Raw genomic sequence first — 72,089 nt, forward strand, 5'->3', positions numbered from 1 at the left:
GAAACGAGATTATTACGTACATACTCCTTCAAGACACATGATTCTCGGATGATCAGTAAGAACTTCAGGATCCTCATTTTTCATATTAGATTTAAATCATTACAATATTTATCTATATAGAGATAAATTTACAAATGAACTGTAAAGCTATAGTTGTATTTTGTAAATATTATTACAAAAACATTTACTATTCAATCGTACTATACCTTTGCCTAATACTCGCAAGATACAGACTACAGCGTCGCAAAACAAAGAATTGGGAAATCAGGGTCAGTTGTAACACCGATGAGTCAGTTGTAACGCTGATGAGGGTGAGTTGTAACATCAATGAGTCATTGCAACGCTGATGAGGGCTAGTTGTAACACCCATGAGGGTCAGTTGAAACACTGATGCGCTTCAGTTGTTACACCGATAAGGGACGATTGTAACAGATAACTATTGATGAGAAAATTAATATACCAAAGAGCCTTCTAGTAAAATTCCATCTTCAAAGATTCAACTATCAGGTCTTTGTCTCATGTACAGCAGCAAAAGAAGTTCAAGAAAACAGAATTTTAGTTTATTTTTAACAAACATTATGATCCTTCTGTCTCGTAGTTCAAAATATGGTGGGGGGGGCGTGCTCAGACCCTTTTGATCCAGCTAATAAACGGGCTCAAGTGTAACAGTTGACCCATTTCTCTACTACTTTGGGTGTGGATGTTACTTGGCTTCTCATTAGAACATTAAAGATTTATTAATATTCTTACAGAGGAATACAGAATAATTTTAACATTAAAATCTTGGCAACATAATAATATCTTTGGAAGAAATACACTGCGTTACCAAAAGTGTTGAGAACGAATGAATTTCGGTAATTCTTTATAAAGCGTTGGTTATTCAAACGTTGCAGGATAAAATGCGTATAAAAAAAAAGTATGAATGATATTAACAAATATATTCCATGCAGAAAAGAATTGAAATTTGAACATACGTAAAGGTGGTTGAATGTCATAAAGCAGGACATTGCAAAAAACGAATTTTAGGGCCTCTCACCATTCCGAAGACCTCCATCTGTAGTTTTATGGAGTGGAAGGCAGTTTGCCATCCCAAAGTTGAAAATCTACTACTGGTAGTCAATTATTTTGATTATAAGAGATCTCCGAAGAGTTATCGTGTTGTCCTGGATCTGAAAGGTCCAGGAATCCATACAACAGTGAAGAGCAATAACCCTATACTAAAAAACCTAATCTGGCAAACCCCTTGTTATCTTATCGCTTAGATACTTTTGGTAACGTAGTGTAAGTTTTGACACCATAATTTTATCTAAAATAGAAACTTTTCAATGTTCACGTAGGACATAAGAAAATTCGGGTTGGGCAACACATCCTTCGCCTTCAGTAAAAATCAAGAAAATGCAACAACTGGGGGATATTTTCCAGCAAATATGGCGGCGATACTAACATAGCGTCCTAAGATTCATGGATTGCAGAACACACCCATCGTACTGTCCACATAACAGCTGATGGTTTAATCGATGTCAGTCTCTTGTTTGGAGATGAAACCAAACAGAATTTATATCAGGGAACCGTTCTATCTTTTAAAGTGCTATTACGAAAAATGAACTCAGTGTGAGAAGATTCGAATACGATTATATCTTCCAGTTCACATACGCCCAACAACCAATGAAGAAATTTTAATTCCAACATGCTTGTATTGACAGGGGACTCATGCGAAAGAATCCAAACACATGTAACGGGGATACACGGAAATTTTTGTAAGAATCTAAAATTGAGATCCTTCTCAAGTTCTTACAAAGAGGTCTGTACATGTAGAAGAAATAGATGTCGTATAGCAATCACAGAGAAAATGGTTAAACTCTTCCTTATTTAGCCATGGTAGAAATATAAAGAGGACAGTGAAAGACTCTGCTGGTCCCTTGGTCTAAGGGTCCTTCAGGAATTGGCCGGCTCCGTTTTCTAGACTGATTTCTCTTCACTCTATGTACAACGTCGACCTGAGTCACACAATTCAGTCTTCGTGTAGGCACTGAATCATAGGTCTTCGTTACTGTCACCGCACCAGATACACCAGAGAAACTGATACCACCATCGTAAGGGCTGCCAAACAGCAACTCTTCCTAGAACCTTTGCTCAACAACTCTTGACATTCACCTAAAGAGAAAAAAGAAATCGATTTCAATCCATAATCTAAATCAGCATTAAAATTTATATTCTAAAGAAATATTGGATACTGGAACTCATTAATATCAAAAAATATGATCAATATCTTTGCCATTCTAGCAAATTACTCTGAATATTTTTGAGGATGGAGATGGCTATAGTTTTTCCATCAACCAACTGCTTCTTTTTCGGATCACATCCTTAAACCCATGTCCCATCTCCTCCAATGACCTTTTTGAAGGTTACGTCAAAATTACGTCATTTCAGACGCTCGGTTCGAGACTATGATGACGCATATAACCTCGCAACCAATGGATTAGCTTTGTAGATTGTTGGGAATTGTAATGGACTTTGCAGAAAGAACTCCTGCTCTCAGGAAAAAACGTTTTTATTCCTTATCTCTCTCTTTTTATCAGAGATAAGGAATAAAAGCACCTTTTTATTTGGAGTACACTTTCTTGGTATTGTTTTCCTGAAGGAATTCATGGGATTTTTCCCTTTGAGCAGACAAGCTGTCACATGACAAAAGAACAAAATTTCTCGCAACAGGGAGACTCGTCTTACCTGCAGAAGTTATATTAAATGTAAGGTTTCCGTGTACTCCGGGGAGGATGTTCCGTTGACAGGTGTCGGAGAACCCAGATAGACTCGTCACTTTTGGAATTGAAAAATAAACCTATTTGGAATGAAAGAGAAATAGTCAGATATTTTGGTATCAAAGCTGGATTTCAAATGTAAATGCACAATGAAAATGGATAATATTATTTACTCTTACCTGGAGGTACCCTGGGTTCTGTGATCAACTTGTCTACAATATTTGGAATCCAAGTGGATCACAGAATTCCAGGAAATTTGCTAGGGAGGCTATTTAGAGTGCAAGCAATATTTGAAACTTGTTATCTAGCGTGGTAATAGTAATCAGAAGCAGACGGCCAATTCCATCTGCAATGTAGAAGATTCATCAACATTGTAGATGATTCTAGAATATTGTTTCACTTTTATAGAAGATTGTAGATGTTTCTAGAGTGTTTTGCAATAATATAAATTGAGGAGTAAGGGTTGCAACTTATACAATCGAACATCCATCGTTTAGAAGAGTGTTTGGTGTAATTTTGTGTATTTTGTGATAAAAGTGGCAAGAAATAAGAAACTGGGTGTTGAAAAAACTTGGTGTTCATTTAAAGAAGCACAAACTACGGATTCAAGGAGAATAGCAGTTAAAAGAACAGACCACGATCAGGACGACAACGCGTAACAACGGAAGTAGATTATAAAACCATAACACTGATTTTAAAACGCGAAGGACAACTTACTGCACCTGAAATCCGAGTTGAGTTCGATAGGAACAGAGAAACTCCCTTGTCTACATCCACTGTAAAATTTAGTCATAAACAAGCAGGACTTCGCGGTCGTGTAGAGGTCCAAAAATCGAAAGAAACGGTTGGCTTGGGCTAAGAACCATCAAGATCGGACAATTGAAGTGTGGAACACATACTGTGGACGGATGATTCCAAATTTGACATTTTTGGAGCTAAGTGTAAAGTTGATGTGAGACGATCAACAGAATCAAAAATAGTGCAACGTTGTTTATTGCCTACAGTCAATCACGGTTGTGGTTTCATCATTATATAGGGTTGCTTCTGTTCTTCTGCAGTGGGTGACATTGCCACAATTGAAGGACTTTTAAAAAAGAAGACCATAGAAAGATTGTTGAACATAATGCAATATCCTCTGGACTTAGACTTTGTGCAAGAAATTTTATATGCAACAACACAATGACCCGAAGCACTGCTCAAAGCTGTGCAGGGACTTTCTAGCAACTGAACAGCAGGGAATATTTCAAAATATGGTGTGGCCACCTCAATCGCCTGTCTTAAACCCAATAGAGCTTTTATGGGATCATCTAGACCGTCCATCTTCACAAAATGAATGGTAAACATTGCAGATCGTGTGGAATTATGTCAATGAAGACACTACTATAAAAGTAATTGCCAGAATGCCACGTGTGTGTGCTTGGCAGTGATAAAATCTTGTGAGTCTTCATCGATCTTCTTAAGCTTTTAAATTTTTTTTGAAATCGTGTTTTTTAGGGCACGTAGGTCGTTTCTGCGGTTTCTCGTCTTCCCCCAACATTCTCATAGTAAGCTATACTAATTCGTCTTCCAGTAGTCACCAATTTGTGGTGCCCCATGCCCTAATCGTCGAAAGAAAACCAATCAGCACGACTTTGACGTTGGATTTTGTTGATCCTAACATTAACAAAACGACAGTTCTCTCGATCCTTCAACATTTATTTGCCTTATAGTCCTGGTCATTTTTAAGCCTTGAAAAGAAAGTAGTTCATATTTCTCAGATGTATCTCAAAGAGATACATCTGCGAAATACGTTTCTGTTTAGTGGACAAAAACCTGAGTTTCCGAGAGAAAAAAAACCATGCTGTCCACGCCTGAGACCGACTAACTCGGCCACGTTGGGGGAAAAAGGACCATAAAAATTCCTCCCATGATCCACGGGACTCGAATTAAGGTCTTTTCCACCCGATATGGGGAGGAAGGCGAGTCTACCAACTGTGTTAGCCACGAGGGCAATGAAGATATCGATTTAAATCCAAATAGTAAAGTTGTTACAACAGTATTTATCTGAATCCAAAGAGCTCGTGATAATCCAATGTTCCAACTACATTTTGGATTGTACATTGCTGTGAAAGTAATTATATTTTATCTTTGGAATAAATAAAAATATTTGTAAATTAACGTAAGATTTAGCATAAAGTATTGAGTCCAATTTCCATCCATCTGGGTCTAAAAGCAGATTTTGACTCTTCGTAATCCATTTAACAAAAATCTCCCATTTAAAGAAGTCTTAATACTAAAATTAATTCCAAAGAGATTTTTAAAAGCCATTAATGATTGTTAATTTAATTTCATTGCAGATCAACTTGAAACAAAAGCTGCGACTGAACTTTTAATTGACCATTACACCACCAAAGACTAATTTAACAACCCGTGCGAAACACAGAATATAAAAGGGAAGTTTCCATTAATTCGAAGTCCATGTCCAGGTACTCTCTCGTGCGAATGTTCCTCGGGTGAATAATGTGGGCAATTCACCTCGTTTAAATGTAATTCATGATTTCCGAGTGGTCATTTTAAAAGCAGTCACAGCGCTGCATGTTTTCTAATGTAAATCTATTTACCTTCAGACCGAGGAGGAGATTATACAAATATGTGTTCAGCCAGCCGTTTAGTGGACAACGCTGTGGCTAATGTGGCCACTTCAGCCTTCTACTTTACCCCCAAAGTGTCGCACGTGAGAGCCATTATCTCCGGCTGAGCGTAGTTCGTGACTATAATTTGCTTATATCCTTCCCCGGCATTCATTATGTGTCCAAATATAGTCAATATTCTCGTAATTCCAGCCATAAGGGACCCTCTTACTTGTTACCCGCGTTGAATTATTACTCGGTGTTACGTTGTATCATCTACGTTTATGTGACTGACTCATGATGGATAGTTGGAAGTCATGCATCGTACCAATGCGAGCTAGACGTAAACATCGCAAATTCACCTCATAAAAGCGACTTAAAATGAAGAAAAAAACTCAATAAAAGTAAAATATACAAAAGTGAGAGGAAGGCCATCAATCATACAAGTCGAAGAAGAGAAATGTGATCTTTCTGCGCAGTAATCATAAAATACAGAATCAACTCCCTCTTATTATATGTTAAGCGTATTGGCAAAAAGCAATATACTTGTAAACTGGAGCAGTACGTTTCATTTAGAGTAATTCAATATCAAGGCAACTCGTGGAGAAATGCTTTCACAATATTAGATGGAAGCACTCAGCTGATCTTTGAATTTCCCCAAACTGTCAGCCTCTACCACCCATGTAGGAACTTATTCCAGTTATTTATAACTCGCTGGGTTGAAATTATGGCCCTTAATTCTAGAATGACTGTGAAAAGTTCGTCCTCATTCATTTTACTTTTGCCTCTCAGAGCCTTAAACACCTCAAGCAAGTCTCCTCTAAGGTGTTAAGTCCCAAGCTCTGCAACCCACATATTGACCCCCTTTTGCCTATCTCACCAGGCGAGGACCCTTTCAACAAGCACGATGTCTTTCTTTAGGTGCAGTCACCATACTTGAACACAGTATTCCAAGTGTGGTCTAACAATGGCCTTATATAATGAAGATTTGAATTGTGGATGGATTCAATCTTATTAACTTGAAAACAGTGAGAAGGAGGAACTAGTGGCAAACCTATTAATGATCAAACGAACTCTCTGGACAGCTCAAGGGATGCAAAAGCAATTGAATTACCCCCACCCAAGGGTCCTGAAGGAATTTGGTATTTACTAAGCATTTAGCGAAGAATACTTACAAAACAAAATTTCGCTTTTGATCCTTTGAGACCTGCTATGAGATAATTTCTTCCATTTTCTTCCCACACACCTTGACAATGGAACGCTGAAAGAAAACCCCAATTAGATATTAAGGATTGAGTTAAAAATACACACGCGCTAATCAGCAAAGAAACAAATATAAAATCAATCAACAAACAGTACTCACTCATGCGCTCTCTGGCGGCTGAACACATAACTAGAAATTCCAATGTTTCTTCGCTCCTGCATCCCAAAACCATGGCTTCAGTGTCTAGACATAGTTCGGATCTCAGGCGTACATTCCCTGATTGGATTCTGAGGCCCTCTGTGTGAGCCAGCTCTGGACACAACAAGTTGGATGGGACGGATGGAGCTAAGCAAAGGAAGTTGAAAAACCATTGAGTTCATTAAACAAAAAAAAACTTTTAATTGTTCTTTATACATGCCTGGCAACTTTATTAGGATCATGAGCGTTGTGATACGAAACCAACAAGGTGCTGAAAAGTGACCAGAGGGACATTGAACCATTCATCACAACCCTTGTTTTTCCATTAGTTAAGGACTGGAATGACACTAGACTTTGAAACTCAACAAGCATACATCTTTGGAGATCCATGAGATCACGTTTTGATTTATCCATCTTTTCATGGATTGTTGCCTATAGGTTAAACTCCCATGCTTCTAATAAAGCTGACAGGCAGTGTACTTCGTAGGAGTTTTAAGTGATCACATGACCAATAAGCCGTGGAAGACTTAAGGAACAGAAAATAGAAAGCAGCGATAAGAAAAATTGTTTCTAAGAAACTTTATTCCCATAAAATTCATACCAATTAAAATAACGTGACTTATGTTCCACTCTGATAAAGGGCTATCGGTTTTTCTGGCGAGTTTTTTATCCCGATAAACTTATTGATCATTCGAATGCTTGCGTGTGAGATGGAACACTTTTAAATGAGAAACTGTCTCGCATTTGAAAACCAACGCTTTTCAAAAAATTCGTTTTTTTTTATTTATGAAAAATCATTATTCACTCACTCCATTATAAAATAAGAAAGAAAGTCTTAGTTTTAAAATGGGAAAATTGTTTTTTTATCACTTACCCACTAGGGTTACAAATTCCAGCGAATGATCGTCATAATATGGAGTTTGACAGACATCTTGAGGTTTCCTGACAAAGGTTCCTGTTAAAAATAACAGATTACGTCACATCCGGATCACTTATTAGCTAAGATGGTAAATTAGGCTTATAACTTAGATTTGCAATTTGCCATCTTAAAAAGGTTAAGATTCGTGTACACTAGGTGGCCACTTTATTGGATACACCACCCACCATTTTCACTCCCTGGAGGGATCCATCAGTAGGAGCGTCATCTGTTTATATCTTGCGATATAAAGGAGGTGGGCAGATACGTGGGATGCTGTCTAATAAAGTGGCCACTCAGTGTATGATCCAATTTATATTAATAGAGATCCTATTTTTTTTTCAATTGTCCTCAAGCAACACTAAAACAAATTTAATCTACACAGCACGACAAAATTAATAGAACACAGAAAACGTGCACTGTAGATCTGCATAGTCGAGCAATTCGATCCCCTCCAACGGCTAAACAGGGTGAACCATTCTCGATATAAGGGTATCAATAAGATTCTGTGGCAACAAATCCCCTTCCTCCACCAGCGCAGACCTTAGCTCACGAAGTGTCTGAGGAGCTGGCTGTCGGCGTACAATACACCCCCAAAGGCGACCCACACGTGTTCTATTGGATTTTAGTCTGATGATCGTGCTGGCCACGGCAATCTTGGATATCTTCAGTTTCAAGATATTCCTCCACCACTTGAGCTCTATGTGCAGTGGCGTTGTCGTGCATGAAAAGAAAATCTGGGCCAACCGCAGCCCTAAAAAGTCGCACAAAAGGTTCAAGGATGGATATGTTCTCTGTACCTCTGCGCAGTTACGTACCCCTATCAAAAACATGAAGAAGGATTCGACCGTTGATCATTATTCCACTCCGCATGAGAAGAACGTACCATAAGTGTCCCATTCTCTGATGTTGGAGGGATGGTACCGCATTCCTTGCAGATTCCATGTTAGCTAGGTAGTTTTTAAATGATTTTTCTGTTTGGAACTCTTAAGAGTTAGTTGCAAATCCAAGATCCAATAGGGAATTACAATTCCCTATTGGATCTTGGCGCAAATCTTAGGGACCACAGTGTAAGAGATCCTTACCTGTTTGTATCTCAACGATGTGTTGGTCCCTCCGAACAAACGTCAGACAGACAAATCCACTTGAACTGTAAGAGAAGATGAAACATGAGTCTAAATGTTTTAAGGGCTTGGAAAAGGTTAATTAAATGGCTGGATACCATACACATAAATTATGATAAGGCAGTAATGGAATGCAAATGGCGTTTCATTAACATATGAACCTTAATTAGAGTAACGTGAGAGCTTCCATGCACTAACAATGGCTTGCTGAATATTTTAAAATGAAATTATTCTTCTCCACTCACCAACCCTGCATGCTGTGTACAACAAACGTTGTTTGGTTAGCGGATGACGTCACTTCCTCTATACAGAAAACCTTGGTGTCTGGAAGACCAGGGCGAGAGTGGACGATGTGGAAAGTGGAGTTCCTGTGGTGGAAAGTGGTATTCTTGTGGTGGAAAGTGGCATTCTTGTGGCCGAAAAAGTAGGATGTTCTCCCGTCTAGCGTGTGCCACTGATGTGTTCCCGACACCCACGAGGGAAATTGGCAACCTACAGAGGGTGGTCTACCTGAGAAAAACAACAGAAAAGTTTGGTTGATGCAAGGTGTATTCTAATAAAAACTTGTTTACTGATAGATCTAAATTATAGTTAATAATTTGCAGTTATAAAAAACCCCGGGGAGCACTCTGCTCCACTAACGTTATTAATGGAGTCCCCCAAGGTTCACCACTGAGCCCAATGTTGTTTTCTGTATTTTTAATACTGATGAAGCATATCAGGCTTATATAACAGGGCCGCCAAACAAAGTTATTTAAAAATAGATAAATGAAATAATGATTGTTTATATTTATTTCTAAAAAATAAACAGAACAGACTTGCCTATTTACAATGTAATAAATCGAAAATTTTTCAGCAACTTTGAAAAAAAGTGAATGATTTCTTTTTAAAACAAACTGAAAGCTTCAAAAACACAGATTTTGAAGACGCGTTATATCTGTTAAAATGAAATATAAAATTAATCATTATTTCATTTTTATGAAAATAATAAAATAATAATTTTATTATTTTTGAAATAATTTGGCCCATTTTAAAATTGGAAATATTTTTACTTAATATAGCTGAATATTTTTAAAAAATGAAAAATTTTAGGGCAAAATACAATTCTGTTATCTTTATTTGAAAGTTATTAATTTTATAAAAAAATAATTAATAATTTTATTATTTTTAAAATAATTTTATTTTTTTATTTAAAATTATTTTATTATTTTATTTAAAATTATTTTATTATTTTATTTAAAATATATTTTTTATTTTTATTTACAATTACTTTATTTAAATTTTTATTTTAAAATTATTTAAAAACTAATTAAAATTATTTTATATAAATTTTTATAATTTTATTTAAATTTTTGTATTAAAATTATTTAAAAACTAATTAAATTATTTTATTTCAATTTTTATTTTAAAATTATTTAAAAACTAATTACAAATTTTTGTTATTTTTATTTATAAATTTTATTATTATTTATAAATTTTTTTCAAAGTGAAAAATATTTAATAATTTTTCAAATAATTTTGGCCCATTTTAAATTTCGAAAAAATTATATTTCTTTCTTTTTTCTATTTTAAAAATAATGAAATAATTAATAATTTTATTATTTTACAAATAATTTTGGCCCGTTTATATATTTGACACAAAGATGATTATCCTTTTAAGTTAAAAGTTATAAACCACCCCCAAGGGACTTTAACTATTTTTAAAAAATAATAAAACAATTTATTTGCTAGAACTTCCACAAAATCAGTTGTTACATCATACATACTTTTAACAAGTGTCATAATACGGGAGCCTTCCCATGTGGCCTGCAGGCCATCACAAGTTGCATCTGCCGATTCGGATAAACGATAAGTGATCCTATCGAATTGCTGGTGATATACCTGAAAGAGAAAGAGAAAGAGAAAATTATTCCACTGATAACGAATTCCTAATAGGAACACTAATATTTTTTGTATAGTAGTATATATGTCTCCAACTTCACTGTTTGTTTAAAGTTATCCACTCTTTCAAGATGGTGTTAATGATATAGATAAGTATCTGAAGAAAAATCTGTTCTTTTTCTCTATCTATCCTATTAACGTGTTAATATTTAATAAAATAAATGATGCATTTATGAAATTTGATGCAATACTCACAAAACATCTGTAGAAATGTTCATCCTCCAATTGGATTGTATTACTTTTTTTGGGCCGCAATTTTCCCACCAGATAATGGGATGATCCCTCTTTCCAAGTGGCAAGACATGTCAGCTCCTCCACTACAAAGAAAGAAAATAAGAATTCTTGAAAATAACCCAGGATATTCTAAATTTCGATTTGATCTCCCTACAAAGTAGGATAGTTGGTTAATCTGCTATTTATTTAAAAGACGAAGCACCGCTATGACGGCTAGTTTCAATATATGCTGGTCCCTCATCAGACAGTGTGGTCCCTTTCAAATTAAATAAAAAAACACGTCGATCTGTTGATGGTGCCATTTGAAGAGTGCAGTCACAGGGCAACTCGTTATGAAGGCAAAAGGTCTGCTGTAAGTGACGTATTAAATTTTTCTGCGTTTTGGAAAAATAATGAATTTTTGTACCTAAATTAACGACGATGGTACCAATTAAATTTTAAAAAATCATTATAAAATTATTTGAAATCTAAAAAAAATAAAAATTTAAATTAAATAAAGAAATTTAATAAAATAGGATATAATATACAAATACATTTAATTAAGTACACAAGTTGTCACAAAAATGTTATTAAGTCTATCCATTCTGGATAGACTCAATGTCTATCCAGAATGAATAGACATTTTGTAGAATGGATAGACCCAATGTCTATACAGGAATGGATAGACATTGAGTTGAACTGTTGCGTACATTTTGTTCTTGGACATTTAAGAATGGGTCTTACTTGTTGGATCGAAATTATTGGTAATGTCTTAATCTTAACATTTAAGAGAAACATGCAAACACTATTTGAAGTACATTTTAAGATTTCGTGCTGTGAGGGGACAGCTGTGTCAGTTTTACCTTACCACTGCTCTCCTTGGGAGAAAGGTCTGGACAGGCCTGAAACCAGAACAGAAGGCGGTGGTCTTCTGTGCAAGCATCTACAGTAGAAAGGGGATGTTTGCATTCTCCATGTCCTCGGCTGTATGTAAACGTGAAGGGACCTTTGAATGGACAACTCACTGGCGTAGCGTTCACTGGAAAATACAAAAACACTTTTTAAAGAAGAGATGGAACGAGAGGAAGGAGTGAAAAGGAAAAAATAATTTGGGGGATCCAAAATGAACATTATATTATCCACTTTGGCCCCTTTGTTAACGTAATGTATCTGGAAACGTAATTATTCTTTGAGTTAATGAGGAAAAAAGGAAAAAATGCTGCGACAATGTCGACCTGTGTTACCCCTGTGAGAAACTACGAACTAAAAGTATTAAAACAGAGACCATGACATTAGCTCGTCAAAAGAAAAAGGATCTGTAGAATGCAATCCGAGGGGTTTTTCTAGTCTTAGAATCACTCATATCAAAATTAGGTTTCAAATTTTGAATTTAAAAGCAAAATTTGTTTATCTTTTAAATTTAAAAGATTACTGAGATTGTCAGCCCAAAAAGCTTCAAAATATTCAAATAAAATATATTTTATATAAGAATTGTTATATCTAATCTAGGTAATCAAAATTTGGTGTTTAATTATTTCATACATATATATACGTTTCAAACGTATATATATGTATATATAGTTTCTCACCTCTAAACATGGAATAGAGATGAGCATCAACTGTCAACCTGATACACGCTTGCTCCAGGGTTCGATACTCATCACAGTAGGCTAAAAAAAAAAAATGAGGGAAAACATATAGTACGATGGAATAATTTCACGCATAAATTATGCATTAATGAATTTGAAAATTATGATGATTGATGGTGGAAAGAGAGGTGGAAATACTCACTTTCTCTGTACTGTAGGACGTTTCGGTGCTTTTCGTATATGACTACACAGCGGTAGCACTTCACCTTGCTGAAAAGTAAAACAGATTGCTGATTAGAGGTTCGATTTTGGAGTGGTTTGCCCCATCACACTACAAACCGACCCGATAACGCACAAAGAATATTTAAGAGCACTAAGAGAGGATAGAGAGAAAGAAAGAGTGACCGTGCGGGGGTCTTCTCATTCACATTCATCGTTCGGTGGTACATAAAGAAACGCTTCTCGGTTGTAATGAAAAGAATGATTTATTCTTTGCAGCTGTAAGCGCGACTGTACTCAGATAGCTGCACAATGGCCCTTTTGTTCAACTTCTTGTATCCATGAGGTACCGGTCTGAGGTGCGCATGTCTGAGGAGACGAAAGTTTTTGTGCAAAATAAACGTGTCAGAGGAGAATAGAAGGGAGATTTGACGAAGAAAGAAATTACTTTTGCCTTTCTCCAGCTGCTGGCTGCAGAAATTAACGCGAACGCCACCTAGGAGAAGAGGAGAAAACTGAGAAAGGCGTGCGGGAATGTCGCGAAATAACCGAATTCGTAAAACTATTCTTTAATGTTGAAGATCTCTCTTTCTCTCTCTGTCTCTCTCTCTGAGATGTCCCACTCTTATGGTTGTCGTGCGCAGAATGTAAGGATGGGATAAAGAAATGAAAGAGTAAGAAAATTCGTTCATGCAATTCAAAAAGCGGGTTGGTCCTACGTGAACAGAAAGCACTTTCTCTTTTTCAATTGGAATTTTCTTCCTCATCTGCTCGATTCTGGTCGCAAGAAAGAACCATTAGGGTGGCGCTAAAAGCAGTCACACGCACGCAGAGAAAGAAAGAGAGAGAGAGAGAAAGAGAGAATCCTATTTTTGGTTGGGCACACACGTCAAGAATTCGTTTCGTTGAGAACGAAGGAGAGAAAGAAAATGAAACAAAGGAAAAACGTAATGGGAAGAAGCATAAAACAAAAATAGAGAAGGAGACAGAAAAATAAATAATTCAAAAATAGAAATAAAAGAAAAGAAATAAAGAAGAGAAGATAAAGCGAGAAAAAAGAAATAAAGAAAAAGAGATAGAGAGGAAAAAAGAAATGATCAAATAGAGAACGAAAAAAAGAAAATAAAAGAAATAGAGCGAAAAAATAAATAAAGAAAAAGATATATATATAAAAGAGAAATAAAATTGGATAAAGAGAGAAAAAAAGGGAAATAAAATTGGATAAAGAGAGAAAAAAAAGAAAGTAAAAGAGATTAAGAGAGCAAAAAGAAAGTAAAAGAGATAAAGAGAGAAAAAATAAATAAAGAAAAAGATATATATAAAAAAGAAAGAAAAGGTGATAAAGAGAGAAAAAATAAAGTAAAAAAATAATGAAAGAACGAAAGAAAATAAGTAAAAATATAAAGAAAGAAGGAAAGAAAGTAAGTAAAAAATAAAGAAAGTAACAAAGATAGAGGAAGAACGAAAGTAAAAGAGATAAAGAGAGAAAAAAAAAGAATTCAAAAATAGAAATAGAAATAAAGAAGAGGAAATGAAGAGAAAAAAGAAAGAAAGAAAGTAAGTAAAAGAGATAAAGAGAGAAAAAATAAATAAAGAAAAACATATATAAAAAAGAAAGACAAAGGAATAAAGAGAGAAAAAAGAAAGAAAGTAAAAGAGACAAAGAGAGAGAGAGAGAGAAAGTAAAAGAGATAAAGAAAGAAAAAAGAAAGAATTCAAAAATAGAAATAGAAATAAAAGGAAAGAAATAAAGTTAAGGAAATAAAGAGAAAAAAGAAAGGATCAAAGCGAGAAAGAAAAAAATAAAGAAAAAGAGATATATAAAAAAGAAAGAAAAGGTGATAAAGAGAGAAAAAATAAAGTAAAAAAATAAAGAAAGAAGGAAAGAAAGTAAGCAAAAAATAAAGAAAGAAAGTAACAAAGATAGAGAAAGAACGAAAGTAAAAGAGATAAAGAGAGAAAAAAGAAAGAATTCAAAAATAGAAATAGAAATAGAGGAGGAAATGAAGAGAAAAAAGAAAGAAAGAAAGAAAGAAAGTAAAAGAGATAAAGAGAGAAAAAAGAAAGAAAGAATTAAAATTGGAACGAAAGAAAAGAAAGAAGAGAAAATGGATAAATAGTGAACAACGAAAGTATTAAAGATGGAAAGAAAAATGGAAAATGCAAAAAGGAATTAAAAAAAGAGAGGAGAGAGAAAATAAAGAATTCGAAAACAGAAACAAAAGGAGATAATCTTTATTTCTCTCCTTTTGTTTCTGTTTTTGAATTCTTTATTTTCTCTCTCCTCTCTTAAGAGAGGAGAGAGAAAGAGAGGAGATAAGGAGAAAAATAGAAAGGATTAAAGAACAGAAAGAAAGAAAAAGAGATAAAAGAGTGAAATACGAAACAATCAAAGAGAGAAAAGGAGATCAAGAGTAAAAAAGGAGAGAATTCAAGAAGATAGAAATGGAAAGAGGAAATAAAATTGAAAAACAGAGAGAAAAATAAGGAGAGGGAAAGGAGATAAAGAAAATAGGAAAGTAAATGGAGAGCAAAAAAGAGAAAGAATTTCTTGACAAAAATTGAGGGAAACAAAGAGACAGAAAGGAAAAGATATAGAGGAAAGAAAGAAAGAAAGAAAGAAAGAAAGAAAGAAAGGATAAAGAAGAGAGAAAAGATCAAAGGGAAAACGGAGTGTGATACACTGAAGAGGACAGAAAGAAGAGAAAAAAAACAAAAAAGGGAAATATAAAAAGAAAAAGAGAAGGAGAGATGCAAATATGAATTATAAGAATGTTTCGTTTGCACTTATTTTGTGTATTTGTCCTCGGTTTTTAATATTGTATCGAACCATTGAATGAAGTCACCAATTTAGCAACCTGCTTAAAAATCATCCGGGGACCGTACTTTTTCTACTTTCTTATTGTTTTTTTTTTATTTAATCCTTATCATAAAACTTTAAAAATCTCCTCGTTAAAGTTTTCATAATAATAATAATAGGGGGAACACCCCCCACCCACCGGGGGCGCTGTCTCCCGAATGGCTACCACAACTGAAGGACAAAACTACCCAACCCAACCCAACCAATTGTGCTAGCGACCACCAAGTAAGAAAGAAAGAAAGAGCCACAGCAAGAAGTGGAGCATCGAAATGAATGCGTTCATCATGCAAGCATACTACAATATACAAGACGAAACTACACACCAAGTGGCTGTGGATCCCTGTTCATGTCACCGAACAGCGAATAGCAGACCAAAGATGGACCATCGTCAAGAAGAACCTGATAGTTCCTGAAATCTTGGAAAAAATCAAGCAGCATATGAGAGACCAACGCAAACAACAACAAATACAAAACCACAACAGAACCAGAAGTGGAGGAGGAACAGCAAGTACAAGAACTACAACTCAGCAGCCGAAGTGGAAGCAGACAAGGTCGCGATATCCAGAATATAAGAGTTGGAAAAAGTCCTTGCATAATTCCAGAGAATGGACTCCACAAAGGTCCACACCATAACGAAGGAGACACAACTGAATCCTGTTGTAAGTCACAGATCGCTTCAATAAGCGAATAATACGCTGAAGCAGAGCCTCCATGCACTCAACAAGAGACTTCGCTGATACAAAGAGAAAAACAGGCAACCGGATAATTGATGAAAGGCAGAGAGCCTTCTACAGGAAGATTGGACAAAAGAATAAGCACAGCAACCGAAAACCTGACCAAAATGCGCTCGAGGAGTTCCCGGGGGAACTTGTGGAGATAGCCATAACGATCTTGAGCCCTTGAAAGACGGAAGGAATTTTTAAGGGCCTTTTTCACAACGTGGCTGAGTTAAGTGGGCTCAGGGAAGGGTAGCGTGGTTTTTTCTCCCCCGGAAAATCGGGGTTTTCATCCAGCAAACAGAAAATTGACCTCAGAACACACATAATTTAGAGACATACACGGAACGGTTGAAATAATTTCAAGAAATCGACAGTGGGCTGTACTAGAAAGGAGCAGGTAGGCCTAGTGTAGCTGCAGATAAAGTTTCGAAAATTCAGGAAGTGCTTACCTGAGTTGGAAGTTACATCATCCTCCTACTCTTTTTCTACAAAAGCCAATTCCTGATTTGTAACATTGCACTGTAATTTCATTCGGAATATTGCAAAGGATTTTGTTGCGATGATCCGAAAAGCAACTCTAGTATTAAACTTGGGGACGCCTGAGAGGAGAATTTGTTTGCTCAATCGACAAATCAGAAGTTTCAATATTGACTGCGTAGATAATGAAATCAGCTAGTAGGGGGGTGCGAAAGAGACGTTATTTGCTAAAAATAAAATAAAAAACACATTTGAAGAGAGCAACGAAATAGAAAATGTAATGATTTTCTGTAAGCCCTGAGGAAATTTAAAAAAAGAAAAAAGAGAGAGAGAGAGAAAGGAATAAATTTTTCACGAATGTGAAATGTCTAAACACGAGAATTAAGCCTCCGGCTTGAGTTTATTGGAATCATTTTATTTGGAGACGAAGCAGACTAGCATTATTTTAAACAATCTTTGATTGTAGAGTCATTAGGGGGTCAGCTATTAAAATCAGCACATTTGCTAAACTCCCTCTCATTTTTAATTACTCCAGAATTTTACCAAAAAGAAATTGGTAAAATTCCGAAATATAAACAATTATCCAATTTTCTGATTTTTAAGGCTGCAATGGTGGCGCTGCACCTGTGAGGTCCATCTCGAAAATAACGATCCCGCATTAATTGTTGGTTGGCAATAAAAATCTTTGAATTTCTGTAGTTTCCTAAATATAGAAAAATTTTTAGGCAGGGTATTTCTTTTAAGTTGCACGTTTGTTTTTTTTTTTTCACCCAGAAGGTATAGCGCCACTGTAGTTGTTAGTGTTTTTCACACCAATTTTTAAATTAGTTTCAAAAATATTGGAGAATGAAAGTAAAAAATAATACTTTGTAAAATGTTATATAGCTTTTGAAGATTTTTAAAATTATTAAAATCCATTTTAAAAATAATAAGTAGAAATATATGCGCATGAATTCACACCAGTTTAATGTTTAAATTTTTATTAAAAACTAAAAAAAAAATATATATAAAATAATTATTGCAATACGTTAAGGAAGTTGAAATATTGGTAAAATTAAAATCTAAGCAGAATTTAAAAATCCATTAAACTCTTTCTGGAAATTAAAAATAAATTTGCACCTGTCAGGTGTAGCACCATCGATTCTTGACAGTTGGGGGTGCCACCACTGATGAGTTAAACAAGGGCAGAGAGGGACGGATACCTGCGATTCTTGCAAGGTTGTCAGTGTATTAGGACGATACGAGGTGTAAAAACTTACCTTTCTTTAAAATTTTAAAATTTTAGTAGAAATTTAAAAAATAATTATTGTGATTCATTAAGAAAAGATAACATATTGGTAAAATCCAAGCAGAATTTAAAAAAACTCATAAACTCTTTCCAGAAATTAAAAGGAAAGTTTGCACCTGTCAGGTGTAGCGCCATCATTTATTAACAGAAGGAGTGCCACTATTAAGAGTTTACACAAGGGCATAGGGGGGACATATATCTGCTATCCCCGCCATAAAATTAGTGCACATTCTTACATAATACGCTTTTAAATTTGAAATCAAGGAATTCGATCTTCTTTTGGTGTGAAATGTCTGTGGAACCCTTGAAGAAATTATTAAGGGCATCTTTCTCTATTGGACATGTAAAACGGCCTGGCCTGTGGAATTCTTTCTACTTGGGAATGAATCACACAAAAGAAGAAAATATTACTTTCTAAAATTCCTAAGACAGATCATTCACTTTATTCCAAGAAATGCTTCGAATGATCTCGATATACATGATGGATATTTTCTTAAAGAAAACGCCAGAAGCAATCGAATTTCTTCAAAAGAAAAGCTATTTCTGTTGACATAATCCTTTTCTTTTACAAGAGGGAATATTTCCTCAATTCTTTTAACAAAATATATTTTTCACAGCCGAAGAAACCTTTGAAGGTCTTTCTTCCCATTTTTTCAGACATCGAGAAATGAAAAGAGAAAAAAAAAACAAAACAAAAACGATCCTCCTTATGTAGTTAAAGGAAATCATTATGCAAGATCAAGAAAGAAAAGCTCAAGTAGTTCATCATTAAATGTTTCTTCCTGCAGGAGACTCAGATGAAGAAATCATTAGGGACAACTCAACGGACCACTTCCAATCTTTGATTTTGTTTTCTTATTTATAAGCTGGTATTCGGTTTCTTTGCATTGATATCGAGCATGGTGTTGCCAGGTAACCAAATATTTTCTTACAGCGTTTCTTAAATTCCAAGAAAACATTCGAAGTGCTAAAAATCAGTATCTAATGCGCGTGCGCAATGACTTAAGGAACCGTTACCCCCTTCGTTCAGATCAAAGAAAGAAAAAAAGAAATGATGTTTTCTTGGAAGAATCTAAGGCGTCTGCCGCCAATCCCGACAGAATTTATATCATAATCCCGTAACAAATGACTTTTGGGTCAAAGTGCGTAGAACTGTCAATGGTTCCGTAGACCGGCAGGAAAAATTTCTTCGCTTACATCTCTTCATAAATCACTTGAGAGGGACGAAAAGATGGAAGGAATTTCGCTCAATTAGAATGTCTGTCTAACCATCCTCGGTATTCGTCGAAGAAATGTTGGAAAGGAAAGATGCACACGTTCTAACCAGATGAGATCTAACAATCTTGCAAGAGAATTATCATGGAAAGTGCTGTCTTAAAAATTAAGGATGCATCGTAGTATACTGTCAACACTTTCGTAATTTACTTTACTTATTTCTAGATTTTAATAACAATCGAAATATGACACGTATTATTTCCGCGATTAATCTAAGAAAAATAGTAATATTCATGATTTATGTATTTAGTAAACTGATAACAAACACCAGTTTCGCAAGAAAATCCGTTTATTTTGGTGTGGAATTGTTACATGCGGACGGACGTACATGTTGAAGACAGAAAAAAAAATTTGGAAGAAATTTTACTCCCTTCCTGGGTTTGGCCAACGATGACCCCAGTTGAAGTAACATTGAAAAATCCCTCAAGTCTTTAACAAGATTTAATTCTACCGCTTTGTTTTCAATATATTCGAAAAATAATCAATTTATATACACTAACCTATCAATTTATTAGAGGATCCATATTTCTGATATCCACAAGGACATCATCCACCTCACGAGAGGTTAGTGGTGTTCGTAAAGGGCAGAGTTCATCCATGCTTCGACACAGACAGTATCTGGGATCTTAAACCAGAAGTGAGAAGACTATTTCGGAGTCTGATTAGATGTTATGGCGTATCTGAACATTGGACAGATTCATCTCATTATCATTACCAGGAATGTACGTGTAACATTAGTGGCTTTCTCTAATATTTTGGTAAGGCAATATACAAATTTGTATAATTATATTCATGCACTAAGTTAGAATATTTAAAACAGAGCAGAATAGGATGTTGACTCACCTGTCTTCGATGAGGAACATATCACCTTCAGAATTAAGGCATTCTCCTTTGACTGAAATGCTCTTCCTGTCGATAGTTATTGGGGTCAAAATCCCTTTTTGGAACCACGAGCCTGACCACCTTGCTGGAAATCGACAACTGGAGTACACTGGATAAATAAAACATAAAATTGCAGAGATTTGCTAAAGCATTAAGTTTGCCTTTACCACGAGTAGCCTTGACATTGCACTACCTTTAAACAAAAGGTTAATCTATCATTTAATTGAAAACTGAGGCACTCTTTGGCAACTTGCTCGAGAAATGCTGGGCCCTCATCACATAGACGGTGATCCCTTTACCCTTCTGTCAGATAGTAGGTGATTTCTAAAGACCACGTACTATAAGATGTCAAGAATAGTACAATACCGAGGCAACTCGTTATAAAGGAGGTCTTTTTACTTCCTGAACTGTTTATGGCGCTTTTATATGCTCGATTGGGGCCTAAACGTCAGAATTTGCTCCGATCGAGCATATAAAAATACCATAACACCATAACCAGTTCACAATTGTGAAGGCGCATATTGCCCTCTGTTGTATACTCACTGGCCAAAAAATTAGACATCTTTTTTTGCAATTAGTGTCAACAGATAATTAAACGTAGTTATTCAAATTTAAGTTGTTACGTGGTGCGATCAAAACTTCCTGGTGTGAGATAAATACTGTACGCTTCCCTGGTGTTTCTAAGCGATCTAGTCATAGGGAAGACAGGTGATCGGTCCAATTAAATTAAATTTCATGAAGGGCAGAGAAAATTGAGAATTATTAAGGTTTGAAAATAACGGATTAGAAATTAAGGTTATAAATGCGTGAATAAAATAACAGTTACATGGAAACAAGAAATAACAAGTAGTACAAAGAGGGTGACCTGAGAGTAAACAAAACAGTGGCCCATACTAGGGAAATAGTGGCAATTTGCAAACAAGCTAAAAAGGGTTACTAGGAGTGTAGACAATGGGACCGTGTGACACAAGTATTTAGGACGTTTCGATGTACGCCGCGAAGCTAGACAGAAACAGAACTAACGGGACAGTCTGGCGTTTGTGTCAAAAGAAGACCGCGCCAGTGTGGCGATTTTAGGTAAATTGGCGACATTTTTATCAAAATTGATGATAATAACTACTTTTGGAGGCGCTCTGCATACATAAAAGGGTTGTAATGCTGGAGTGTAAAATAAACATGAAAACAATTATCTGAGGGGATGTGTTTACAATGGCTTCTTTAACAATCTCCGAAGTTCTATGGGCAGGTGTTTGTATAGTTCTGCATCATTATTGGGAATTGTAAATCAAACGGTGATAAATTAAACCAGGATGCGGAGCCCTCTGGAATATATACCTCAAAGTAGAATTGAATGGGAGAATGGCTACAGATATATCGATCGAGAATTCCCTCACCATTGAAGTGCGCTCCAATTTCCTGTAGTTTCGTATTTTGACTGCACGCAGCAAGAGCTAATGTTCGCGGATATATTTCTCAGGATGTCCAGTTACACCAAATCCGTTGTGACAGACAAAAGATATTTTGTCAGCAAGATCGCTGAGCTTTCTCTCGACAAAAGCGCCTCGCTAAAATTTCCTGTATGATGGAGACGTGTGCACGGGAGCATGTCTGTCCCAACTCCTCCCTCCAGCCAAGACATTTCCTTTTCTTTTTTTCGGTATTTCATAGTTGGAGCACCACAAATTTCTGCTTGTTCTGGTGCTTTGAGGGTGATTCGGATGAAGGCCATTTGTTGTTTCTAATAGTTCCGGTAGAAGGCGCGGAATTAGGATTCTTGTTTGACGAAAGTTGCTTCGAATCAGTGAACTGTTCAGATCCATTTCTGGTCTCTCTGCAGCCAAGTGTGTCTTCTTCTTCCTGTTTCTTATTCATGGGATAACAGTCCATCCAAGTGTAGCTCGATTTCGTTCTTTTCGAAATACAGGATTCATTCGTTTGAGGTTATGCATTAGCCGTGGCATTAGGAAGTCAATGAAAAGGTCAGTAATAACCCTTTCCGATTGAACTCTCCTAAATGTAATTGTTTAGAAGTAACGTGGAGAAATGTTCCAGGCTTAATGCAATTTAAGGCATTTCTACACCAATTGAAAATTGCCACTCCTCTAAAGGAATCTGACCAACAACGCGAACATGTTTGTGTTTATGGCATCATTAATCATTTTTGGATTGACAAGAGAAATAAATTCCTCAGGTCTTTTTCAGGTATAAAAGGCCCGGGGTCGAATCCCATTAATTAGTTGCCGAATTATTATGTTTTATTTTATTTTTTTTTTGTGTGAGTGAGGCCTGTAAGATTTTTATCTTGGAAACTCTGGTTTTTCATCCAGCAAAACGACGAACATCACACGCAGTTTTAGACACAATTATATTAACGCCTCATAACCTTGGCTACTTAGGCACTTACCATAAGCCTTAAACGCACTTTAACCATAACTCTAAGGGACTCAATAAGTTTTGGGGGGGACACACTGTCCATTAATTGAAATATTTGTTTTTAAGCGTTTTTGTTTGTTTGTTTAGATCTACGGATCAGAATTTCTCATTAGATCAGTGATTAGGCCCTCACGGGTATGATCGCCGTCCTCCCCAGACCGGGTGGAAAAGACCTGAATTCGAGTCCCCTCAATGAGGGGAGAAATTTTTATGGGCCTTTTTCACAACGTGGATAAGTTGAACAGAAAATCGACCTCAAACACACTCAATTTACTACAATATACACCGAGCAATAGGCCTTAGTTGCTGATCCTCCTAACAAACCTTACAACAACTACTATGACCAGTGATTAGCAATCATTTAATTTCAGTGGCCATTTGATCATTTTAATTTCAATGATAGTATTACAATAACTGGATGAATGTTATGAATAACTAGATGGATGTGTCCTTATTAAACACATACGGAGGACCTTGACTGTATAAGAAGTATTTGGAAATGTCCATTATGCAAATAACCATAGACAATAACGACCCTCCTTCTTTTTCAACTTTCAAAGCCTAATGAAAACACATTGGATCCTGCCCAAGCGATGTCATCGGACAATGATGCAGTTGAAAATTTGGACACCACCACCACAATTCTACTCACGATTCAAAATAAGTGTACAAGCAAGGAGCGGTTTCAATATTTCTCTCTCGTGATCTAAGACAGGAAACTTTTCTCTCAAAAATGTCCTTCAGCGGGATTTCTTAAGTGTTGCGGTCTACCTTCGTCTTCTACTCTACAGCTTTCTAAGGGAAGTGTATTGATCGCGGAGAACAAAGACCTGCGTAGGCCTGCCTCCTTGTCAATATCTCTCTGTTCCTGTCCCTTCGTTCAATAAATGGTAAGTCCATCGAGGAGCATTTGGCATAACTCTTTAAGCCCCATTCGCAGCGACTGGCTGGATTAGTTTACTCTGGTTCACTCGAAAGATACTTGTATATTTTGTTGCGTTAAATACACTCAGAAGTATTGTGGTGATTGGTAAATAGGACAACGACCCCAATATTGTTCTAACCCTTTAAATTCTAACTCATGAATCAAAAACGTTTATGATTTATTTTGAAAGTGCTGCCGATGTACTTAAAAGTGACTGCTATACGTGAATTTAGAAATGGGCATTAAATCTGTGAATAGCACCATCTATTAGGCATTTAACTTCAAAAGTGTCCTTTAGATGGTGTTATTCAATAGGATTGAGATCCAGAGACTGAGCGGGCCACCACTGCAGCAAAGAAAAGTCATTGTCATGTTCATGGAACTATTTCATAGTGATTCGGGCTTTGTGCACCGGTGCATTATCCTGCTGGAGGTAACCATCTGACTGAGAATAAACTGTCAACATGAACGGATGCACTTGGTCAGCAACGATGTTTATGTGGCATTCAGGTGTGAATCTATGGGTATCAATGGACCCAACGTGTGCCAAGAAAACATTCTCCACACCATAACGGGTCCATGGATTCATGTTGCTTTCGCCAAATTCTGAGCCTTCCATGAACATGATGCACCAGGAACTTCGACCCGTCAGACCAAGCAAGTGTTTTTCAATCCTCAATAGTCCAGTGCTGGTGTTGCTGTGCCCACAGGAGGCGTGCTCTCTTGTTTTTCATTGATAACAAATGTACGCGATGTGGCCATTTTGTTCTGTGCACCCAGGTTGTATTCTGATGTGATGTGCGACATCATGGCCCGTTTGTTTGCTTGCACAATTCTAGCCATCCTCCTCTGACCTCTCTCATCAACAAGCAATTTCCTTCCACAGGAGTCTCGTTTAGAGGATGTTTTCTGTTCGTTGCACCATTTCCGATACACCCTTGAAACTGTGGTGCATGAAAGATTCAGGAGAACTGTCGTTTCAAAAATTCTTCGTCCAGCACGTCTTGCACCTACTACCATGCCACGTTCGAAGTCTGTTAGATCACTCCTTTTCTCCATTCTTGCTACGGTTTGTACTCTTAACTGTTACCAGAAAGGTTGTTCTGCTGCATTTACATCCACAACTGTGATCATGTGACTTGCAACGTTGTGAGACAAACCATTTGTGTGCACAGCAGGGATGTACCTAATAAAGTGGCAGCACAGTGTAGATCAGTGGCTGAACAATGAAAAAAGATCTGGAAATGACATCCCAACTAGAATTTTATATCGAGGTTTGAGTGCGAAATAGTAAATCAAAACGAAATCACAGTTATTACTGACTAAGATGCCAGCGAGAATCACACACGTTGAAGCAGAGACGTCAGATGCAACAGGATCAGGCAATCTAGACAAAAATGAACCTTCCACTTCTTCCAAGAACATCCTCAATACTTTATCCAACTTTCGCACTCCACTTTCAGTGTTATTAAGCGGTAAGCTGTCACTTGCACCTGAAGGAGAAGACGACTGAAGATTGCAAGTGAAGTCATCACGCATCTTCTCAAGCACTGGGATCGCATTTCTCACCAGCTTACCTTCTACTCCGTTGAGGAATTCCCTCAGAAGTTAAATTACACGGAACATGAAATTTAATTAACGCATTTGCTTCAACATTATTAAACGATTTGGGCAAGATTTTAATGGTTATTCTTTCTCAATTGCCATTATTTCTTTATTAAATCTCTTCTTCAACTAACTGAGTTCCACAACTCTTAAAGATGCCTGTTCAAAACTCACTATCTTCAGGAAAGCTAATTTTATCTCTCTCTCTCTTTGTAAAGGGCTTGGAATTAGAATATATTTTAACCCTTTAGAAAAGCTTCCTTTTGGAATAGATTTTTAACCTTAAAAGACTTCTTTAAAGAGTTAATTTATGTTTCATTAACTCTTTGAAGTGTAAAAGTTCATTACTGGCCAAAAATATTTAATTTTTTTGGTTTGCAATGTGAAGTACTAATACAACCAAAATTCTTTAATTTTGAAATTCATTTATACTACACTGCTCGGCAAAATTAAGAGAACACGTAGAAAACGTTCTGTAATTCGTGCAGCTTGAGATGAAGAAGGGCATCATTTGGTATGGTTGTGGTGGTGTACCAAGGAACAACGAAGAAATGAGACAGCTACAAACTTCGGACAGGTATAAGGAACATTTATAGGGGTTGCATAAGATTTAAGTTCAATCGGATTTAAGTCTGGGTTCGTGCTGGCCATGGCAGTCGTTGGATATCTTCAGTTTCAAGATATTCCTCCACCACGTGAGCTTGCTGTAGCACTCAACAACCAAATCCAAGATTATTGGAAATAGATCTTTCTTTGCTTAGATTGAATATTCAGTCATTTGATACACCCTGGACCATCCATTGTGATGCAGTCTATCTAGAACTGTGAGATTTATAGTTATGTTCTTTATTTCTGACTTAACATAAATGGATTTCTCTTTCATGGAAAGATACCTGACAAATCTGTACAAGGAAGTGATCATTGAGATAGTGCAATACCAAGGCAACTCTTTGTGTAGGTTGGGATTCTGCTGGTTTGAATAATAAGTACTTTTATAACTTATTATGGCTTTCTTATTATTGACATAATGTCATCCTCGATTCGTGTTATTTCTAAATAATATTTTTTTATTCGAAAATAGAAAATATTAACTGATAAATGAATAAATGAATTGAATAAATGACAACTAGAAAATATTAACTGATAAATGCCATTCTCATTTCTGCTTTCCTATTGGTTGCATAACTATGACATCGCCTCTGACGTCATGTTAAAGTTCGACTACTGTCATATAGGGGCGCTGAATACTTAAATGAAAAGCATTTTTAATTCGGATAATATATTAAATGTTTACAACTGAGAATGTTTGGCGAAATTTTAGGGAAAATTCTAAGAAAATTGTTTACCAGTTAGAATTTGAATTCATTATGCTCTTTTCATGTCTTGGTTTCATTGGTTTACTTGAGTTATAGTCTCTATGGCTACAAATACGAAAAATAGAAAAGAAATCGGATTATTCAGCTGGCTAGAAATTAGGTGAGATGGATTGTCGTTGGTAGAATGAACACATTGATGGTCAATGACCGAGTACATCGTGAAAAGAGAATAGCTGAACTGTATTTTGAGTAGTTATATTAACTTGAAAAATATGATAACTTTTTTATTTCTTCTTCACTGATAATTTCGCCTGAGTTTGCAACATATCTGCTAGTTCCCTGCAGGCAATTGTCTTCAGCAGAGAATTCATCAAAATAGTCTCTTTTTTTGGTTCTGCAGAGTTAAATACTGAATTATAGTTTGGCTCAGCTGGCAATACGGTTGGGCAATGAACCAGCATCTTTCGGTGTTAAGCGGTATCTTTTGATCAACTAATTTTATCAAGAATTTGAAAAAGTGCTTCTACCTGATGGATCACAGAAAAAGAGAAGAAGGATCAATAGAGGAGACTTTAAAATTAGGGAAGGAAAATCCGAGTATATTCGTTATAGTTCTCTTCGTGTTGGAAATAGTTTTCGGCGCTTGAAGCATTATGTAAATGTCGATGGATGCAAATATTTTCTGGAAATGCAAAGAGGCTTTGGAACATAAGAATGAAGCCCGCAGACATCGTGCTGAATAGACGATCCATTAAGGCTTCAGAAGGTTGATCCGGTAAACATGTTGTTTTTTTTTACAACTTTTTTGATGTCTCCAGAGAAAATTTGAAAGAGAGAAAATAACAATAAGAGCTTTTTTTGTGTATCTTCAATGGCAAAGGTGCTTTTTGATGATCTCGGAGTAAAAGGAACTCTGACATACATTTGCATTTCATAATGGCACAAGATAATGATTTTTTTGACTTCTGGTTAACTTCAGACTAACATTCAACCATTTTCTCTTATTTCCGTTTCTGTGAGTTCATCTTGAGATCAGACTTGTAGACCTCGATAGAAAGTAAGATATAACCGAATAATAAGAGGGCACTGCAAGTTTGCAATTCGACTCTGCGAGCCCTCGTGTCTGTAAATTAACTCTTCACTTAGCCGTGGTATAAAATAGAAATACTTGTCAGTTGGACTGTCACTTCGTGGGCAGTTTAAAGATGATGATGATATATATCTTCATCCATTGTCGATCCACTACAGGATGAAGGCCTTCCTCAACAAGTTTCCAACAACTGGGGTCCTGTTCTTTCGGTTGCCATTGTGCACTAGCAAATTTCCGAATTTCATCCATCCACCTCATCTTTGGTCTTTTTCTTAGGCGTTTAGAGTCAAGAGGTATTCATTCCAAAATTCATTTCATCCATCTATTATCAGTTCTTCTTGATATGTGACCTGCCCATTTAGATTTTAAGCGCTGTGTTCTTTCAATGATGTGATAGACCTTGGTTTGTTGGCGAATTCATGCGCATGTTTTTCAGCCTTTTTTTTTGGTTATGTTCAAAATTCGGCGCTCCATATTTCTTTGTGTGATACTCAGTCTTTGTAAAGCTTTGGCATTCAATGCCCATGTTTCACAACCATATGTTAGAACAGGGAGAATACATTGACCACAAACCTTTTGCTTGAGACAGTGGCAAATTTGTCTTGAAGAATATATCAAGCTTTCCAAATGCTTGCATCCCAGTTTTATGCGCCGTTCAATTTCCATCTGTTTAAAAATCTTGTCCAAGATAATTTGTCCTCTATTTCATGGCTTAACAGCCATGAAATAGAGGGCAAATAAGATCGTACGCTTTACTCTTGCTTGCCTCTACTTTTTTGGCCTTATTTCCTCTACTACTAAATTCAAAATGGCTCCACCGCTTCAACCACGTGCTACGTATATTTCTATCAGAAACAGAGGCCTTACTTCTTGCTGTCCTTACTATTGTTTCGACGGTTGGCCCGTGACGAAGACATTGAAATCATAGGATTTTCAGCATTAAGTACTTCTTTTTATTTTTATTTTTCTTGTACCTTCCGTGTTTTCCGTAATTCGAACCCCCGTTTTGTTAGCTCGTTAACTTTGTAGGATTGAAGGGCTGGTTTTGACCCTCATTTCCTCAAACACTCTCTCACAACGCGAGCAGTATGACGTGGAGTGTAGTCCTTCTGATAGAGATATGGGCCTTCCCACAAAGTATATAACGCATTATTGTCCAAGACGACTATATAGAGCTCAGCATCCATGGTTTTCTCCAAAACAACCAATGTTCTCAGGCCAAACATAATAAACATCCCCAGACTATCACGCTGTTTCCATAAAACTACGCTGAAGGGACAATACGGTCCTCAGAAGGTTTCTCCGCCACACCCAGGCATGATCGACAGACTGCTAGACCATGTATCGTGACTCGTCACTCCAAAGCACAGCAGATCTATGGTCCAAGAAATGTGGGCCTTCACGAAGCTAGATGGTTTCTGGCCTTAGTCAGAGTGATTAGTGGCTACTAGAAGGGTGCACAACTGTGGTAACCTATACAATGCAATGTCCTGAGTACTCTACTGGTGACATGTCTCCAAGTCGTCACGGCACACACAGGCCCTACAGCATACTGCGACGTTTTTGAAGCATACACAGAAAGATATATGTGTGCTGCGACAACGTCGACCTAAGTTCCGAGCGGCGATTCTTTGCAAGCCTCTATTTTCACGTTCCGTCAACTTGGGGGTTTTTCCGGATTGTGTTTTGATGGTTTCAATATAAGTCCGCTTTCATTTGCAGAGCTGGTGTAGGATGTGACCATCAAACGAGATATAATTTCAGCAGTCGAATCGCTTTAAAATCCATATACATACTACTGACTATTACTGGAAAGATCACCTGTCTTTCCCATAATCTGATGGACTAAGAAACCCCAGGAAGGCGTGCAGTACTTATCTAATACAAAGGAACCTGCGATCATACCACTTGACAAGTCATATTTGAGTATTATCCGTTTAATTATCTCTTGGTGCCAATTATAAAAGGTTTCTAATTTTTTGGCCAGTGAGTGTACATAGTATACAATGGTATACAGTATAGGAAAAATATAAAATAGAAAGAAATTGGTGACTGGAAATTATTAATGGCGAAATTACTGGAAATCATTAATTATTATTAATCCATAAATTTGGCATCTCCTGCGGTGCTTTTTTTTTTTTTTTTAATATTTCAACCAACTTTAATAATCAATGCAGTAAACCGGAAATAAACAAAACGTCACTTCCACTTTACTACATCCTAAAGAAAAGGTGTCTAAATAAAATTGTATTTATTTACTAAATATATTAAAAATTATTGCATCTTAAATAAATAGAAGTACTTTTTTTAATTTTTCAATTTTGTTATAAAAATGAAAGTTAAAATTTTTATATCGATAATAAATATTCATGGTTTGTCCCTTAGGCTTATTCTAAAACACTCCAGATGTCCGCGCATTAGCCCTCGTATCCAATATATATCATCATTCATATTCCAGAAATTAAATGTTCATAAAAATATTTAAGAAATTCTAGGTTTTAAAGTTATAGCATTCTATTAAAAATAATCTTCAATAATCAATTTTAATAAACAATCTTTAATAACCAAAGCAGTAAACCGGAAGTGAAATATTAACAACCTTTTCCGTTTACTGCGTAACATATAAAATATAAAGGTGTTTGAATAAAATTGCATTTATTGACTAAACTTCTTAAAAATTATTCTGGATTATACTTAAAAAAGAACCTGTCTTTAATTAAACGAGTTGTTTTTAAATATAAATATTAAATTTCTCATATTTATAAAACATATATCCATGGTTTTGCCTTAGGTTATATTGAAAACCCCCCAGCATATCTTCATATGCACATGTTTATGTATTAGCACGTGTCCCATTTGTACTATACTATCATGCATATTCCCCGAATTAAACTGTCGTAAAGATATTTAAATAACCAATTTTAATTAAAATAACCAATAAATTTTAATAAACAACCTTTAATAACCAATGTAATAAACAGGACGTACGCTCAAAAAGTCACTTCCAGTTTAATATACAGCATAGAAAAAGAAAAGGTGTTTGAATAAACTTCCATTTATTTTTTAGAAATATTCAAATATTTCGTAATTTAAAATTATTATTATTATTTTTAAAATTTCCAGATGTTTTATATAGATAAATTTAAAATTTATTATATATTAATAAGAAATATTCATGATTTTTGTTTTAGTCTTTATTATAAACCACCCAACCCCTCTCCGCATGCGCAGATGTTCGTACATTAGCAATTTTGTCCAATGTATACCATCAGGCTTTTTTTCGGAAATAAACCTTCCTAAAAATATACAAGAAGTTCTAGGTTTAAAAGTTCTATTATTCTAATAAATATAATGTTTAATAACCAATTTTAATCAACAATCTTTAATAACTAATTTAACCCCAGGAGCTCACAGCTGTGAGTTGGAATCTTTTTTTCTTTTTCGGCTAGTGCAGCATAAGCCTAATAATAATAATGTAGTAAACCGGAAGTGAAGCAAAACCGTCACTTCCGGTTTACTACATACCATAGAAAATGGAGGCAATTAAATAAAATTGCATTTATTTGTTAAATATATTAAAAATTATCGTGGTTTAAATAATAATGACACTTTTTTTTAATTTTACAATTTTTTTATAGAAGGATATGTTAAATTCGGCATACTGATAAGAAATATTCATGGTTTTTGTCTTAGGCTATATTCTAAAACATTAAGGTTATACTTTTCTGATAAAAAAAAATAATCTTTAATAGCAAATTTAATAAACAATCTTTATTAAAATTAATATTAATTTTAATAAAGAAATATTAATGGTTTTTGCCTTAGGCTATATTACAAACCACCCATATTATCTCCGCATGCGCAGATGTTCCTGCATTAGCACTCCTCTCCAACGTATACCATCATCCATAGTTTATCTTCGTGTTCTTCTTCAAGCAGATCAGCGTTTTTTTCCCATTTTCTTATTCTATTTTTTAGCGCAACTATATTTTCTTATCGCAATCTTATTAGAAGACTTCCTCGTGAGACCACCCGAGATTTACTCATTACGAAATGAAAATATAGTTGGAAACAGAGGATCCGTATTTAGTTAGCCGTCAAGAGATGACAGCAGTAGTTGAGGACCATCCTTAATTAAGTGCTCTTCTTTGCTAGACTAACAAGGGTTGCGTCGTTACCGATGTCCACGCAGCATCGTACCGTGCCGTATAATGAGACTCCGCTCTTGTTAGTGACGACATCTATTTACATGTATTTCAGATATTACCGGAGTTCAGACCACCTGGAACAGTGTCATTAATAAACATCAAGTTTTCTGTTTTGCTGGAGAAATAAAACATTCTCAATACTCTCCATCTATTTCTTTCAAAGAAACACTATTTTCTTTTTCGTTTAAATCTGCAAAGAGTTTTTATTCTTTAAAAAAAAAAAAAAAAAAAAAAACATTCTTCAGGATGGACATCAAATCAAGGTTCCACAGCTGCTTTTAGTTCTTCATCATCTTTTAAATTAGCCTCACCAAGACGAAACTTGAGTTTTCTGAACAAATAATAGTCACTTGGTGCCGATCTGGCCTATACGGGGGATGCTTTAATTGTTCAATCCGCCACGGTTGCCTGAGTTTCCTGGGCGGAGACAAAAAAAGTAGTGGTCAAGTGTGGGGAGCAAAGCAGTCTAGAAAGGGAGGGAAAGAAAGAAGTATTGGGGATGCAGAGAAAGGCATCCTCCAAGGAAGATGGAGAGTACTCCATCAGCCGAGTTGGGTATAGGGATGGGTAAGCAAAGTGGACCAGACTAGTTTGTCTGGTCCTGACCGCCATTTATGGGCTCTCCAGGACGCACATCAGGTCTTGTAAGCTGGTATACTTCCTGGAAGAGTTTAAGTTAGGATTTCTTTTAACATCATTAGGTGGGAAGACGTTATTGATGGTCTGGAAGAAAGGATCTTCTCCTCTTGAGTAGCTCTTTGGGAAAAGTGCGTGAAGACTTTATATTCTTCGTTGCTATCCAGAAGATGATGTTTCTGGTCATTTGGGAGGAAGATCAGGGGTTCGAAACATTTTAGGAGTTGAAAAGATGAGATCCGTTTTGCTTTCCAATTTGTATTCATGGTCATAAAAATGTAACCAAGTTTCACCAGTCATAAAATGAGATCAAATCTATCCGTATTAGTGAGAACTATTTTAAATTGGCTCTTGGTGACTCAACCTTCTGAATGAAAGATTTCTGGGAACCGACACAAACTTTGGACAATCGTAAATGTCCATGTATCATTGTCAAAACGCTTCCATTGGAAATTACTTCTGAATCGATTTCATCAGACGGTGGACCAGTCTCAGGATCATCCACTTCTGAACTCTTTCGACGATCTTGAAACAGTTGCATAACTGGGTGATGCTTCCCAACCACTGTAGTTGTCAAATGTATTTTCTTTAGAATTTCTACCCTGGTGTAGACAGAAACTTTCAAAATGGCTGCTTCTTATAAGACCAAAGTGTAATTCGATTTTTCCTAGCCGAAGAAATTGGACCAAAGAAGAGTTAAGGATTTCAACGAAATGAGATATTAGAACAAAGAGGAACATTGGAATATTTGAAGGATAATCTTGTTTTAAAACTGTCTCCTATTGTTTGGCTACGTGATGTGCTAAAAGGGTTTCAAAGTGAGCTGATGAAGAGTTAAACGTGGTACGAAGAGAGACAGGAGGGCCTTATGTCTTGGCCTCTTGGGAAGTTTCGCTACGAAAGCTTTCCTAGAAGTTGGGCCAATTTGACACACCGTGTGGTTACTGATAACAAATGATGTACGTTATTTCGGAACGATACAGTTAAGAGGAAATTCCGCTGGAGCGATAAAAGGATGTTATCTTCTGCGCTCCATTCAATAGACGCCAGTTTATCCCAGCTGCGAGATTTGATTTATGGAAATTTCAAAGTTTGGAGAGTGTCACCCACCCCCGAAGTGCGTTAATAGGCTATTCTTCTCCCGCCATTTCACCCCCACATTAAACGCATCGAAGAAGCGCATTAAAGGCACTTCGCAGCTTCCCGCTGCCGCCGTAAATCGCCGCCCGCTGTATTCCGAGAAGAACGAGAAGAGCCCCGGTTGAAATGCAAATGAGGGAAGAAAACTTTTCCATCGTTACCTTCATATTTTCAATAAAACGCGTATAATGAGATGGCCCTATAGCGGATGTATTGATTATTGGCACGAGATGGGCAGCCACGAGACTGTATACAATCCACCTAAATTGGGATATTATGCGACAGCTGTTTGGTGAATGCACACCCCGGCTTTGAGGCAAATCGCCTCCAAAATGCCTTCAGTTAACGCCCATTGACTACCCGTTATGCAAATCGTATAATTGACCTTTGTTAGTTGGGCTCCTGAGCAATTATCTTCACTCTGAAAAGCCACCCTCCCTATTGTTCACCATCCCCCGGATTGCGTATTAACTGTTGACTTAATTTGGGTACCTCCATCATGAGCTGGACTTCCACACCTGCTGTCCATTATATCTTAACCGCGAATTTTTGTTTTATAATGGCACTGATTTCCCAAGTGCAATATTCACCTCCTCCACAAGACCCTGCCTCGGTATTGTAATATTTTAAAAAGAGCTTTCCATTTCAGGAACAGTTCTGTTTATCTGACCAACAAAGAATCATTTCCCAATAAAATCCCGAGGCTTCATGAATAGATAAAATAAGTTTTATCCCCAGTTGCCTCTGACACCATTTCATCATCGTCAGCATCTTCTTTTTTGAGATTTCGAGCTATCACTTTATTATAACTAATTAATACGGAATGCATCCAATTACGCATGTTTTTGCTACTTTCCGCTGAGGAAGGTTCTGTATAATAAGTTTTGGAACGTTAGGAGTGTTCTGTAGGAAGATTAGGTGATGTTACATAGCAAACGTTATTTTGGGATTCAAAATTACTTTTAAATTACTAGAAGCATGCGAGTAATAAATAATAAAGTGAAGGGTGCAGTTTTTTGCGACGCAATATAATCTCGAACAGCGAAACTTAATAATGGTTCATGCTGTGAACGCCTGAGTTTGGAACTCCACTGCCAGGGCTTTCTTCTGACGCAGGCAGCGATTTTTTTTTTCTGTTTTCTTCTCTGCAAGTGTTCTGCTGCTGGCAGTGAAATAACGTTACTTTTTGTGGTAGCTGGGCACCCCGACATTTCCGGATGCGACATGTGTCAGCGGGTTGTTCGAAAAGTTTTCAAGCGGAAAGGTCGCAGTGTGACAGGAAGCCGATACCTGAGAGAGAGAGAGAAGAGTCGAGAATCGATCATGTTAATCACAATCGATCTAGCTGAGACGAGATGAGCATTAGTGATGTTTCTCCTGATTTTTTTTTTTTTTTTGCCTGTCCATCTCTGAATCCCAGAAAAGAAAGATGCGTTTAAAGATGCAACAGACCTTTCCATCAAGAGGTTCTTTCATCTATCTGATAATGTATAGCAGTGAAGATAATAAAATACCATGAAATATCGTCCAGTTGATCTAGCCAAAGATTGAAGTTAATAAAGAACAGATATCTAAGAGATCCCTCACCAATCTTGATTTTCTTATTCTTCCAATATCCTCCATTGAAAGCAAGTCTTCCTCAGTGGAAATAACTCATAAGTTGAAGGATGTTGCCATATCGGGCGATAATCAGCCAGGCTATGAATATCAAATAAGAATAAAGTTTAAAAGAGTCAAAGATTGCAGCGATGATCCCGGATGCAAACATAAGGCAGCTTCCTTTATCGCGTTGGAAAAAAAATAAAGTATTATTTATGAACAATCTTAGCTCTATGGCAGACAAGATAAATCGATCTATTCTCGTATTTCTTTTTAAGAAGTCTCGGATAGGCCATTTCGCTGCAGACTACTGCTCGGATGCTGCTGGGTTTAGAATGATATTGAATAAGTTCTCGAAGGCAAAAGCAACAAGCTCTGATGTGACTAATGGTGTACAGTGAAAATACATTTACAGGGGTAGCAATAAGTTTACAGAGGCTGAAAAGTATCGGTGAAAACTATCCAAATAGAGTTTGATTGAAAAGAAAAACAAAGTGCAAACAAGTACCAGCTGGATGCTGACTGTTTCTGTGTGATAACTGTAATCTGGATGAAAAGCTATCCAAGGGAAAAATCGATTTTATTTGAGATCGTGTTTAGCGCTGCGTGCAATTATATCACCACTTGCAACTTAAAGTTTTCCGTTATGTATTAAAAAGCACATTCCATCTTCGCTTTCTCTCTTTCGCCCCTTCTCTCTTTCTCACACATGCACAATAACAACTTTTCCTCTCTTTCTTTCGTAGCTTGGATATGTTTTAGTGGTTTTAATGGTGCGTAGGCATCCAGAGCAATAATGCGTCAGTTATGAATGTCTAAAAGCGAAAAAAAAATCATTCTCTGCAGTCTTTATTCCTTCTCTCTTTCCTTTCCTCCCTCTCTTTATCTATCTGTGCATCGCTTCAGATGCATCTCTGATCTCTTCAGAGAAAGCATCCCTTCAGATCTTTTCGTCAGAGAAGCATCTCTTTTCATCTTTCTCTTCAGAGAAAGCATTCCTTGAGATCTTTTCTTCAGAGAAACATGTATCCTTTCACATCTTTCTCTTCAGAGAAACATCACTTCTGATCTTTCTCTTCAGAGAAACCATCCTTCAGATCTTTCTTTTCAGAAGAAGCACCTCTTCAGATTTTTTCTTCAGAGAAGGATCTCTTCAAATCTTTTGCTTCAGAGAAAGAATATCTTCAGATCTTTCTCTTCAGAGAAACATCTCTTCAGCTTTGTCTCTTCAGATTTTTCTTTTTAGAGACAGCATCCCTTAGATCTTTCTCTTCGGATCTTTTCTTCAGAGAAGCATCTCTTCAGACCTTTCTTTTCAGAGAAACGATCCTTCAGATCTTTTCTTCAGAGAAAGCATCTCTTCAGATCTTTAGTTTCAGAGAAAGCATCTCTTCAGATTTTTTCTTCAGATCTTTCTCTTCAGAGAAACATCTCTTCAGCTCTGTCTCTTCAGATCTTTCTCTTCAGAGAAACATCTCTTCACATCTTTCGCTTCAGAGAAAGAATATCTTCAGATCTTTCTCTTCAGAGAAACACCTCTTTAGCTCTGTCTCTTCAGATCTTTCTCTTCAGAGAAACACCTCTTTAACTCAGTCTCTTCAGATCTTTTCTTTTCAGAGAAAGCATTCCTTCAGATCTTTTCTTCAGAGAAGCATCTCTTCAGATCTTTCTTTTCATAGAAAGCATCTCTTCAGATTTTTACTTCAGAGAAGCATCTATTCAGATTTTTTCTTCAGAGAAGCATCTCTTCACATCTTTCTCTTCAGAGCAAGAATCTCCTCAGAGACGCATCTCTTCACATCTTTCTTTTCAGAAAAGAATTTGTTTAGATTTTTCTCTTCGGAACTTTCGGAGAAATAAAAATTACTCTAATTAATAAACTTGCTAACAAAAATCTTGCTAACAAGCAACTGTAAACATAGACACGCCCTTCTTTATCCACGAATAGAATCTGAAAACAACTAGGGATGAATGAGCTCACGTGCTGCATCATTTCAACTGAAATCCAAGCAAAGCTTTTATTCCAGAAAATCTCCAGCATAACTGAAACGTACGGCTGACAATGTTTTCTCTGGTGAACCAAGATCCCGTGATCCATTCGATGCGTGGTGATGCCTTTATCCCGGTTATGATCAGTTCCGAGGGGATGCCAACCCCTGTTTCTCAATTTATTCCGCTGGCTTCTCCTGTCCATGTTTCTCGTGATCCTAACTGGAGCGTGACGACTCTTGAATTGCTCAAATTCGGATATCTTCGTGATCGAGTTGTTTATAATGGACGCGAAGAGAATGTTGGAATTATTAATCTTTGTTTCTGACAAGAGTCAGAAAGAAAATCGGTTGTGGGTTTAGTTTTTCGCAACCGATTAAGCCCGTATCTGCGTTCAGACTGTCTGGAGCCAAAAAAAGTCGAGTGCGCTTTCGCTTTGTTGTTTTATTCATTTAATATGAGTTCAACCGAGTGTAACGATGTTGTTCATAAAGGGGATGTCGAGTATGTACACGAAAACTAATGTTTCTATGGAGATGGAATTAGGGAGAGAGAAAGCGCTACACTTTTCTCTTATTTGCATCTTCGTGTTTACAAGAAAGTGCTCTCTTCAAATATGGATGATTGCTCACACTGGTGATTGCAGAGGGTTAAAAGATAAACAAGTTTAGTGGAGTGAAATTGATTCAGAAACTTGAAATTATCAGAGTGTGCAGCATCTTGTTTGAACGTGGCCGGCTCATGAAAAATGCGTGCAGTATAATAACGTCTGGTTTAATTTTTATAGGCTGGAATAAATGTTTCCTTCATGGAGTTAGAGATCGATGCTCTTCTGAAAACTATAAGTCCGTGAAAGAGATAAAAAATAGAATTTTTAATGGAGTGCGCTTTTTAGAGAGAGCAAAGGAATATCTATTTATCTATCTTCCATGACTTTGGAAGGATAGTGCAGCTAGAATTATAGAGAAATATCTACAAGGTGGTGCATATCCAAAAATCCCATCATTGCAGACTTCGGGCTTTCATCAAGTTGCAAAGTCCTCGTTCCCCTTGAAAACAAACCTCCTGTGACTCAACAGTAACGTTGCAAAACCGATTATCTACTATCAAGAGCTATTACTGTTAATCGGCCCTCAAAAGTCTGCCAGTTCGTTGTTTTTTCGTTGAACATTTCAGACAGTAAGTCCCGGATCGGGACGCTGAAACATTGAGCCAAAGGTTTAATCTGAAACTAAAGGTCCTAGGTTATACTACCAGAAACAGCTCCATACCATAACCCTACCTCCTCTGAACTTCATTATTTGGACAATCCAGCAACATAAAATCTACAGACATTCTCCACACCGTCCATCTGATTGGAACAGGGTGTGGCAAGATTCGTCACTCCCTAGATCCGACATTTCTGCTACTCCATGAACCAATTACAGCTTTCAGAGACCATTGCCTACGGGGTGGAAACGTTTTGCTGATACCACCACTTTCTGATGGAAACTGGGGCTGTGGAACTCCTTTGTGTCTATACAGCGCTCAACCTACCCTTGTTGATGCCTTAAACCCGTTGATGCTTGAGTGGAATGTCTAACGGTCGTACTATTCTTCTGAGTATCTTTCTGTGCATTTCTGATGGTGAGTTTCTATTTCATGATAACATCTATACACTGTTATAGAAAAACTGAGCTGTCATGGTATAAATACTTTCATCCAACGTTATTGACACCACAAGAATTAAATCAAAACCCTGTTGACATGTTCTTCCACGCTAATATTATTGTAATTTATATATATGCCCACTGGACAAAAAAAGCGTCAGCAGATAATTAAACGTATGCAAATGGCAGAGTGGAGAAAGGTTACGTGGTCTGACGAGTCAATTATTTTGATGCATTCCTCTGTCAAAGTCTCACTGGAGAGGTCACCCTACTTTTCATCCCGGATGTCACCTTTTCCATGAAATAAGCTGCATTGAAAATGGTTCTATCCGTCCATGAGGACGTCCTATATCCCAATAGTGCCCTTAAGGCGAAACTCTCACTGCTCCTGGAACCACATCCTATTGCCCCCACTACGAAGAACAACGAACAACACTTAAAAATAAGGTACAGAGACAATGAGACTAATTTCCAAGCTTTCTTTCAAGATTTAACCTTCAGATCTTCACCAACGACGTCTTCAGCAGAAGAATGCAGATCCTTCACCACACTGGATAATTCAGCAAACCCCTGCTGAACTGTTCCCTGGGTCATCTACCAGCCAACCTGGACTTAACTCCATTGATCTCTCAGGTTGTTCAGAGATTCAAAATGCTCACAGACCATTTGAATTTTCGTTTTTTGTAGGAAAATATGCGAAACTGAATGTTTTCCTAAAAATATATACTTCCTGACACGATTGAAAAGCGCGCTTGTGCTCGTCCAACCCATTTCAAAGTTGGCCTCGCTCTTCTGATTGCATTTCTTCCCAACTCTTTTTCACGCTGTCTGCGTTCATCTTCACTAAGACCCGAATCCCGTGCCATCGGTGCGTGTTGCAAGCTAACGATTTCTCCTATGAGTGAGGTTCATCACCGAAACAGAGGATGCGCTGCCTCATTCCACTTGTAGCTCCTGAATTATTTAACCGCGTCTCTGAGTTTCCCTCTGGTGGCTTGTTTACCGTTGTAAATGCCCTAATTGTATTTGCAGAGGGAGAGAAGGCGAACGGGCGAGAGACGTCGGCAAAATGAATTACCCTTCAGATTTTATTTGCCGTTTGCAGTGTGCGACACCGCAAATTACTCATCCGCGTGTCTGCAGGGCGAACACTCCGTAGGTTGGAAATATTCCGTTCGTGGAACGCGCCAACTCGTCAATTAGCAGACACCTGACAACCCTTTGCCTCCTCTGGCTCTCGCAGTGATAATTGAGACGCTTTGTTTAGGCATCTGCATAAAATTCCTAGGGGGAGGGAGTGGGGGTGTTAATATGTGCACTGAGCGGGCGCTCCTAACAGGCAAATCCAACTTAATGTGGAATTCCGATGTTCATGGTGCCAACGTGTGCCCATTGCAGGAGACCAAGATAACATCCAAGCATCAATAGAAAAAGAAACATCTGCGCCAAGAGAGCAAGCTAAGCTCTCTTGGAGCAGCAAAAAGACCGATGTTTTCACCACCCCTGATTGTTTAATTTACAAAATCGAAGTGGATTGGTCCCTCCCAAAACCTTTTGTAATTTATCAACAAAGGATGCAGCTGTTTTCGATTGTATGAGCGAATGTATTTATCCAACAATTCCAGCGTGGACCTCCACACCGATGGATTCCGAAATTTAAACTTTGAAATTAAATTATGCAAATTAACCTGAGGAAACCACGGGTGGGACACAAATCTCGTTTAGGGTTGTATTGAAGTGGTGATAAATGAATGAATTATTAATCTACGTCGTATTTATCCAAGGAAGCAGCGGGATACATTTTAAGTAAAAAATGGAGAAAAACAAAAGAGGAACTCCAAGACCGAAGACACTTTGAGTTCCAGACATAATTGTGAAGGCAAGAAACAAATAGCTGCTCCCTTGAAGCCATGAGAAAGGGATGGCAGCACCTGGTTAAGACAACTGAAGCCATTTGTCATGAACTGCATCACTAAGCCTTTATCTCTATAAATAGATTTCCTTCTCTTTTTTCATCTGCCAGCTGCACGTCTCCAGCCTAAAGGAAGCATTCTTTCGAGATGTTTGTCTTCGCCAGAATCCACTGTTCCATCCAGGCTGTTATCGAATATACTAGGTCGAAAAATTAAGAGGACAGTGATCTAATACAGAGGAATAAATGACATCAATAATTAAGATTAACCTGGACAGGTGGTGAAAGGCAGGATTATAGGGACGTGTGTAAGTGGAAGATTTTTTGTTGATCAAAGACCAAGTCCTCTACCTTCGAAATCCTTTTCTATCCACCTGTAAACGGTTGTGGTTGTTGTAGGGGTTTAAGTGCATGAGCGACTTGGCACCATAGTGATAAAAGAACTGCCAAAAAATCATTTGTAGTCCGCCCCATTCATCTCTTGAAGAAAAATCTACCAATCCAGAACAAACTCCCTGAATAATTCCATCTTTTCCTTTTATAATGAAGTAAAACTCGCTCTGATAATTCAGATGATCGCTAATTTGAATTTTATTAATAATACTCTCACTCTTTCAAACCGGTGTATTAAATATGTATTTAACATGCTAATCTGTCCACCAGACAAAGAATCAACCAGGAAGTTCACTATTTCGAACAAATACCTTTGCTAAAGCAACTTTGCTAGTCGACAACGGTGTGCCTGCTCAAAGAATCTCTGTATAGAGAATTTCCCTTCACGCGGAGAATATCTCTCACAAAAGGGTTGGCAAGAAAGAAAGTATTATTTATCCTCGGATCCAGGCCATTGAAGAGGAGCATTCATGCTATCGCTTTCTGCCTTACTGTCGAACACGTAACTGGTTCTTTAGAAAAGGACCGGCTTCTAAACATCATTGCTACAGGGCATAAACCCTGGAGATGTGTTCTAGAGCCTTGCACTGTTGAAACGTCTTTTCATTTGGATGTCACAAGGCCGGAAAGACGAGCAACAGGAGAAAATGAACGAGACACATTTCTCAAGTGTTCCCTATTGTTGGTGTTGAGTTAGGGTTGACACAGAAACTATTCTTTTCCATGCGGTTTTCTCCTGCTGAATTTCGTTTTCAGTGAAGAAACAAGCGTGTGGAATAGTTTTTGTATTTTATTAATTTTGAAGGGAAATTTAATTTCGTTTTAAATCATCCGCGATACGTCAAGAAACTTGTAGATGAAGAGAGGGTGAAATGAGCTGAATGGCTTCGTTTTGATTAGCTGGAAAGTCGTCATGGCCTTCTTAAAATTGTAATTTGTTAGCATATGTTATGGTCTTGTTTCTTGGAAAACTCCAGAGAGGATGTTGGCAATGGAATGAACCCATGAGCACATTCCACACTTGCTCATCCTAACAAATCTTAATTAATTAAGGGTACTGCCCCCGCGAACCCTCTGGTACTGATCACAATCATGCTGAGGGCAAAAGTTGCAGAGTTCTTCTCCTCTTTACTGGTGGACTGAGTCTCTCAACCGTTTTTAAAACTTTTTAGTACCAACCTCAATTAGCAGTGCCACTTCACAGAACAACTGACAGCGCCATCCCCTTCTTGTTCAAAATGACCCCTTTTACCATTGGGAGCTTTGAACTTTGATATCTTGTTCATCTATAATCACCTAAGACTCATCACCCTTCCATCTTGAACAAGAATGCATGGAACTCATGCATCGGTGCACGTACACTTTTGAGAATGCAGTGCATACCTGCTTAAACGAGCTGCTTTATTTTTCCTGTCCTTTACAGAGCTCATATTTCTTTATCTCTGAATTAATTAGTAAGGATTATTAATATTCTGCGTTTTTAACAATGAACGCGGTTTCGGAAAATGTCCCAATTAATCAACGAATCCATTATGGATAGCATCGACTGTTTTTGTCCACTGTGCGATTATAATTATGGCATCGATCAGAGAACTTTAAATAATACGCGATATTTATTGGTCTCTTGGCAGACTGTGGGTCATTATCCTCACGATGCCATTAAAATACGCGAAAAGCAACGGTACAATCTTTATAAAGCCTCCTCTATAAATTTTCTTTATCTGCCTGTACTTGAAGGGTTTTATAAGAAGAGGTGTTATCGCTTTAGGAAACCACTATTGGTAGCTCATTGTGGTTGATGCGCTCCATTGTCTAGCCCTCACCATTGTGTCAATATTGTTCTATAACAAGGTGGTATCGGTGATCAACTCTTTGTCTATTATCATGCTATTTCGTTTAAAAAGAGCGTCATAAAAGAAATTTTAGGCCCCTACTGGACTTTGTCGTGTTCAGAACTGACAGACTGATAGCTTGGGATGTTTTTTCAATGAAGATGGTAGTGATTTAGTGAAATAAGATACACTGAGTGGTATTGTGCAACCATAAAGCATTGATGGGAATGGATTTTTAGATAAAACCTTACAGCAACGTTCCCTCGACTTCTGTCTTTCGCTGTGCTTGCAGAATCTGCATAATTTTTAAATATCTTTCCCGAAATCAAAATGGTTCCCGAAAAACCCATCTACGTTCTGTACTTATATTTATTTTTAAAAGTGTGAAAATGATTCTTTTATGGCATTTTAAATCACTTAAGATAACTTAATAATAAAAATTAAAATTTAATACATAATTTTATGTAATATAATTGATATATAATAAATTGTAATGCGAAATCAAAATCCAACAAGATGTAGAAGCAGTAGAAGGAACAGCCTTCGAAATGGGGGGGTAGTCATATTAATGGAACAGCCGATATTGTTTATACGCATTTATATATTTTTATGGAAGGAAAATATAATTTAATGAAAATTATTTCTGTGTAACATCTTTAAATTTATGTTAATATTTTATATATAAATTTAAGTAATACAATTTATATACAATAAAATGTAATATGAAATTAAAAACCGGTAAGGTGTAGAAGCAGCAGAAGCAACAGCCTACAAAGTGGGGAGTAGTGGTATTGATGGAACAGCCTGTATTGTTTATAGAGATCGTTATATTTTTATGGAAGAAAAATGTAATTTAATTAAAATTATTTACGTGTAACATAAATTGCTGCTTCAGATTGTTTTAGATATAATAAAATATGAAATTTTAATTATAAATTTAGATAACCTTAATGATATACATTAATTTAAAATACTAATAAAGGGAAAAATCGGGAAGGAGTATACGCTAAAGATGGAACAGCATTAAAATTAGGGAGGACTGGTCATGAAGGTAATATTAATCACATTTAGTAATAAACAGACTTCTGTTTACTAGACAGATGGCAACTTCCAACTGAGAAGTCGTTGGAACAGCCAATTTTCATCCCCAACCACCACCACCACCAAAACGACTCCAGTAAGGACAAAAGAACATGCGTCACAGGGGTCATTGAGCTGGGAGTTGGGAGAATTGCCCTTCCAATTTCAGAAATTGAAATTACATTAATCTGATTGGCTGGCCACCTTCGCACAACAAAATGTTTTTTGTTGACTTTTATTACAATTCACTCTTTTCCATTACGATTGTGATTCGGCTGACTGCATGGGAAAGTTTCAGATGGATTTGTTGTTTATTTTTGCAGCTTTAGAAGTGGACATAGGCGAAATAAAACAGACATCTGACAGAGATAAGGCGCTAGTGAAGCTGGTGAGCAGTTCGTTCAATACTTGTACACACTGGTTTATCTACGCTCTCTCTCTTTCTCTGCGAAGAAAACTAGCTGCCCCTTTTATTAGGCAATCGGCTTACTGCGTTGCCTTACGTGGCGTGGACCTAATCTTTCTTGGCATGCAGCAACAAATAAAATTCTTGAAATTCTAAATCGCGCGTGCCTTTTTTTTTTCTCATATCATAAGTGAGGCATCTTCGATTTTTTAGGACTCTTTCACAAACATTTTGTTGTTTCTTCTGCAGAAAGTCCATCTGTTTATTTTAAGATTTCCAGTAATTGTTTATAAATAAAATGGACAGATGATGGTGGGGGTATAAACCAGTGGGAGTCTACTCAAATAAAGTAGTTTTTATCCGATGCACACGATGGATCGACTGTTTAGTCCATGCTCAGTCTTTCAAAGGATGAAGTGTCTCTATAAGCACATTAAAGATATTAAACTTGGGAAAGCGCCTGCTGGAAGCTGGTCGTTGGATAGTAGGAGGAGGAGAATTGGGGGAATGTAACCCTGACACGGAAGGGACAGAATGTTTTTATGTGTCCCCCTAATTGTGTTTCCTAGCTGTAAATACATCATTCACGGAAATTGATTATTACATCAAGCGTGGTACGTCCACCCTGCACCCGTACATCTATAAAACAAGAATTCCTGTTTCATTTGTGTTATAAAACCGGTTAATTACCGGACGACTGGTAATTCAGTTGGTAGTGCGGTCCGTTTATTGCTTATCCACCAGGAATTACTGGAGTCTCCTTAAAGGAAACATGACAAGAAACTGGAAGACATCTAACGGACAACGGAGTGTTTTATGGGTCCGTAAACGCCATCAAATGCACCATAGAAACCAGATGGCTTTCAGACGTCAAATAGCGAGTGCCCAGAGTGTCATTAAATGTGTAAATAGCGATAAAAGTTCATCACGACTGGTGTGTGAGTTGGAAAGTTTGATCACATGCCCTAAACACAACAGTAATTATGGTTTCGCAGTAATAGAGCTCTTTTCAATTATTCAGATAAAAGCAACCATTTGGACCCAACTTTACGGCATTGCTCATGGTCCCACTGAAATACAATTTGGCAAAATGCCCCGAGTAGAGAGCACGTGGTATGACCGTTGGAGAGAGAGTCATTTAGCAAAGTAACTCCTCTCCCCCTCAAAAACACAATGAGAACTGTCATTCGAAAACAATCGTTAGAGTTTGTAACATCTAAATGTTAGCCTAAAGTAGTTCTGACTCTTCTTATTTGATAATGGCTGCACATCCCTGATCAAATAAAGTTTTTAATTTTTTTCGAGATGCAAATGTTAAGCAAAGTCCATACACTGGACAATTTTATTTACATGCGAAATTAATAACTAAGAGAGCAAAGAAGAGAGAGAGACAAGGAGGTTTTCAAGTGTGTTTTGTAGGATTTTAGGCTGCATCAGCAACTTAGACCATACTGCACCTCATACAGTATGTCTGTCAGTTGCATGTGTTCTGTGGTCGATTCGCTTGTTTGCTGGATAAAAACCACGGGAGAAAAAATCATCTTACCTTCGCAGAGACTGATTAACTCAGCCACGTTGTTAAAGAGGCCCACAAATTCCTCGCATCTTCAACGAGATTCGAATTCAGGTCTTTTCCACCCGGCGCTGGAAGGAAGGTATGTGCTATCCGCGAGTACTTCAAGTATGTGAATGCAAAGAAGAAAACAAATCAGATCGGACCCTTGGATAATGAATTACAGACGAGGAATTATATTTTTTAGGTCACAAATGAAAATTAACCGATTCATTTAATATAAAATCTAAATAAATTTCATTACTAAAATGCTGTCCATCATTTCGACAGATATAATATTTGTGCAATTTAAATAACAATATTTTCGCAAAATTGATGAAACCTAAGAATAGTAGGAGTGAGAAAGAAGAAATTCGTGTAGTTTCTGGGAATTTCTTGAAGATTGGATTAGCACTCCTAACTCTTACAGTAGCGGGCTGAGCAGGTGTATCAAGAGAGGCACTTGGCGCCAGTGTAATTCAGAGCCTATCGATCCAAGTTGGCGTGACAAAGTGGATATTTAAAAGGCTACTTTTAACAAAGGGCCACCGGATGTGAAACAGGCGAGAACACCGTGTATTATTCTGATGCCAGAATTAGTCCGACAAGGCAACACGCCTGCCAGTAGCCGTGAAAATAGATTGCAAGAGCTCTTTCAAAAAAACAAAAGAGAACCTTTGGATCAGAAGCAAACAGTCCATCGCTGTCGAAGGATTCGTTGTTTCTCTGCCACAGTATCAATTAGTATTTTCGCATTAATAATATATTAATATTAATTAGACTGGCAAATATTCAACGTCATGCTAAATTTCTCCTGTCAGACACGCTATCTTTAATTGCGATTTAATTGCGTATTCCTGTTGTGCCTTGCCTGAACTTTGCCATTATGCATTCCCCAGTGCAGCTCGGAGAATGTTTGTCCTACATAAAGATCTTTAAATAAGGCGAATTGGGTTTCATCGGCCATACTGATTGTGCACTATTCTAGAAATTGCAATTTTCGTGTGTTCTGGGCAGGCAGTGGCCGGATAATTGCAACTCATACGAGACTACGTAACGGATATTCGTAGAAAAGTAGATCTAGCTCAAGAAGATTGTGCATCGATAAATGTCCTTTGAATGATTCACTCTACTTTAACTGATTTGCTAATATATACTTCTAAAGATACGAAGGGCCGTGTGAACTAAAAATGGCGTCAGACTAAATCTATGTAGTACTTATAAAATATAAAAGTTTATTTTGTATTATTATTTTTCTGTTTTGTTCCCTCACGTACGATTTCCCAAAAATTAATGTTGGTGTAGAATAAAGGTATATTGTACTTATACTAGGATCTACTAAGATCCTAGTATAAGAATCTGTACAGCGCATAAAGTTCTTCACCGATCCTAGTATAAGGATATATGCAAAGCATATACGCAGATCCTAGTATAAGGATATATACAAACATATACGCAGATCCTAGTATAAGGATATATACAAAGCATATACGCAGATCCTAGTATAAGGATATATACAAAGCATATACACAGATCCTAGTATAAGGATATATACAAAGCATATACGCAGATCCTAGTATAAGGATATATACAAAGCATATACGCAGATCCTAGTATTAGAACCTGAACAGCAATAAAATTCTTCATAGAAACAGCATAAGGACCTACATAGAGCACAGTATAAGGTTCTTCACAGGTACTAGTATAAGGTTCTGCACAGATCTTAGTATAAGGATATATATACAGAACGTATACACAGATTCTACCTAGTATAAGAATCTGTACAGCGCATAAAGTTCTTCACAGATTCTAGTATAAGGACCAGTATGCAGGATAGTATCAGACTCTGCACAGAATAAAAATATATACTCAAACCTTAATGCTAGAATCTGTACAGAGATAAAGTTCTTTACAGATCGTAGTACAAGGACCTACATGGAGCACAGTATAAGGTTCTTCAAAGTACCGGTATAAGGTTTTTCATAGGTACTAGTATAAGGCTCTGCACCGGTCTTATTACACTGGTGTGCAAAACTTAAGAACCAACACTATTTCTAAAGGTTACAACCACAAAATCTTTACTTAAATACTCTTTATTGATGAGAGTAGATTCAGTCTCAGCAGCGATTCTGGACATCAGCTAATCTGGTGAGAGGTTGGCACACGGTATCACCCCGCAAACATCACTGAAAGGGATCGATATGGCGGTCGAGGTGTTCTCGTCTGGGGAGGCGTTACCTTGGATGGACGTACACAACTCCAGATACCGGAAGGCGGTATTGTAACCGGTGCACGCTACTGCCTCTGTTCCGAGGTTCCATTGGCCCCGAGTTCGTGTTTGTGGATGATAACGCCACACCCCATCGCACTGCAGCTGTTGATATGCTTTAGAAAGGGAGGACATTGTTCGTATGGATTGGCCTGCCCGTACCCGTGATCTAAATCCCATTGAACACATATGGGACGGTCAGGGGAGACGCCTAGCAGCACGTCCACACCCACCAGAAAATGTTCATCAGCTGAAGATGGCGCTGACAGAGGAATGGACGATGTTTTCGCAAGAACTGATCAACAACATTGTTCTAAGTATGGACAAGCAGTGCATCGGCATTAGGGGTGGCCATATCTCCTACTGGGGACCACCACTTCCCTTTGCTCCATCTTAGGCAGTGATGCATCTGTATCATGGCTGCCAGTGCTATGTTGCCATTTTTGAATAAAGTCCTTCTGTACCGTTTTGTTTCCGTTGTTGTTTCGTTCATCATTTCTGTACTTCACGAGGTTCCTTTGGTATGCTTTTCCCATATCCAGGCCACTCCTATGAGAAGCTACAGGTGAAGCTACTGGTGTGCAAAATTTAAGGATCTGACCGGTCCTTAAAGTTTGAACACCAGTAGCTTCACCTGTAGATCACAGATTGCGTACCCACAGAAACAGCATAATGTCACAATGAGCTATGGTATATCTATGACGTCAGAGCCCTAACATAGGGCTAAAGACACCAGACACCATGTCCTGAACGATTTTTAATTTTTAAGTGTGAAAATGTACGAAAATACAGCGCGCACTATTTTTCTAGCTCCTTAATTAACATTTTATTTTCTATCATCAATAAAGATAATACCTTTGTGGTTAAGGAGGTTATTTAAAATAAAGTCACTATAATCTATATTGACACAAAATAACTGAATAAAAGTAATTGTTTCTCCTTAGCACTGTCTGGCTTAGGAGAAAAAAGGCACGTGATCTGTCTGGCAGGGCTCCCACATCGGAAAAATTCCACGAATTAAAACTTCAGCCATCAAAATTTCAAAAGAACATCCAGGATTCATTAAAAACCCGCGAATCATAAAAAGAGTGCTTTTATGTATTGCGAAACAAGAACACCAATTTTTAAAAGTAGCGTGTACAGGTTACAATTTTGATCTTGTTTAAACAAGTTTTTATCCTTTCTCTTGAAATATTGAAATAAAAATGTTAAATGACTTAACTTTAGCAGCTATGAGGTTGAGCTACGAATTCTTTGTTTTACTGTCGTTGTGTGTATACTTGCAATGACTGGCAGGTCTTTCGGCAAAGGTATAGTACGATGGACTCTAATTGGCAACATTATTTTGCTTAGCGAACTTTTCTGGTTGAAGGAAAGTGACCAATAGCCCAACAAATCATATCCAGCTTTGGTTAAAACAGAACGAAATGTTCGTAAGTCGGTTGTTCGTAAATCGGGGAACAGTCCAATAGTTTAGCATCTCATCCTTTTGTGTTCGTTTGGCACGCTGTTTGAGACCTGAAGGAATTTAAAAGCTTTTAATTTCTACAGAGTCTCCCTCTAGCCCTCAGAACAATCTTAATGATGGACTCAATGGGATGTCGAAATCGTGCCACAAGGACGTTAGCTCAACTGCTTTCCCCTTTATCCTAGATCAAATAGAGAGATCTAGTTAATGGGAAGGGCATTATAGTTGGTTCAATAAAAGTGTAGGTCTATCTAATAAAGTGGCCACCCAGTGTATACACCCATTTTACAAACAGAAGAAACAACCGTCTCTTCCACCTAATTCTAGTTTCGAATTCCTTTTATTTCTAAAGTGCTTTCTTCACAGATGGATGAAGTGGAAATGAGAGTTAAATTAAGACTCTACCAGAACCCTCTAATTAAATATTAAGAACATATTTGAGGAACACAATAGAAGAATCTGAGCATCTCGCTTTGAACATCCTCTCAGTTATGAGAATATCTAAGGAGTTGAATATTTTATGGAAGGAACTGGCTCATCCCAACGTGTCTCCGCAATGGAAAAGGAAAAAAGAGAGAAAACATCATTATATTTCCCAGATGCGATGAAAGAGGACAAATAAACCCATTATCTGGTTGCGTGGCAGAACGTACACTGGTAAGGTAGTGTATTCGATGCTTAATGTAAATTATGTACAGTAGTAGACAAAAAAAAGTCACCATCTAACAAAAATGTTTTCTAATTCGCTGAGTTGAAAACGTAACTGAAATATTTAAAAATAGTAAAACGAAGTCTGGCTTTTAGAGAAAAACAGAAAAAAAGAAAACGAGCCTTTTTTTTCAGTCCCGGGATTTTTTCTGTATAAATGCTTCTCCACAGCTGGGACATGATGGAATTAGTGAGGAATCTTGTGAGTAGTACTGGAATCCCAATTGATCCCCGTCAATCATCAAAATTTAAATATTTTAAATTATATAAAACTTTTGCAGGCCTTTAAAATGATTATAATTTCACAAATTAATTAAGGCAATTATTTATTTATTTTAATAATTAGTAATATGATAAAACGCCATTAAATATTTATTATCCAATAACTCTTTATAATTGCCACAGAAAATTATTTTTATTCGAATATTAGGGTCGAATCTCACAGGTAAATGCCGTCTGGTGGAGTATAAAAGAACTACAATTGGTTTTGGATATAATGGACAGAAGAAGTTTGTACTTGGTCTACAGTCGATACACTCGTGGGCCAATTTATCTGTATCCACTGTGAATATTACAAAGCAACTAAGGCTGTGAGGCGTCATTATATTGAGTCTGTAAGTTCGAGGACATACTTGACTTTAATTTCTGTAGATTGTAATTTTCAGGAAGACGTGGGAAGGAAGGCAGAACTTCCTCAAGTATTCCAGTTGAAGGAATAAATGAGTAAGAAGAAAAATTGGCTTGGTCAGATTGAAGTTGGACAATAAAAGTATTTTTGACTGGTTGCAGCACGTGTTCGGAGTGGTTTGAAAGCGAGAGCAGGAATTAAGAGGAGCCAATTCAGAAGATCGGTGTCCATGGAAGTACCAGTTGAAAAGGCAAGCATCAAAAACGTCTATGAGAAAGAAACTATGTTAGAGCTGGGTCATTAATGTCCCCTTTGGGGGCACCGCCCCAGATGTGAGAACAATATTCCATGGTAGGGCGGATTTGGGATTTGTACAGAGTGAACAGCTGCTTAGAAGAAAAAGAACAATCCTCAACAGAGATATGGGATCTTGTCTAGAAGCCTGCGTCTCCTCGAAGAAGAACACAGGAGCAGAAGAATCCTTTTTTGCAAGACGACTGAGTTTCAGAAGGATTGAAGTTAACTAAGTTATCTTTGCCCCATTGGAGAATTACCTGGAGATCAACATTTAGGGAGTTGGTGATGGATATTCGAGTAGTTCAACTTGTTTGTGCAAGGCAGGGTTTGACAATCTAGACGTCTGAGTCTCTTCGAAGAAGAACGCAGGAACAGAAGAATCCTTTTTGCAAAACGAATGTGTTTTAGTAGGATTGAAATCAACTAAGTTATCTTTCCCCATTGAAGAATTACCTGGAGATCAACATTTAAGGAGTTAGTGGTGGATATCCGAGTAGTTCAATCTGTTTGTGCATGGCAGGGTTTGGCAAACTGGACGGTACAATGCAATGTTCAATCATCAGCAAATTCGTGGGTAGCACAGTTGGTAGAATCGCCGTCCTCCCTACACCACATAGAATTTTATGGGCCTTTTTAACTGGCTGAATTAGGCGTTCTCAGGCAAGGATAACATGATTTTTTCTCCCGGAAACTCAGGTTTTTCATCCAGCAAACAGAAAATGGACCTCAGAACACCGGCAATTTACAAACAGTATAAACGGAGCAATATGGCCTTGGTCGCTGATGCTCCTAAAACCCTACAACAGCAACAACAATACCGCTATATATTTAAAAATCTGAGACACCACCAGAATGAAACTTGACTGGCTTCTCATCAACTGTGAGTGGTCTCTATTAGAGAACGCTTATGGATCTATGGATAATGTGTTTTTTCTAAGCGAACTGCCCAAGTGAAGATAAAACTTCCATTTGAAAACGTAACTGTGACGTTTGCCCTTTATCCTTAGAATTGGACCTTAGAATTCCTCTTGAAATCCCAAAGACAGTTTTACATTTAAATTGGAACCAATCCAACGTAAAAACAACTGGATGACCTAACTGATTATGGAAAAATTCTGTCTAGAGAACATTGACTTCTGGGATTGCTTATTGGTGGAACATCATCGAGAATTCTAAGACCCAGAAGAAAAAGAAGACATATTCTTGCAGAAAAAAAAGCACTCTATCCACGCTCTCCAAAGACAGTAACTTTTGAATCAAATTGTAAAGAGATTTAAGATTTCGTAGGCTTCGTGCCAGTTACATCAACTTAATGTTCCAGTTACTAATGTTTTCTTATCTTTCTTTCCTTCCTGGAAAGAACTAACGGACATTTATTCAATAAAAGAATTTAACTTAATGTTAAGACGTTCTAAAATCCATAAAAGAAGTAAGTTAACTTAAAGACTGCAAACTGGAAATATTTATTACGCTTTCTGTAAGTATGTGCGCGTGTGTTTGTGATTATTGGTAATCTTTGCGATCGGTCTCCGAAAGGAACTCCTGGATGCTTTCATGTCGCGTGGCTTAGTGATATTAACCACCCTTTGCATGTCGTGAGATGAAACACAATACAGTTATCGTGGATAAACGTGCAAAGACATAAAGAATGCCATTTATGGCACGCAAACTATAACTCATACATTTCGACCCTCCCCACCCTCTTATAGCTCTGTAAGCATTAAAACCACACTCATAAAAAGCACGTGGTCATCTCTGCAGAGCTGAAAGAAATTATGTCATAAATTATGTCCTGAATGGTTTAAAAGTTAGGAGTTGGGATATTAAAAACCAATTGCTCGCAAGTCCTCAGGGAACCAGAAACATCACAGATCCAAAACAGTTACATTCTTAATCATCAAAGATAGAATTCATTATTGGATGTCCCATAACTTTAGAGAGATACAACTTGCAGAAATGTCTTCGGTTTGTCACTTGTTCCTTCACAAATTTAAGGAGCCTTCCAACGATGAAATCCCAGTAAGGCCATCTACAATACCCCCCTTTTGTTAGAGGGTGATTCTTGGTGATTCTGACCTCTTAGATGCTGGAACATCGGCTACGGAAACCAATCCTCTCGCTCCTCTAAAATTAAAATTGAATTACCGTAGCCGATGTTCCAGCATCTAAGAGGTCAGAATCACCAAGAAGCCGCACGTTTGGTTTATCTGGCTACGAAGCCTTCAAAAACCAAAACTATTCCAGCAGATTAGGCAGTCCATGAGGACTTCATCACATCGAAGCCACAGTTTCAACAAAAATTTAAGGGCCTTCCAACAGTGAAATTCCAGTAACGCCCTCTACCATCCTTCCTCCATATTCCTCCATCCTCCAAAATTTTGATTGAAGTACCATAGCCGATGCTCCATCATCTAAGGAGGTCAAAATCATTAAGAAGACACACTTCTGGTTTATCTGACTACGAAACTTAATAAACCGAAACTATTTCAGCTGACTAGGCAGTCCATGAGGACTATGTCCATCAAAACATGAATGGGAAATCTATGCTTCGAAATCGTGAGCACTCAACCCATTATCTGGATTTTAATTCCAATGCCTTCTGTTTACAAAAAGGCACCATAATATTCGGCCTTCCTTATTAATATCTGGAAAAGAAATCTTTGGAGTAATGGTAACTGGTTCGCAGAGTTCATTGAACTGTGATAATCCTAGAACTCAGATTTTTAAGGTCTCATTAGGTGCTACGAAGAAATAACTGTCATTAATTTGTTTTTACCTCTATAGGACCCAATGGCCAACAACAGGAGATACTTATGGACCAGACTTAGTAATATTAAATTTAAACATCTGTCCAGACCTTAACAATCCCGAAGATATTGAAGGAAGAGCAAGAAACATAAATTCAACAGAACATTTTAAAAATTGTTTAAATCACAGTTATTTGAAAAATATTTTAATCAGGAAGTACCATAAAGTGGATTCAGTAAGGAGGAGTTACACGAAATTAATTCCTCCGATTTGAATCTTTCTTGGAAACTTCCTACACGATCTACCACTTTCTAGAAGACCAATAATCTAGAGCCAGCCCCCAGTGCTTGCAGTAGCAGAGTTGCACTTACCAGCTGTCTGCACCATGAGCAGAGTGACGTACAGAACCAGCTGTTGCCTTTTCCATCCATAAACACATCTCGGAAGGAATCCACGAGTCCCAAACGCTGCCAAAGAGCGCATCTTCGAGGATTTTCTTACGGCAAACACACTGGAATGTCAACCGGAGACAGGGCAGAGACGCATGCCACACGAGGAGACGCCAGTTATATCCGTTGTTGTAATGTTCTGATGGCACACATCGCTCTTTGGGCGACCGGCAAACTGAAGAAATGAATCACTGTGCGCGTCATCTCAAGGAATATCCGGGATCCGTGACGTGAACTCCTCGCAGATTGCGAAATCGGAATCGGGAACTTCTCAGCGAGAAAGCCGAACAGCAGTGACGCGGGTTCCTCTCTTTCGAACGGCCTCTTTCTCCGCTCTGGTGCCGGAAGTGACGTCACGCCATCGGTTCTGTCCAGCGCACGTGAGGGGGATGTCGCGCGCACCGTAGAACGCCGGTCGATAAAACGGTATCTGCAGCTGATGAATTGGAGTCGACAGTAATGCTGGAGAGCTGGCGTTCGCCTCTGCGGAGTTGGCTTCGCTGTCGACCAGCGGTGTCGTGAGGCCAAGCACACTCCACCTCCCTATTTATCACACGACGCTACACCATTCTATAAAATGGCCATCTTGTAACTCGATATTTCTATCGAATATTGGAGCGTGTTTGGTTACTAATGTTTGCATGAAGATGAGAAGACCAAACGTGTTTGTTTTGTGTCTTAGAAGATGGCCAAAGTTCAACGTTAGCCACAAAAATCGCAACCATCAGATACTGACATCTAGTGACGAATCAGATAATCGCAGAAGGAATCGTTTGAACGTGTATCCTTTTGGGACACCCTATACGTATTTAAATAAACCCATGTTTCCCAAGCGGGAACCATTATACTTTCGAAGAAGTTGGAGTCAATAGCATCAAGTCAGAACATCAGCAAATAAAAAACAGTCCTGGTTATCAAGAAAGTTGCAACTGTCCTCAACAAGGTTAACTAAAAGCAAGGAGTGGTAGATAATAGAATTACAGTTGCAAGAAACACTGAACTCTACACGATAAATACACAAAGTCAGGGCTTCTTGGATCCTAAGTAGAACATCACCAAATGAAAAAACAGTTCTGGTTATGACCAAAGTTGGAACTGTACTCAACAAGGTTATCTAAAAGCAAGGAGTGGTAGATAATTGAATTACAGTGGCAAGAAACATTGAACTCCACACGTAGTACCTGAGTAGTACCATGACTACGAAATTGAGTTCCAAATAACTAGACATCATAAAAGACCTAAAGAAAATTCTAAACCTTAACAGACTGAGAAATATTATTTAGAATTTATATCTTAGACACTGCAGTGTACATCTACGTGGTTGACAAATATGCATTATCTTCTTTCTTTCCTGGATTCTTGTGGACATAAAAGATAGAGGACGTCGGTAGAATCATCAAAGGCAGAAGATTCGCCTGGGAAAAGCAGAGGACATCAACGAACTGACGAGGGACGATGATGTCTTCTGATGTTCGTTATTCTGAAATCAGGGGAATTCAAGGATCCAAAGGCTTCACCAGGCGAATTAGTGGAATTATTGAAAATTAAAGAACCACTCTCTTGAATCTGTTTTGGTCTCTTGAGACGCTGACGTCATCTGATGGAAAATGTTCGTTATTCTAAAATCAGGGAGATTCTAGGACCCGAAATATTCTAGAATCCTAGGAGATTCGAGGATCCTTTACCAGGTGAATTAGTGGAATTGCTGAAAATTAAAGACAACCACTCTCTTAAATCCATTTTGGTCATTGTGACCGGAAGACAAAAGCTGTTTTTTTTTTTAAATTCCGAACATTCCAACCAGACAAACAGCACTTGAATGGAATTCGAAAGTTTGGAATCAACAGAATGGAATATGGCTGATTTCCCCAAAGAAATCTGAGCACATACCCTTCAGACGTTCCAAGGAATAATTCAGAGGTATTACGTTTCTTCGAAATGTTTATATCCAAGCAAATCGATCCTTTATATGCTCTGCCTTTTCAGTTTCTCCATAGTTGATGTCCTACAGTAACGTAAGATTTTCCCTCGGGTACTCCCAGATTTCTGAACTGCTTTCATTGCCCACGGACTTCATACAAAGTTGCTGTTTTTATTTATTTCTGATTCATTCGTGTTTTCTTCACCAAGGGATGGCAGAAGATTCGCTAAACGTCTTTTCAGACTATCTAATCGAAATATTTAAATAAAAAAATTATTTATGTGTAAAATCACTTTGGCCCCCTGTTTGCAGCTGAAATATGAAGCGATGTTGGCTGTTTGAAGCACGTGTTCGAACTGGTTTGGAACCGAGAGATAACCAAAATAATCACATAAAAGCGGCTGGGTTATTTCTTATTCAAAAACAATTAAAGCGCGTGTACCCTGTACGCACGAAAGATGTTTTTTGTGAAAACATAAAACGGAAGTGTAACGAAAAATGTAACGGAAATGTGTTGTGGTCAGATATTTGTATTGTTGCAATTACACTTCCTGCAGTCCTAACAAAAATCCACATTGTTCTTTTTTTCATGGATTCTGTGTTGACAGATAAATCTGCTTTATTTTAGGAAAGAAAGTTATAAATACATGACGAAGTTACTAATGTTTCAGCGTGTAACACTGTAAAGTTTTTTTATATGAAAACATCTACAGGGGTACTTAACAATGGAATGTAACGGAAATGCAAATATTCTGTACCCTGTACGCACAGGGTACACAAATATTGTTGTATTCACTGTATTGTTGCAATCATACTTCCTATAAGTAGGAAGTATGGTTGCAACAATACAAATATTTAACCACAACAACACACATCCGTCTCACATTTCCGTTACACTTCCGTTACATTCCACTCTTAGGTGCCGCTAAACATGTTTTCACATCAAAAAGGCATAATAATCCTTGCACAGGAAGTACGATTGCAACACTACAAATATTTGACCACAAAAATACAGATCCGTGTCACATTTCCGTTACATTCCATTGAATCACTGCTAAAGATGCTTTCACATTAAAAAGTCATAATGATGCCTACGCAGGAACTATGATTGCAACAATATAAATATTTGACCACAGCAAAACGCACCCGTCTCACATTTCCGTTACACTTCCGTTACATTCCATTGTCATTGTTAGGTGCTGCTAAAGATGTTTTCACATAAAAAAGGCATAATGATGCTTAAACAGGAAGTACGATTGCAACAATACAAATATTTGACCACAACAATACACATCCGTGTCACATTTCCGTTACATTCCATTGCATCACTGCTAAAGATGCTTTCACATCAAAAAGTCATAATGATGCCTACGCAGGAAGTATGATTGCAACAATACGAATATTTAACCACAACAATACGCATCCGTCTCACGTTTTTCACACTTTCGTTACATTCCATTGTCATTGTTAGCTGTTGCTAAAATATTTTCACATCAAAAAGGCATAATGATGCCTACACAGGAAGTACGATTGCAACAATACTAATATTTGACAACAACAATACACTTCGGTTTCGATATGATACGAATGATGCGTGATTGCAACAATACAAATATTTGACTACAACAATACACATCCGTCTCGAATTTCCGTTACATTCCATTGTTACGTACCGCTATAGATGTTTTCACATCAAAAAATCTTTATAGAGTCTTTACATGCTAAACGAAGACATACACTGCCTGATAATAATTATTGGTAACTTTGTCAGGTATTCACAACTTTCTTGCCCAAAATAAAGCAAATTTCTTCTGTCTACACAAAAACAATGAAAGGAGAACAATGGGGATTTTTACTAATAATTTCCTGCTTTTCTTGTTTTTTTTTTTTTTGTTTATGTGTAACAGCAAAAGTCTTTATAGATAAGGGAGTATAAATTCCTTCCTCCCTCATTATTGTTGTAGCCTTTGAACATGCTTGAAAGGAAGGCCATAATCGTACTTTACTTCACCATTCGGACCCAGGAACGCCAATGCGTTTCCGTTTACAACGAACTGGCTGTTTGAAAATTTCCAACTTCGGTTCTTAATTATTACCTTTAACATTGACCAAACTAGGGGGGTAGGGAGCCGGCCCTCGCAAGTTCCTGCCACCCAGACGCAAAACTCGCGAGTAAATCTTGATAAGCACGCGTTTCTGTAAAGAACTGTGGCGTCTGCTATTATTTAGTGGTTTCTGCACGAGCAATAAAAGGGCCGGCGTGCAAACGTTCAGATAAGGCGGAATTATTATAGTGGGTTGTGTGTGTGTGCTCGTGTTTGTGTGTGCATTTTAAAACCATTGTGGAATACCAGCGTATAAATAAGAGGGTACAAAGGTAATTGAGAAAATATCAACTACCTGCATTCATTTCTCCAACATAATTAAGAAATTAAAATACACTTGTTAAAAAAAGTATTGGGACACTAAAGGGACTGTACCAACAAATGATATAGGATGAAATTTTAAAATGCAGTTGGTCGTCCAGTCCCTTTAAATGCCTCAATACTTTGTGTCCTCTCTCTCTTCTTTACAGAAGGCCCTTTTGGGTCAAGATTTGGCTAAAAAGAGACGAGAATTATTTTTTAAATCATTTATTATTATATAAAGTAGTACGGTGCCAAATCCGCCCTATAAGGCGGATGCTCCAGTGTTGTTTAAAAATAACTCTCTCGCTGCGACAGAGGAATGACCAGAAGTTAAAATATAGACATCTTCCATCACCTGCAATGGAAGATGGTTCTGTTTCTTACTTCTCCGCTAATACTGGTGTTCCCCAAGGATCAGTTCTTTCTCCCACTCAACCCCACCTTCCAGTTACTCTCAATGTAGCACAGTTGGTAGAATCGCTGTTCTCCTCACACCGGGTGGAAAAGACCTGAGTTCGAGTCCCGTCGATGACTTGAGGAATTTTTATAGGCTTGTTTTACAATGTGGCTGAGTTAGTAGGTCTCAGGCAAGAGTAGCATGGTTTTTCATCCAGCAAAGAGAAAATCTACCACAAAACACACTCAGTTTACAGACAGTATACACGGAGCAATATGGCCTTAGTCGCCAAATGCTCCTAAAACCCTACTACAACAACCTTGCAGTTTGAGAAACCTTCCCCTTCACAAACAGCCTCAATTTCTTAAACGCCAAAAAAGTGTTCTTATTTCCATCTTATTATATTATTAACAATTAATATTATTAAATTATTAAAAATTTTAATAATAATTCCACGAATAGTTTATAAATATCAGTGAAATTAATAAAATTAATTAAAGATTTAAAATAATTTAATGGTAACATTACAATTATGAATTCCATTTCTGATTCTTCTCACCTATATAACTTATTCTTATAAGCCGCCGCATTATTTTTTTGGAAATAACCACGCAGTACATTTTCAATCAAATTTTTAATTAAAAATTTAAGGCCTGATGTTTGAGATCGCAATTTCTTCCAACTTCAGAGTTTGTTTCCTTCTTCTCTTCCAATTTTATTCTTTCTGTCTTTCCTGTTCAAAATATTGCGAAGATGGAGTACCGCAATATTTCTTTCTTCCACAATCCGCTGTGGTTTCTTTGGGACACCACCTGTCGTGCTGAAACCTCTTAGAAGGTGGACAGTTAATGTTTCTTTTCGCTTCCCATCTTCTAGGGTCGGACTTTAATGAATTTTTTCGTGCCCGGGGGCTTTATGTTCGCATTGTGTTTTATAGCTTACACCCGATCTAATTCTACATCCCTCAGCTAACGCTTCACCCAGAGGGTCGTAATTTATCGAGCAAAGAATCAAACCCAACAGGTCAGGAAATTGAAAAACGTGTTGTGTGGAGGGAATGGTGATTGTGACGTGGGCGAAAATTGAAACCCAACTGGAGGGATGCAATTTCGACATCTTTACGTCTCCTTCTTCGCCTTGGTAGGTAGGGGAGGACAGGGTGGAGGAGCTAAAGAAGAGGGGATGTCTGGAAGTTTAAAAACAAAGTCAGGGCACCATAAAAACAGAAGAATGATGTTATGAGTTTCCACTTAAATTTCCATTCAGCTGACAACGCCGAGCGATAGGTGGCGCTTATTTTTAATGATGGTGGATGAACAACCACGCCACCTGTCAATATATCGAAAAATAAACGTTTTTCAAAGTAGGACCAATATTTTTATTTCTGAAATATTTAGATACGCCCTGAATGCATTGTTTAAGGATGTTACTTCTAAATTGCATGTCTCTAGCACTCTTTTACTCAAAGTTATTCTGATTTTTAAGATTCTAATTTTTAAATGATTATACAAAGAAATAAAGCAAATCTTACTCTGATTTCAGTTTTTTTCGTCCACTCCAAGAGATATTCTCTCTTTCTTTCATTTAAATGTTTTGTAGGGGTAATTGCCCTCGCAAAACATGTAGCTACTCTTTAATCCTCCATTTAAGACAAGTCTAAATAATGCACACCAAAAAAAAGCACGCACGAATTTTAAGAAGTTTTAAAAGATTGTGTCAAGATTACTCTTCTTTATTGTAGTAAACAGCGTCAGAGATCTTTGAGTTCTTTCAACTAAATAAACAGTGGGATTTTAGAATTAGATGGAATAAAAAACTTATTTCTTCTGAGCAATGAATGTTTGTTGCAATCAGGCAAATTAGAGCTAAGACGTTTTAAAAGTTCTTCAAGTGTTTGTTAATTATATGAAGAAAAGACATCGCGCAAGATTTCTCTCTTTTTACTCCAATTTAAAAGATGAGAGAGCTTTCCTTCTGAAACGTTTTGATGAGTCTCCATCATGAAGCGAATAAGAAATAGCGTAGATGGAAGATTGCAAAACTTATCAGAGACAAGAAACGCAAAGATGCTGGTGGAAACAAAAAAAGAAAGTGGATTGGGATGGTGAATTTCGAGAGAATTTTAACCTAAAATATTTATGGAACGAGACCCCTTTTTTATTAAGAGCAAAACAACGCTGCTCACGAGGCCCTTTGAATCTAACTGCGTTTCAAAGGCTGGTTGGTCTGTTCGAGGAGGTGAAATCTTTTTATATGAATTCAGATACATTCTAATGCATTGTATTAATCAAAGTATTGTAAGACTAGAGCAATTCAATCCTCAGGAAGGCCAACGGTTAACAATGGGGTATTGAAAAAATGTTGCCTCTTCGGACGAAACCCAGGACCCAAAATACAACTTAAGGCTGAATTCAACTTTCATCCCAAGAAAAATGAATAATGTAAGTTCTGTTATTTTGGATATTCACAAAATAGAAGAATAAAGCAACGAGAACGGGTGTGCACTTTAGGGTTGCATCTTGGAGCTGTTCATCCTAGTGTGGGCTGGGCCCTCGCAGATTATTTATTGAGGAATTCAATGCAGCTGCCATTTAAACCGCTGCCTAATCTTCTTTAAGGAATTTGATAGGCGAAAGATTTAAGTTCAGAGACACGTTGCTTCTTTCATGATTTATAGTAGGTCTTTCTCCCTTGTATGATTTATGAGGACTGATCTTTTCCCTATCTTAACTGTTACCATGGTGACCAAAAGAAATACAAGAAATATCTTCAGAAACAGTTCTTCTGCTCAGTCTCTTAAGTGGATAGTCCAGTATCTCTGACAATCTGCTTAGTAGATTACTGGTAATCTCTTCCATAAAATCTTACCCATCTTTATAAGGGACATGGATTGAAAAGAGGGTAAATCTAAAAGGTGAAGACCATTTTTATTAAATAAAATATGCAAAATGTTTAGCTTCCTGGCTTCTCCAATCTCTACACTTCCCACATCGGCTCACAAACTCTCTCTTTTCCAACAGGGGTCAGCAAAGAGCCATTTTTCGCCTGCTTTTCTCCTCGGTGTAATGCTTGCATCTTTTGCTATGTACAAAAGTTCGGTTTTGGTGGGGATGAGTTTCTATAATGGCATCATCTGAGAGGCCATTTACCGGAGGACACTTTGCACGCTGACTCACGTGATCATCCCTCTTCTAAGCCCGTTATTTTGGTGAGGGAAATTTAGGGCCGAGATTAACAATGACCAGTTTGATGCAGCCTCTGACAGACTGATTAATGGTGACGATCTGATCAATCTGTCTTTATTCTGAGACAGGCCTTGTCGGTCGATAGCCAACAGCTGTGTTTGACTTTCAACTTTTGTACGATTTGGGGGAAACTGTGACGTTTGAGAACGCTGACTTTGCACTCACTGATGGTTTGAGTGTGGTCGTCATAGAGTTTTCTCTGGATGCACGTACGATTGGTGCATTTAGGTAGGAGCCGAAAGAAACGTGTGATACATCTCCAGGATACACTGCGTGTGCTAAAATATCGGATAGTCTCATCTGAAGGCGGGATTAAATCCTACATAAATTATATGGTATCTCCAGCCTCATATAGATGTAGTTCAATCTTTGAACTAATTGCTGCATACTTCCTTTGGGATTTAAAGGAATTCTTTATTTAAAAATTGCAATATCTTCGAGATTTCCAGGTTACACACTGTCTCCTGCATCCAAATTCAAATTGAATTTGATATTCATTTTGTTTCAAATTGAATAATTTTTAATTACCTGTGATTTTCCTGGGGGAAAAAGTTGGATCTTTATTTTATTGTCTCTGGATCAATTGTTGTTGTTATTATTATAGGAGCATCAGCAACTAAGGCTATATTGCTCCATCTATACTGTCTGTAAATTGAGTGAGTTCTGTGATCGATTTTCTGTTTTCTGGATGCAAAACACGAGTTTCCTGGAGAACAAACCATACTACCCTCGTCTGAGACCAACCAACTCAACCACATTGTGAAAAAGCCCATAAAAATTCCTCACGCCATCGACGGGACTCAAACTCAGGTCTTTTCCACCCGATGTGGGGAGGACGGCGATTCTTCCAGCTGTGTTACATCCGATAGTACTGGATCGGATCACATTTATTAAGAAATCGAAGTACTTAAAATCAAGCTAAATAATTCATAGTTTTACTGGCTTTGAGCTTTTGCCAAAGAGAAAGAAGAGAGAGGGATGTTTAACAACTGTTGATTAATAGTATCATCGTCGTGGATAAGTACATACATGGAATGTTGAGTTTAAAAGAGTCTTCTTCGATATTTAACAACACGACTGTACATCACATAGTTTTATCTTTTTAAACCATTTTCTTATCTCCCAGTATGCCTGGCAAACGCCTTGTACTTCTCTTGCCACGGGAGGAAATCATCAGTAGATCCCAAACACGCATCCATTGTCGAGAAACGCAGGCCTAACCGACGCTTGACAAATAGCGAAGATCACCGGCGACTGTCACGAGAAAAGCCTACAATATCTCATTTTATTGAATCCCAGCAACGCATCCATTCAGCGTTGTACTTTACGGAACGCACAACTGTCCCTCACGAGCTTTTTTATCGCATTTTCATGCAAAACTTCCATCCGGTAAAATGGCCCCTTTTTATATTCATTTCGTCGTCCATCAGACCATGGTCATATATTTCAATTTTACTCAAACATAAATCCATATTTTCGCATGAGCCGATGTCTCGATAATGACCCACCTCACAGGCATCTTTATAGAAAAAAGGATTCTTCCATTCGCAACAGAAGCGAAGATATGATAAGAAGGAACTTTCCACTCGGTTGATTCTTACTCTCACTGATTAGTAGGATATGAAAGGAAGAACTAAAACTCAAGACCTATTAAGAAATGGGCTGAATTGCAATTGATGAAAACTTATTACAAACACTAGTTTCAAGAGTACACAACTTTGTGATGGGGTACTGTATATTTATGACTGTTTTCTTATTAGATTGCACTAGTCCACTCTTAAGGCCCTCGTGGGTAACATGGTTGGTAGAATGGCCGTGATCCCCACACCCGCTGGAAGAAACCTGAGTTCGAGTCCCATCGAAGAGGGAAAGAATGTTTATGGGCCTTTCTCACAATGCGGTTGAATTAGTTGGTCTTAGGCTAGGGCAGCGTGGATTTTTCTTCCTGAAAATGGGGTTTTCATCCAGCAAACAGAAAATCGACCACAGAACACACCCAATTTACAGATGGTATAGATGGATCAATAAAGCCTTCGTTGCCGGTGCTCCTAAAACCCTATTACAACAATCCCCCTTATGAGCAGCTCATTGAAAATTTCGGTAATTCGTCACGGTTCTCATCCACCATTTTAATAATCTCAGCCAAGGGACATAGAGGAACATTACAATTCACAGACATGCGCACATACACGCACAGAAAACAAAATTTCCTGTAAAAACTTTTTATTTAAATATTTTATGGCTTTGGTGTAACCCCGCTTGATCATTATGGCCTAATAATTATCCTTTATTGTCAATAGTCGGTTTAAAAGTGTCTTTTTTCTTGAGTAATCATAAAAAAAAGGAACTAAATGTTATTACCTATGCTTTGAAGTCCATAAAACCCCTAATGGAAGTGCTGTACACATCGAATTAACAGTCAAGAAAGAAGCATCATTAATGTGCATTACAGACTGCTTCTCTAATTAAAGACATTACTCATTAAAACTTTCGAAGAAAACTAAAATTTAACTCTTAAGAAGCATGACCATTTTTCTTAGTATCCCCGAGTCTTGAAAAGAAACTTCGTGTTCTTTTGTTCAATGACTTCATTTAATATTTTAAGCATCCCTTAATTGCATTTAGGGCACGAACGACAGGAATGTCTACTCAGGCTTTTTATACGGGTGCCCTTTTTTCTGGAAATTGTGTATGAGAGAAGACCCACACTTGAGTAGAAAGAAAAGATTGAATTCTTCAGCGTTGTACTCGCCCAGACGGACAATACTCATTGCAGAACTTAAGTCTAACGACCTGTAAAATTCTAATTAAATCAAACAGATCGCTCGAATGTAATTAATTCTATAGTTGGTCGATGAAAATCATTTTCCTGTCAGTAATCGATTACAGTCTCATTATATTGGTCTGTCAATCATTCTGTAACCACAGTTATTAAATTTAATTGGAGAAAATAAATTTACTTCGTTATTTCAAAGAGGTTATTTTGCTATGGGAGTATTTATCGCGTTGGGCACTCCAAAATTGATTAAAATGGTTGAAAAATTATGAAAATTAGTTGTGGATGGTGGAAAAATATCAAAGGTTGGCTAAAGATTAGGCTTGTTCATTCTGCACCAAAATTTGTTTAGTTTTGGATAATAATAATGGCTCCAAGTTTCATCCATGGTGACCATCTGTGGAAAAAACTCCTCTTGCTTTTCCTAGCACATCGACAACATTTTTTGTACACATTTTGCCTTTCCTTCTTCTGGTAAGAGGTCAGAAGTTTAGGAATCCATCTAAGATACGATTCATTTGCAACTATTGATGGATGATGTTCTCCAAAGACCCTACACTAATTTGTAGCTCTGTAGTTACTTCTTTGACGCTAATACGACGATCTTCCAAGATTAATGCCTCAATTTTTGCAACACGCTCTTCTGCTGGGATTTCTTCATCATGCACTGAGATTCTTCCACATTTCAATTGTTTATATCAATGCGCAACAACACTGTAACGTGGACAGTCTTCTCTATAAACAGCAAACATGTCTTTGCAGATTGTTTTGGGTGGTTTCCCTTGCAGAAAACGCAATCGAATCATTGAGCTGGATTCCACTTAATCCATTGAGACATTTCACTTCATTCAGCGCTGATAAATAAAAATAAAAATAAATTAATCGTCAGATAGAAACCAAAATTTGTGTGGTTTCGTTCTTTGTGGACCCTCCTCTTAATTTTCTGATCACTTCCCTTGCAATTTTCACTTTTCCTTCTCAGCTCCATTGCAAAATAAAATCTTAATTTTTAATTTCTCATTTACCGCCACAATTTAGGAAGAAAACCTTAGGCGGCGCTGCAGTCGATTACTTAATATTTACCGCTACATTTTAGAAAAAAATTTTAGGTGGCGCTGTAGTCACATTCCTTAATTAAGTGCTTACCATCTTGCAATAAATAGACTTTATGGAGTATATAAAGCTTTTTTTAATTATATAATTTATATTAAACGTCAATTTAAATGATTTCACTAAATCACACGAAGAAATTATTCAAATGAAAACATTTTAGAGAGATTAATCTAAGGAACTATTTCTAAACCCTTAATTGCATCACCTTCGAGCGACTGAATTATAATGCATTAGGAAAGGACCTTTTAAACAATCTGTGTTGGATCTTTGCACGATGTTATTATTGGACAATACCCATTACACCAATATTTCACGTCAATGTTTCATTTGCTAATGGAATATCTATTACAATTACTGTCTGGCTGCGTCAACCGTTAAAAATATCTGGCAGTGAGTTTAATTTCTTAATGGGGTTGTGTGCGAAGAGAGATCATTTTGTTCCGCGATGGGTTCATATTGCAGAAGAGGAATTCTCTCTCTTAGGAGCGACTCCATTTCATCGAAAAATCTTCACAGTCACACTCTCGGTGAATGAAAGAAAGTGAAACTTCCCACGTCATGTGGTAGTTCTCCTTATCATCAGCAAATAGTGAAAGATCACCTAAATGTACAAGAAATTGGTACATTTACGATCTGCACATATAAAAACCCATTATACATGTCACTAGGTGGAGGCTTCACCACGAGTTGCCTTGGTATTGAATTACTCTAAATAAAAAAGATTTCTTTAAAAGTAAATGCCACTAATCAGACCCGTCTTCGATCCTGATTAAAGTCTCCTTGGAGGACGAGATGGTGCAGTAAATGATTAATGCACCATCTTGCTCTTGTTGTTGTTGTTGTTGTAGGCGTTTAGGAGCATCAAGACTAAGGCCATATTGCTCCGTGTATATTGTCTGTAAATTGCGCGTGTTCTGTGGTCGATTTTCTGTTGGCTGGATGAAAAACTATGCTACTCTTGCCTGACTAACTCAGCCACGTTGTGAAAAAGACCCATAAAAATTCCTCACCTCACCAACAGGACCCGGATCAGGTCTTCCACGAGGGTGCATCATCTTGCATCCTACATATTGTGAATATGTCTTGTCACTGTGTTGTTTAGTGTTTACCGCGCCTACCTACTACCCTGGGAGACCCCAATAAGGGCCGAACCATAGTCTGGACAATCGCATACATTTTAAATTAATAGCAGCAGTATACTTGTTCACTGGAAAAGAGCTTCTTATCTAGAAGAGACCAATACCAAGGCAACTCGTGGAAAAGTGCCTCCACAATATGAGATCGCACTAAGTAACAAATCCAGTTGCTCAAAGCTTGGCACAGAATGAAGTTATGCTCGACATGAGAGTGGCAAGACAATTTATTTATAGAATCTTTCTTATACCCACAAATAACTCGACAAGCTCCAAATCTAAGAGAATAATATATTTCTTCATTGAAGTGGAAGCTGCGATGAAAAGATGGATCCTGGAAGTAATTCTCCAACATCCATCGTAATGTCTTCGAATGTCAGTATACAATTGGGTGAACATTTTCCTTTTGATTTTGCAGCAGCATTCAACTTGTACAATGCTTCTACTGTGGAGGATATTTAGATCCCAGTGGGTGGATAACTCCTGCAGTTCAATACCAATGGGCCTTGTGGCCTGGAGTTATTTCAACATTGGACGATTTGGCAGGCTTCTTAAGTTTCAAATCCCAAGAAATTCGATAAGCGTTGAATGCGGCTCAACTGATTGTTTAAAGGAGAAGATTTTTTTTTCTTCTTCATGTTTGAAAATGTATTCACAGTTAACCCTCAAATGGATTAACCTTTTCTTGAGGGGATATTAACTCCTAAAAGGAAGCTAAAATACAAATGAAGTAAGTTTGTTTTTTTTTTTACTTATAGGAGCCCGCAATAATTACAGCAAAACATTACTTTCTTTCTTCTTTCCCCTCAAAAGAAGATCCTCTCCTTCACCACGAAATGAATTAAAGAAATGAATGTCAGAGACAACCACCTGGTGTATCCGCTTAAAGTTTGCGATGTTTATTGGGATGCCTTAAACTAATCGAATTATGCCTAAGAACAAAGGACCGGAAGAGAATCCAATTATATTAGAGGAAAGCGATGTCAGGGTCGTATTACGAGGGAGAGGAGCGATTGATACGCTCAATTAGACGGGATGGCGTCTGCATTTCAATGCAACTTCATATCGTGCTTCGACAGGAAACTGCTTCTGAAGGCTACCAGTGCGATCTGGGTTTAAAATTCATGAAAAGGGCAGCCTTATACTAGCAATACTATCTAATACCTGAATTGAGACCTTATCGTGGGAATACAGCCTTATATTACCCAATGCTTGTAATACGGCCTTATACTAGTAACACTACCTAATGCTTGTAATACGGCCTTATACTAGTAACATTACCTAATGCTTGGAATACATCTTAATACTCGTAATACTACTTAATGCTTGGAATACGTCCTTATACTGGCATTGCTATCCTTATACTTGGAAGCAACCTAATACTTGTAGCACTACGAATGTTTGGAATACAATCTATGTCTGAAATATGACCTATTACCAGTAATACTCTCTATGAAATATGACGAAACCAGGATGGTATCAGCTAGGGGCTAAAGGGGGGGTTTGGCTCCCTTAATGATCAAACTGAGTTTTTACTACTTCATGACGATTAAAGTTTATTGTCCACTGGAGCACTGATTTTACCCCCCTCCTTTAGAAAATCCTGGGAACGCTCCTGTGACCTAACGCTAGGAATATTGGGCTCTTAACTAAGAATGGTCCAGCGGCATTTTGCTTTTCTTATGGTTCGCTGTTCGTTGTATTTATTCTCCTTTCTTATCTTATATAATTGACATTCACGTTTATTATTAGACGTTTCATCATTAATGGTGTCTAATACTAGAATTACAGTACTGATCTTAACTCCTTTATATATAAAGAGATGTAGGTAAAAAAGGAAATGCGAAGTACAATCTATTCTTCATACTGCGTGTACTTGTGCAATACCGCACTTCTTCCACCTCGTGCGGTGTCTTTTATGATCTCGCTTTTATCTCGAGTGGCTGTAAGTGTTCAGTGGGTGGAGATTATTAGAGTTTGAGAAAGAGATGATCGATGAAAGGTGCTCGGCCGTTATTGACAAGACAGAAGGGCGATTTTCTTTATCAGCCCCTTTTCTTTCAGAAGTCGTCCACTAAAAGTGACGCACTCACTTTAAGAATTCGACATTAAGAAGACGATTCATTCACCAGTTGACTCCATCATTTCTCTGTTAACATCGCTGACAAGAGCAGTCAACGAAATCAGCTTAACAACGCACTCAACCTATCTTTTATTAGAGAAGGATAAAAGATCTCTTAAGTCACAAAATTCGCTCTGAATTAAGACAAAAGTATAAATGTACAGTCCTACCATTGCTTGGAATACAACTTTATACTAGGAATGACATCTAATCCTTGGAATATAGCCTTATACTACGAATCATATCTAATGCTTGGAATACAATCTTAAACTAGGAATGATACCTAATTCTTGTAATATGACCTTAAACAAGAAATAGCATCTAATGCGTGGCCTTATACTAGGAATGATAGCTGATCCTTAGAATATCATCTTATACCACGAATGATATCTAATGCTTGGAATACAGTCTTAAACTAGGAAATCCACCTAATCTTTGGAATATAACCTTATACTATGAATCATATCTAATGCTTGGAATACAATCTTAAACTAGGAATTATGCCTAATTCTTGTAATATGATCTTAAACAAGGAATAGCATCTAATGCGTGGCCTTATACTAGAAATGATAGCTGATCCTTAGAATATAATCTTATACCATGAATCATAGCTAATGCTTGGAATACAGTCTTAAACTAGGAAAGCCATCTAATCTTTGGAATATAACCTTATACTATGAATCATATTTAATGCTTGGAATACAATCTTAAACTAGGAACGATACCTAATTCTTGTAATATGATCTTAAACAAGGAATACTATCTAATGGCTGGCCTTTACTAGGAATAATGCGTGGCTTTATACTAGGAATGATATCTAATCCTTAGAATATGACATATGCTTGGAACTCTAACTGCATACAGAATTCCGCGTTCATCTGAAAAGCTTTCGTAGAAGGAAGGAAGTTTAGCTTAACCGAATATCTTTCCCAGCATCCAATGAAAGGAAAACGTTTTGCTTCACTTTTCCTCTTTTTTTTTTGTTTCTTTATTTTCTGCTCAGCTTCAATTTTTGACATCATCGAGGACCTCAATTCCACCAGCAGCTGCCCTGTTTCCGCTTAAGCATTCGGGCGCCGTCGACAAGAAAATCTCCTCCTTCCAGAATGATTTTTTTCCCCTCAGTACGGAAGAGCCTCAGCCAGCGCTTATTAAAAATACTCCTCCTTCGTTTTTTATTCTTCGAAATTCAGTGAGTTCGTGTGTCGTTTCTAATGATTTATTATCTTATCATTTACCCAGTCATCTACAATATTCTTTCGTCCTTTTTTCTTTTACTTCGAAATCTTTGCCTAAGTGCACGTGACTGTCGAACCACGCCCACAAATGTCCTACATTCGGGCAAGCTTTTAACATCTTCATTGGTCGTTATCCTAGCAGAAGAAAGAGTCCTTCGTATTCCGTGCGAAAGACTGCCGCTTTTTTCCCTTTCCTTTAAAGAACTCAACCTTTTTTTTAATGATCAAACGTCTATCTCGAGTTCCAAGTCGATATATCTGGCAACCACCCACATATATTTGCAATACCCTACAATTCCTCTGTCCAGAACCAGGAGATCTTCGAATTTATAAATGGCATCGCATATTTTGGATTTTTGGTCCTAATAAAGTGGCCATGCAATGTATAAGTGAGCTTGTTCCGTTCATAGTGTAACTGCAACTTGTCCAATATACTGTTGGCCGTGAAAATAGAAACTATTACCCCTTCCCCCCAAGGAAAGATAAATTAAACATGGGGTAGTCGAGTGGCTGTCTTCTGTTTCTTGCAGATAACGTGGTGTTCTGGTCTGTTGATTCTATGGCTTGCTGAGATTCATCTTGTAAAGCTGGCTGTTTTCTCAACAAGAATGTATAAATTGAGATGAAGGGGGGAGGGAATACACACCCGGGCTACGTTTTGTGTATATTGCGAACTTCTCGGGAACGCCATCGTGGGCGTGGAGGCGGGAGCTGAATATTAAAATTGGAGCAAAAACGGTACAGATAAATAAACTAGTCCCACCGGGAGCTGGCACGCTCACTAGACTCGGGCAGCGATAAGAGCAACGCTATCAGTGTAAGATGGATGGTTTGTATTCGTGCCTCCCCTTCCGAGCCTTCCCCTTATGAATATTTCAGTCCCTCTTGCATGCATTGATAAGAACATAGAGATTTTTTTATGACAGCGGCAATTTCCAGTAGAAACACCGTGTAGCGGGGAGTTAATATTTCTGTAGGGCTTTCGTAGAGCCATTGGGGGGTTGGTGATGTAGTGTTGCCCTTGGACATTGGGGAAACCTACTGTACATCATCCGGAAGTACTTTCGCTAGTGTTTGGCAAATAGCTGCAATAGCGTGTTCCATTACTGAATATTGTTCGAAGATTTATAT

General features: G+C 37.4%; 1 protein-coding gene across 1 annotated transcript; it reads right to left on the reverse strand.

Moving 5' to 3' along the window:
• Window positions 1-503: 503 nt before the first annotated feature.
• LOC150086263 (uncharacterized) lies at window positions 504-54,922 on the reverse strand. The gene is made up of 14 exons (XM_090373793.1): window positions 54,528-54,922; window positions 20,235-20,382; window positions 12,756-12,823; window positions 12,554-12,634; window positions 11,833-12,003; window positions 10,947-11,068; window positions 10,577-10,691; window positions 9,056-9,320; window positions 8,772-8,836; window positions 7,645-7,725; window positions 6,732-6,917; window positions 6,544-6,629; window positions 2,728-2,839; window positions 504-2,154 (listed from the first exon to the last, which is right to left on the reverse strand). The coding sequence occupies exons 1-14, from the start codon at window positions 54,637-54,639 to the stop codon at window positions 2,054-2,056; spliced, it is 1,713 nt and encodes a 570-aa protein (XP_090229919.1). The 5' UTR covers window positions 54,640-54,922; the 3' UTR covers window positions 504-2,053.
• Between the last annotated feature and the right edge of the window lie 17,167 nt (window positions 54,923-72,089).

This window comes from Mastigoproctus giganteus, chromosome 5, assembly GCF_048544385.1.
Source record: "Mastigoproctus giganteus isolate SK-2022 chromosome 5, ASM4854438v1, whole genome shotgun sequence".
Taxonomy (NCBI): Eukaryota; Metazoa; Arthropoda; class Arachnida; order Uropygi; family Thelyphonidae; genus Mastigoproctus; species Mastigoproctus giganteus.

Coding starts and splice junctions, on each gene's coding strand:
- LOC150086263 (XM_090373793.1), bottom strand. CDS start 54,639: ATGCGCTCTTTGGCAGCGTTTGGGACTCGTGGATTCCTTCCGAGATGT. Junction 10,692..10,946: donor AACATTTCTACAGATGTTTT/GTGAGTATTGCA, acceptor TTTCTCTTTCAG/GTATATCACCAGCAATTCGA. Junction 9,321..10,576: donor TATTATGACACTTGTTAAAA/GTATGTATGATG, acceptor TGTTTTTCTCAG/GTAGACCACCCTCTGTAGGT.